Source organism: Drosophila nasuta, chromosome 3, assembly GCF_023558535.2.
Source record: "Drosophila nasuta strain 15112-1781.00 chromosome 3, ASM2355853v1, whole genome shotgun sequence".
Lineage (NCBI taxonomy): Eukaryota > Metazoa > Arthropoda > Insecta > Diptera > Drosophilidae > Drosophila > Drosophila nasuta.
Genome location: NC_083457.1, coordinates 33,410,025 through 33,482,113, shown reverse-complemented (window position 1 = coordinate 33,482,113; position 72,089 = coordinate 33,410,025). Strand labels below are relative to the sequence as shown.

Here is a 72,089-nt window from a genome sequence, read left to right as displayed (position 1 = left end):
CTGGCTTAAAGGCACAACGAATTGCGGTTGAATTGTCAGTCGGCGTTGATAAATTAGCTACTGAAGAGGAGAGAGAGGAGAGTGTAGAGGGGATAGAATAGTGTTTATGATTTCCGCTGCAACAGAGACAGAGAGAGCAAAAAGGACATTCATTCATTTTCATTGCGATGCTTTTACACAATTTGCCCGAGGCACAAAAACTACTTTAAATAGGCCTAATGACATCCGTTCTGCGTTTGCTATCGCCTTTCAAATGTGGGTAGCCTTTTATTGTTTTCCACTTCCTAATCATTGTAACAAACAGGATGTCTCTGAGTGAGTATTGTGTGTGTGTGTGTGTGTGGTTAAGGGTTGTCCAACCGACTACCGACTGACCAAGGGCCCAAGGGCTCCCCACACTCGCAGTCATATGTTATCAGTTTTTATAGCGGCAGCGATCAAAATTTACGATAAATGCTTTAAATTTTGTACACCTAAGCACAATAAACAAAAAGTTTGAGCATTGTTTTGTTAAGTGAGCATGGCTAACTTGATTTGTTAGAGCTCATAAATTTTGCCAGTAGACAGGAAAATAGAGTAGAGATGACATGTGTGTATCTCCACATGTGAAGGAGTTGTTCCGCAACCCCAATCGAAGGGAAAATCTGCACCTGCCTAACCAGAGAATTTCCTTTGATTCACTTTAGATATGATTTCAGTTAATGAGTCTCAGCTTTTTCGTTTCACAGTCTCTGCTATTTGTTTGCAATTATTTGAAAGTACTGTGGCTCTTTTAGTCCTTGGCAATTTAAAATCAAAGCGAAACATCATCAATCTCTGTCTACAACTGTTAAAAGCGCATGCATTTAAATTAGACATTTAAGCCAGTGTAAAAAGGCAACTCTTCTCTCCACTCTAAACCTTTCCAGCTTTCAGAGTGTCAAAAGCATGTAGCTATCGCGTGTTCCCTTTCTAACGGTGTGATACACCAAAAAAATTCGTTGCTGGAGTGAAATTTCGATACCTTCAGCAACAGACGCCCAGGAAACGCTTAATAGGATTTTCAACAATTTTTACTATTTTGGCAGTGGCTGCTTCTGGTTACCGGTTGCTGGTTTGCCACTCCGTCAAATTCTCTTCTTTTTTTGCATTTTCTTTTTTCCTTTTTCGCTTTTTTTAATTTTCCAAATATTTTGCCTTCTGCAAAGGGTTAGAAAAATGCCAGCGCACCCTTTTTTTTTTTTTTTTTTGGAAATTCTTGTGGAGATTTTGCTTTGTTTTGTCTGCGCCATGGTTATTTCGTTTTCCTTTTTTGGATGTTTTCTGTTGTGTGTTCCTGTTTGGGTTTCATGCACCGCATAACATTAAAATTCAGTTTTTGATTGATCATCTTTCCAAAGGGAAATGTGTGAAACGGGGCAATGGGGAATATCGTAGCGTTTGATTCTATTTATTGATTGTTCAAAGTTTGTTCGACAATAACTTGTGAATTTATTTCTACAAATCAGCAACGGATTAATCGTTAATATAGTCAACTTTTAATTCCTTAAGATGCGTCACGCTTGGCTAAACTTTCCCAGGCAAATTTACAAATCGATCTACTGTAAAGGCATTTTCCTCTTTCTCTCTCTACTTTGACTTTCTACTGCAATGTGTAAAAAAATTTACATGCCCAACGGTGGCCACTTAAATATTCATGAATTTTTAACGCCATGATGAAATGAAGTTCTGGGGAACTGCACAAATTCGATTAACAACAATGCATATTGATGGAATAATTGAGCAATTCTAATGAGCCACAACAGCAGCAGCAACAAATTGCAGTTGGGACTGCGAAAACCGCAGCAATATTTGCATTTGATTGACAACAAAGTTAATTGAGTGTGGAACTGGAAGCTGAGAATTTGCATATATAACCGAAAATAAAACTAAGCAAACATTTATTATATTTAACTGTGTTTTCAGGGGTGGAAGGAAGGAAGAAAAACTTTTGACTGATGGTGACTTATCTTACGGGTTTAAATGTCATTTCAATGAATTTATAATTGGATGTGATGTGATTTCTTCTACCTTGGCTTTGCATCCATAGAAATTTGCATATTTTTATGCGCTGTTCTATGTGATCCAGTGACTGTGTTTAATTAATGATTTTATGCAAAGTTTTTTCATTTATTTTGCATACATATGACGTTTTTTAAATGTTTTTCTCAGGAGTAGATCATTAATCAGGGCTTTAAGTAGCCGCCGTGTTGTTACTGAACTCATTAACCCTTTTGTTCGCAACTGACATTTTCGGGCATGTCTAAAGAAAAATAGCAACAAAAGTGTCTTATATAAATATTTGCATTGAGTTCCATTTTGAACTTTTGTCTACAGTCTCACACATAAGTATGTGGAACACGTGAGAATTTTGTTCTACGACGCAATAGGCTCGACCCGTGAAATCCTTATTAATGATCTTGTTGATGTCACGAAAACAAACCTTTTCCAAAGACTTTTAATTAGTTGGCATTTGACTTCTTTCGCACAGCTGCTTAACCCTGACAGGAGAAACTTTGCTCCTTGGCCATCCCGCTGTGCACTTTCACTGAAATCTTCGTGGAGGATCTCAGCTTTTGCAATGTATCAAATAAATTCATATTGCCTTTGTTATCGCGATGCACATTAAGTCAATAAGTGGGCAATAATACAAGTTGCAAGTAGCATATAAAAAATAAGAACGCAAACGGGGATGTCGATGTCTGAATTATGCCATATTTTCCAAATTGCTAAAAAGTTGCCAAGAAAAATTGGCTACGATAAACAACAAACTGAGGTACATTATGTCGGCGCTAAGAGTTATGGCTGATTTGTATGAGATAAGCCCTGAATTATGGGGGCAAAATCAGCGGGGCAGCATAAGAAAAAGAAAAGGGGGAGGTGAAATTGAGGAAGTAGAATTAGATGTTAAGAAAATGGATGTGACAGGCAAAGAATGTAGAAAGAAATGTTCCATATATACACACATGTCTTATCGGTAATGGCTTTCATGAATGCCAATCTGTATTTAAAACCTTGTAACTATTTTAAAATAGTACTAATATTTATAAACAAAGACTGAATTTTATAAAAAGTTCTACTGAAAAAATGCTGAAAGCTGCTGATCTGATGAAACTTGTAAATCTATTGAAAAAAAGTATTAAATTATATATTTACATATATTCAAATATTAGAACTATTCAATTTAATCAAATGTTTTACGAATTTTACATATTTACATAAAGCTAATTAGAAAATATATTTGTTAATTACGCCATTCTGTTCCCTCAGCTCCAAATAGTTCAGCTTTTTATTGAAAGAGACATAAATATAAAAATATATAAAAAACGTCGACTCACCTTGCATTATTATTCCAGTTACAAATAATCAAGAAAGTTGTTACAGTTAAAAAAAAGTGTATGCGGGTTAAAGCTTAACCCCATCAAGCCGCAAACACAACTGCAAAGATGGGAAGTCAGTCAATAGGAATATCATAATTAATTGTTTCGTAATTCGGTTGTATGTCTAAACATCATTAATATCTATAAGATTTGACAATGTGCCAGACTTAGGACCCGCATCAAAGCCAATTTCAATTAAACGCGCAGATTAAAACACAGGCCAAAGTTAAGGCGAGTTTCGCACTTCGTCTGCCAGACAAATTGCTTTCTTCTTAATATGGTTTATCTTTTTTTTTTTGTGGCTACTCTTTACCACAATGAAGGGTATCAACGCGATATATGCATATGGAATATAACATGAGGCATCATTAATAAAAATCATAATAAAGGCGTGGCGAATGACGTCACGTTTTTGTGATTAGCACACAGTCGAAAGGATTGCCAAGTTTCCCTTCTTCTTTCGGTGTGGGTTGTTGGTAAAATTTTCTAATTAGTTTTTCGTCTTTTTTCCTAATCTATTACGATGGCTTGACAGTGAGTGCATCTTATGCTTGAGCGACTCCGTTAAAGCCGCGTCAATTTAGGAAGTGTGACAAATTCAAGTTAATTAATCACATATCACATAAAGCAAATGTTTCATAATAAACGAATGTAGTCAAAAGTTAAGAATTTTCATAAAAATTTAATTTTACTACTAAATTACTAAATAAAACTATTTCAAATATGACAATAAACACTTCGCATTTTCATTAAATTAAATCTGTAACCCAACTCGCATCTCAATTATCATAGCTAACCACAATAATTTGATTTTAAAGTGCAAAAGTCTACACAGCATCTGCTCAAATAAATTCAACTCGACTTTGCTCTGCGACATTTTTCCAACTCATTAAGTTGCACTCGAAAAATCTGCTTGAGGGGCGCTTCAAGTGCTGCAAATGCAACTTAATTAAGTCAAAAATTCTTGGGCATGAAATTATATTTAATGAACCAAAAATAATATAGAAAAAACCGCAAAAAATTCGAAAGGTAATAAATTCTAAAGCAAGTATCGAAATGCAGACCTTAACCCTAAAAAAATGTCCGTGAAATGCAAATGTGAATAAATCTTAAGTAAACTTGCAAAGAAGTTGCCGAAAAAAAGAGCGAAGCGAACACATTAAATTAAATTGCTCAACAGTTTGTAATGCGGCACATTAGTGTCAAGCGCTGCTGACGAGAACAAGCCAAAAGGACCAAAAGGACAGCGCTGGCAAAAGGGTTACAGCCGGGACGACATTAATACATTGTTAGGACAAGCCGCTGACAATGGGACGGGCAAGAGAACACAAAAAAAGAGGGAAGTGAGAACCAAGTCGCGATCCGGGCTGCCGAAAATAATTTCAAATTTATAGACAGGACACACAGTGGTCCAGCGGCAGGATAACACCCCACGTTTTTCGGAGATTTATGTCAACACTTCTGAATGAGCATAATTAGTGGCGAGTTTTGTCCGGGAAAAAACAATTTACATGCAATTTGTTGCGTATAAATGCTTTTTATATGCAAATCATGGTCAGCTGGCCAGGAAGTAAGTGGAAGTGGTCCAAAGTATCCTTCTGTGCCAAGGATGCTTCATGCAACTTTTTTATGTTACAAAATTCCTATTTATGATTTTTAATGAGCATGTTCTCAGTTCGTGTGTTTATGATTGATGCAGCTCCTTTTGGATGCTGTGAAATTTGAATATTTATGACCAACGGTCATATATGATGCGGAAATTTTTATGATCCCGTTGCATAAAATTATGCTATGTGTGTGGACGCGCAAGGCGTTAAAACTTGTTTCTTAAGGCGGAAAAATGCGTTGAATTATGTGCTTTAAAAGATATAATTACGAGCTGGATTTCTTTTAAATTGAGTTGTTATGCAAATGCGCCTGGGAAAGGACAACAGTCGAGGCTCTGCGACATTTCTTTCTTTTCATCATATTCTTATAGGCTATAAATGCATTGCTATCTTCAACTTTTACTAACCATTAAATACTAGCATCAAAATTAATTTTTTGGGTATAAAAATAAGAAATATATAAAGTATTCTTTTCTTTTTCGTAACTCGAATTCCCAATTTGACTAAGACTGAAACAACCTCTGCTTATTAGCAACTACTTCTCCATTTGATATTTAAGCAAAGTTCAATAGACCTAAACAAGAACTAATCGCTGGCACTGTTGACTGTTCCGCTGTCAATCAGGTTTATGACTTCTAATGACAATTCACATTTTTGGTTTTTATCGCGCGTCTGTCATCAATAAATTAACTCGATACAATGGCAGGCGAAAGAAACACGCGATTGAGCAGCTACACAAAACACAAATCAGAAAATGCTCAAACGAGCTGCGATTTTTTATGGCATTGCACTGGCAATTGGCGTCATCCACATCGTCATCGTCATTCACATCGTCATCATCATTGTCGCCATCGTCATTTCACCTTTGTGCTTTGGCCCCAAGTCCCAAGTAGAATGAAAGAATGCGGTGCTCAGGAATCGAATCGATTGTGAGGCGAGTACAGACAAATGTCGCTGTGCACACGAAAAGTCAACCAACTTAATTTCATTTTATTTATTTATTTAGCCAGCCAACTGTCAGCCAAAGCAGCGACTGACGAGCAAAGCAATGCGATTTTCCCCAAAAGCGTTGCGATGCTTTGCAATTTTACAACATTATTTAATATTGGCTGATCGCCGCATTCATGTCCAAAACTATCCAACTGCATCCGCAGTGTCAGTTGCCATCTCCGTGACTTTTATGCGCAATTGCTCGCTAATGGCCCAAGCAGCAGTCGTCGTCGACGTCTTCTTCTTGGTCTCCATTGACGCTGACGCTGACTTCGCTGCCACCGTTAAACGTAACGTCATTCACATCATCATCTCGATGTCGTCGTCGTCGTCGTTGCCGTTGCCGTTGCCGTCGTCAACGCCATCGTCATCGTCATGTCAATGGGATGCCGGCGGGCGAGTTGCATTTTTCACTTGACTGTCAACGGCAGCACATAAAAGAAACTGCATGCCACAGCACGGACCAAGCAACAGCGAGGGCAGCAATAAAACTTATAGTTACACAGAATAAAGTATGAATAAGACTAATGAAACAATGGAAAAGTTTCTGAGATGTACCTATTTGGTTTACAAATTGTTTTAAGACGATACCCCAATTCATGACACCATTATTATTTAAGTGAAATTATATTTAAAATATGTTATTATATATATTCTGCATATGAAACAGCTTTATTAGATTAATTTCTATTTGATTTTGTATAATAGACTACAAATTTTTAAGAGATTTATTGAATATCCTGCTTAAGCAAAGATAAAAAACAATTTCAACAATTAATTTTCGGCAAGTTTTTTATATACTTATGTGTAACTTAAAACCTGATTCAATGAACTGTAGTTCATTATTGTAAAGACAATAAAATAAATTATAAATTACAAAACAAACTTCTGAGGAGCTGCAACTAATAATCCAATTCGTTTCTTTCTTATTATACAATATTAATTGCAATATTTTTGTTTAGGATAATTAAAGCCTTTACTACAGAGGCTGCAGGGCTTCAAAAATAAATAAAACTTCTCAGTGCACATAGAAAATAATTTAATATTAAACTTATGAGGAACGGCAATCAATTCGTATATGTGCATATTTGTTAACAATTTTCCTAAAATCTTATTATCTGCATGGCAAATTTAGATATTTCACATTTTATTTTATTATCGCAATGTTTAGTAAATCAAAGTCGTATCTCTCATCTCTTCAAACGCACCTCGAAGTAGCCCATGTCATTGGCAATGAATGCTGTTGGCCAAGTTCCAAGGCGACATCGTCATTCATCACTGAGTGGGTGGATATAGACTAATGACCATTCGACTACCTGTGTGCTGATTGAATGGCATTTGGGGGGCGTGCGAATGATTTTTGTGGTTCCACAGCACCCAGACATGATATAGATATTACAGAATATATATGTATGTGTATAACTTTAGTGTAGTAAGGTGGATTATCCGGCAGCTAATCTAATTTAGTGTTTGCAGGCAGCGACAGGAGCCCAACTGCATTTTAGTTTTACGAGTCGCCCAAACTCTTCGTGTCATAAAATCTTAATATATGAAATTAAGCTGTCATAAATTTGCTTTAATGCGCTTTAATTTAATTGTCAGTGCGAAAATGCAATGAAAATAAAATAGCTTTAAGCAGGCAGCCAGAGTGGAAGGGTGGAAAATGTGCAGCAGGTGTTTGTTCAAGTCGCTGTGAAAGTGTCGCAAGAAAAGCAGTAAAAGTATTTTGATGAGAGTTTGGGTTAATTCGGTAAGGATAGGAGAGTACATTATCCTAACAGCCAGGTACGAGTAGATTATTAAAATATATGCAGCGAGAGTGTCAGAGCGTAGCACGTGCATTTCAGTAGTTGGGCGATTGCATTATTCTAATTTCGTAGCGTATGAAAAATGGAAATTTGAATGTCTGGGTATTCTAATTAGAGCTGCACTCCGTACGTCATTAATAACCGACTGCAAGTGGCATTAAATCAATTAATTTTGAATACTTGTCTCAACATTTGGAACAATTTTTCAGTGACATCGCTAGCAAGCCCTTGACTCTTCCTCTCCGGAGATTTATGTGACTGCCAAACGAGTGGCAAGGGAAGGCGGAGGAGAGGGGCTGGTGTCTTGTGGCACGCTTCGTCGCTTGCATCCCATAATTAAGTGTCAGCCATGGTTCTTGACTTTACAAATTCCAAATCAGTCGAAGCGCCAAAGTTGAAACTAAACATTCCTCGCCCAAATCCATGCTCGACATAGTTTATCAATCGCATGATTTATGGCATGACGAGTCACAAAACTGTGGCTGCAGCCCAAAAATTATTCTATTAATAGAATAACTAATTGGTATACAAGGAGAGTTTTTGATATAGAATCTCATTGCATTTAAGAATATATAGTTTTTCAAAATTTCATGTTTAAACTATTTGCAGCCCAAAATAAAGTGTTGTATTTATTATTGTTATTTAATAAGTGCTTACCGGGACTCTTTCATTCATAAAAAAATCAATTTCAATTGCCATTGCTTATCAATTTCTCGGTGTATTTCTTTTATTAAATTACAAGTTGCGGTCAACTTCACCATTCATCTCAAACCAAACAATTTTAGAGCTATTGCTCAGCTTCCTTAACATTTTACTCTTGATCTTCTTAATCGTTTTCTCACGTTGCCAGCTCACGCTCATATTCACTCAATGCAATGAATAATTTGTTAATTAATCATGTAAAAAACTTGACATTGACTACAAAACTTGACCAGGCAACTTTTGTAGATTTTCTTAAAATTTTATTAACATTTTCAGAGCGCATTTGCTGTGCTTTTTCGTGGCGAGTTGAAGGGGGAAAACTAAATAGAATTCAGCAAGATTAATGAACATTGATAAATCAACAACAAAAGCAGTTCAACACCGACATCAAAAGTCCAGCACATCAGTCAAAGAGTCGCCATCAAACAACAGACAGCATCCTCAGAAGAAAACTTACCTGGTCATCTTTCAACGTGCAACAAAACACAACAATGGACAATGGGTGGCTGCAACATTGACTGCGGCTGCTGTGGCGGCGTTGCGTTAATAATTCATGTTTCAATTAATTGCCATTTTGTTGTCATCGTCGTCATTGGGCATACCCCTATTTGTAGTTGAGAAGCGCAAGATGATGCGCTCAGTCAACACCTTGACCAAAAATAACAAAAAAAAAGGGGCATCAACGAGGTGCACTGAGATTTTCTATTCGGGCGCCGCATTGTCTGGCACGTCGTGTCTGGAAAACAAAATGCTTTGGCTTTTGAAGTGCCAAGACGAATTTCAAGTTTTGTTTTTTTTTTCAACTCTCTTCTCTACATAGTATTAAATGATTAATCCACAGAGGCTGTCAGAACTTTTTCGACTGGCATGTGTGGACCAAAAAATTTCGGTAGCTTTTTCTGCGCAATTTGCTGTGATTAATTTTTGTGTGATTTTTATGTTGTGCTCTTTCCATTGTCTGGTTGACCATGATGGGGTTAAGAGCTATCGTTGTGTCATGTGATACGCATATTTGCAGCTTTTTGGTTTTTGTGACATTGACATTCTTGTGAGCTCAAGTTCTTTGCCGTTTTCCATTAAAGATTACACAATCATCTTCATAAATTGTTGAGCATTAAATCGACTTAAAGCAAGACACTCGACAAAGCCAATCGCTGACAACCGCGACGCACTTGAACTTGAGACAATCTTCTCGCATTTGCCGTGGCAAATCGTGTGTGTAACAGCAATCTGCATATTGACAGCCTGTCAAAGCTTATTTTGAGCAAATTTCTCAAGCATTTTCTTTGTTTTGTCAAAACCAGAAAGCAGCAAACGAGTCCACAAGGAATGCCTTTGACGAAATGCAATTTACGGCTAAGCATCCGTATGACGAAAAAGATGCTCCGATTGCATCTGTCAATTGTCAGCGTTAGCATATTTCTTATGTCGAATCGTGTGTAAGTTAATACCAAGTGGGTTGTCGTCGTCGTCTTTCCACACCTGATTGTGTGGCATTTCTCAGGGCCAGCCAAATGTAATTTCTAGTCTGTGCCCCCAACATGCCAAAAAGTCAGACAAATGCAGTTTAACACTTGCTTGCTCGCTTCTTTCTTCCCCTCTTGCCCAATTCAATGTGGCGTGTAACTGAAACATGTAATCCAACGCAATGGAACGCAGCATAAACCGACAAACGAACAGCTCGCGACTTCAGCATATCCACAACCACATCAACATCAACATCCATATCCACATCCATATCCACATCCACATCCACATTTTCACAGCCATATCCACATCAACATACTTGCTCACCAGCTAGAGCACACAGCACACATCAAAGTAAAACTTTTTCTATATAAAAACACGCCAGGGGGGTCTCTCGATTTTGCCCTATGTTGCACCACACTCTTCCTCGCCGCGGTGAAAGTTGAGTCTAATCGAATTTCCATTAGGTTAGTGATCATCATGTTTACTCATTTAATTGATCAGTTTCATTTAATTGCGTGCTAATAAGATACATATATTGGTATACTTTTAATAATATGATTCTTCATCATTTTGATTTTAATAATTCTCAAGTTCTGTGGGAAGATCTAAAAAATTAATTGGTAAAATGATATAGCAATATGATTTTTTTCTACAACAAAAATAGTTTTTTAGCAAAAACAAATGGTTTTCAATAGTTATCCAATTAAAAAGTTTATTTTTTTAAAAAACTGTATTAGCTTAGTGTTTAATATTAACATAAATAGATATAAATAAAATACGGAAAGCTTCTGTTTTTTAGTATTAAATAATGTACAAATACTTTATTTTGTTTTTCATTAATATAGTTAAAAATAAATTAATATTAGTGTTATTACAAAAATCTATAATGATACAATAAATTATATTTTCCTAATTTGTTAGTTGAGATACTTCTATTTCTTTAGTTTCTTATCACTTTTTTTTTGTCTTTATCTCAATTCGTGAAGATTTATCTCAAATCGAAAGATTTCAAATCATACATTCTCTACACATTTAAATACCCAAAAGAGCATTCAAAAGTCGTTTCAGAAATCTTCTTCCCCTTTCGGTAGAAGTACTTAGTGTTTGCCCTTTCCTGTTTGCTACTCATGTCATTTCGTGTGTCGCTTTCTTTCAATTGAATTTGCTATTCTGGGATCCCACTCTAAACGGTTCTGTTGTTGTGTTCTCTTGTTGTTCTCTGTTGTCTAGCGCTGTTTTCTTGGCTGCTCTACTCTTGTTTTGGGCTGCTTCAAACGCTTGCCGCCATTGCCGTGCATCGCATTCATTCTCTGCCGCCTTTAATTAGCAGCTCGATATATTTATTTATTTGTTTGTGCTTATCTATTGCTTTTGACCTCACTGAAAACACACCACACCAAAAAAAATTGTCTTACTCATTGGCTGCCCAAAGTGTTGCCTGCTGTTCATCAGCGGCGGCGGCGGCTTTTTTTACAAATCATTTTTGTGTGGTATTTGTGGAGCGCAAATTATGCATTGATTCTTCGGATTATTTGTACAATAAACAATTGTAAAAGCAATTCGTTGTCAGCATCTGCATCACGTTCCCATGGTCAGTTCTTGAGCATTATTTTCGAACATAAATTAGTTTCGGGAACAGGTCCTTAAGCCCTCAAGAAGGGGCAAGTTCCGGCACATAAAACCCGCAACATGCATATGGTAACTTCCCCTGTTTCAATGTGTGTTGCCTGCCTCGACAATTTGATTAAAATGTTGCCCGTTTTTTGGGCAATAAATGTCCAATAAAAATATAATTATTACTCGCCTGGCTTACACACCTACGACTCGGTTTGCTGAAGAGTTTGTTGGGTATTCGGTTTTTGGTTTTGGGTTTCGGTTTTGTTGGTTTTCGTCCCGGACACTTTATCTTTTTTATGTTCGTGCATGGACTTATCTCACCGTATGTGTGTGTGTCCTAAGCCACTCCTGCACATAAATTTTATTAAGTGTCCCTCCTCCCGCCTTCGCAACGGATTCTCTCACCCAGACAAACAGAGAGAGTCTATTGTATTGCGCTTCCTGTTGTTTCCTTGTTTCTATTGCCACTTCACCAAATTGTAATTTTATGTGAAAATTTGTTTATTAAGTAGCTTTGATAGTTTCGCTCTGACTCTGACTCCAACTCCAACTGCGAGTTCAACTCATTTAATTTATTGTCTTAAGTGCATTTCGAGTGCTGCTTTCTGGTAATTAAATGGGTGTGGTTGCATTTGCCCATTAAATGACGACCACCTATAAATTTAGTGAGGCATTAGTCTTGATTTGTTTTCACTTATAAATTTACCATCACATCTTTTTTATTTGTTAAATTTCCCAAACAAATATGCGCGACTGAAAAGTGTCAACAGCTAAGCTCCCAGTGGAAAATTATGTGTAAATTTGTGATCGTCATCAGAAAACTGAAAAAAAAAACGCCCCAAGTTAAGAGAAAAAAATCTAATTAATTATTAACATATTTCATTGTTTTTAAGCGTGCACACAAAATCCAGATAAAAAATTCTAATAAGTCATTTGAAGACAGCACAAAATGCGGGTCGGACTTGCTATGGGGAACGAGCTATATGCATAGGGAATTGGGAGCTGAGAACTCAGAACTGTGAAAAACAGGCAACTCAATTTATTTTTGAAATTTGTAGGCAGTTTTTCTCTTCGCATTGCTTTCGTTTTGTCTTTTTTGTGTGTGTTTTCCTCTGCTAAAAATAAAAACAACAACAGAAATGTGGCAGTAAAAGGCGTCACCTTGGCAAATGATTTTCTGGCATCGGGGCACACACAAAACAGAAAAAAAGGGGCAAAATTGTGTTGCGTGTTTGTTAAACGCGCCACTTGAACATATTTCGAGCAATTGACTGAGGTGGAGGGAGGTGGGAGGTGGTAGGAGAGAGCACATATGAGGTGAATGAGGTGTTTTTAAACTCGAGTATTGTTTACTTCTCTTTTGGGGACCAAAATGCTCCCCAGCAGCGATTTTATTATGCGCCACTAAAAAGGGGAGGAACTTCGAAACTTTTTTGGGGAGTAATTAAAGTACTAGGAAGACCATTAAACAAACAATTGGTAATTTCGTATTAAAAACAATTTAATTTGGAAATAAAAAAAATGTTTAAATAAGAGAAGAATCTAATTTAATGTGTAATTCAAATGAGAAGCAATATTTGATGGCTTTGAAAAAGCATATTTTTGGATGATTTTGATGAACTTTATGATATAAATTATCTGAATATTAGATATTACTATTATATAAATATAAATTTAGATACAGCTTCTATTGATGTAATATCAAATTATAAAAAAAATACGTATATAAAATTTATAATTATTATTTTCATTATAATAACGAATAAAGTTTATTATTGCAATGAGATGAGACTAGGGCCATAAAATCAAAAATTCTATTCAAGCTGCAATCAAATCTTGAAGAATATATAATTTTAAATTCAGTCTTTAATGAATTTCATTAAACAAAATGTAAAAAAAAATCTAATAGTCCATATCATAAACATAAATACTTCATACCAGAAAGTATGTTTTATGCTGGCGATAAAATATTGTAATGAAATACAGTTTAAATTGTATACAATTAACTTCTATAATTTAAAAAAATCAATTTAACTAAGACTAATTTGAACATATTTCCATTAGTAAATGTATCAGACATACTTACTCCGTATTAGACTCTCTTAATGCTTATCGACATGCCTAAATTTACATTTACTTTTCACATAAATCAAAACTAACCGATGATATATGGACACACCATTTATTAGCTGTAAGAAGAGAGTGAAAAACAAAACCCACAGAAACAGGCATATAGGGTCAACCTGCCAAACCACTTGGCTTGCCAAAAAAAACGTGAAACAAAAACAAAGGCGATTCGAATCGCAATCCGAATCCCAATGCCAATCCCAATCCTGATCTGATCTGGTCAACCGAAAAAGGGTTACGCTTCGTCCGTTGTCCTGAACTCATCGTTAAGTGTTCATGTGCGGTCGTATTTCATTTCTTTTGCCAACTTGTTTTCGACTTTCATTCTATCTGGTTTATATTTTGTGTTTTTTGTGGTTCGGACACAAACTCGTCTTGAAGTGGCGTCCGATGGCATTTACATTTTTATTACAAACAAATTCGTTGCGGTTACAAATGCGCCAATGCAAATACATTTTTAAGAACTCTCCGCAGCTCGAAAAAAAAAGGAAGAGGATGGCCACTGACCAGTTGGTCTTAAGGGGTTGAGCCACCCCTTTGCCCCTCTGCTCCCAGTCAGTTGTATATATTACAAATTACTTACGGTTAATAAATCATGTTGCATGTCAAAATAAATGCATAAATTTACCAACTGTTTATCGCAGGCAGAACGAGGCAGAATTTGTCCAGTCTCTTCTCAATTGAATTGGAAAGCAGGATAGCAATTGGATTTGTTAAAGGCTTAAAAACTTGGTCAATTCACAATGAATGAGGTCAACGTGAACATTCATCTACTTCGAAGGGTAATTCAGTTTCCCTTTTCAGAGAGAGGGTGGCTAAGCATTTGCTGGTCAGTGCTAAAGCGTTTATAATTTTTCGATTTATAGTCACATTTATCTAACGATAACTACGAACCAAGAATAAGTCAAGGAAATGATTGATTGCCAGGTTAAGAAGTGAAAGCATGTCACCCAAAGGAATTGTTGCCATCCTATGTGTGTGTGTGTAAAAGGATACAAACTGCCAGCAAATTTGTAACAATAAAGCGTAAAGTTAAGCGTCTTTTGGGAAATTCGCAATGGGCAGCTGACTGAAAAAAAGACAGACCGAACAGGCAGGAAACTCGTTTTGGGGGTTAGAAAAAGGGGTCAGCTCAATGATTGATACCAAGTAGTCAAAAATTACTCAATTAGTTGAGCATTAGCCGAGACAAATGCGTAGAAGTTGCTACCATTAGGATGCCATCAACCTCTTAGCTACCTAGCATAGTAAAGTAAAGTAGGCCCCGTCAACTAATTGAAGTGCAGCGGAGATGCGTCTAGCGTAAATCCAGTGGCCAGCAATTAAGTAAAGTCAATTGAGGATAGACCACAGAACCTCATTATAAACAATTTTCCTTATCGCCACAACAAAAAAAAATAACAGAAATAGAAATGCATTAAGCTATGGTGTGGTCTGCAGTTGCAACTGTGTCCCAAACCCATTGCCGACCTCGGTCATAACATTAGAACCTCGCTAGACACTTTACCAAATTGCCGCAAATCACGAACGAGAAGGCAAATCAAAGAAGAAATTGTTGAAGCCACAAATTGTTAAGAAAATTAAGTACCAGAAAAATAAGAAGCGGCTCCAAGACGAGACGACCTGAAATGCCATTAACATATGTTATGAACCGCAGCAACTGATCCCAGATGTTCTTTCTTCTCCTCGTTGGAAGACTCGATTGTCGGGTGTCGCGACATGCGTCTAGCAAAATGTCTTCAGATTCGACTCACTCTTTGTCCCAAGCAATTAACTGGCGCTACTTTATTGGGTGTGCGTGTGTTCTCCTCAGACTTTAATGGTTATTTTTTCGTAATGTTAGATCTAAAAGTTATGCTAAGTGGTAGCCTGAACTTTAGAGTAAACAAGAGTTCAATTACAATTGTAAAGTCAATTGTATTTGCAACCCTTTTGCGAGGTTTAGACCCTGATTTCAACACATTTGGCACCCAATTATCTTTAAAGCCAACATCAATCAATGGCATCGACGCGCCGTTTACATCTCATTATCTCTGCCTTTCACCTACTGACCAAACCCCAAAAAATCGTTGGCAATCAACACGCAAAACTCAAACCCAATTTCAGCCAACAGAAAATCCACAAAAATTACCATTTTGACCGCAGACAAATTAGTGTTATTAACACTTTTTTTTTTCTTTTCCAAACTTCGCTGCTTCTCTCACTCTTCCACACTTTTGTTGCACTTACGAATATTTTGTGGCATTTTGGCAATGCCAATGCAACATTTTTCACGCTTCAGCCACGCGCAGCCAACAATCCGCAATCCACAATCCGCAGTCCACAATCCTCAGTCGTCATCGCAGTCGTCGTCGTCACCTGGTCGAGAGTCGCCTCCGAGTGCCTTTTTAATGGCTGCGTGTAAAAATCTGCAACTGCAACACGCCCTGACCGCAGGTTTTAATATAAAAATGTGTTGAGCTTCTCTCTCAGTCTCCATTCCCTCCAGCCTCGTTGTCTCGTTGCCCGCTGCCCGCTACGTTGTTGCTGTTTGTTTGCCTGGTGTCAGAGCATTCTGTGAAAACAAACAACAATAATACCGCATAATGCCAGGATTGCCTTCATTGCTCCCTCCTCCTCTGATCTCTCCTCTCCCCCGCACATCACTCCACAGCTCGTCGAAAAAATCCATTAAAAATGCGTTGCGTTTTTTATCCACAAATATTGCCTGGTTGGTTTTGGCCTTTTGGTTGACGCCAAAAGAGAGCAGCTTAAAAAGTAAAGATTTTAAAGCTAAAACTTTATGCTACAGACTGAATATTTATGTCAAGGATTATGTATATTTATATTAAAAATATATAACATATTTTGCAATTAGTTAAAGTCAATCAATTTTGGATAAAGTTTAAAGTATTCTATTGAATATGTATTTCAAACTCATAAATAAATTGACCGCAAGAAAGAAAACTTTTCTATTAAATTTGTATTTAAAAACTTAACATGAATATAATGTTTATTTTATGAAAAATCAACATCATTTTATTAAATTTAATTTGTGAGTCCTTAATAAAAAGTTTTAAATAAAGAAAAGCCTATAGAAATGTCATAATTTTATTCAAAAAGCTTTAAATTAAGTCAAATTTCTAAATAAGTTTAAAAAAATATTTATTTATCCCAAACCGATGTAAATAAGTTACTGACAGAGTTTTACACTTAGTTACATAAATTTCAAATTTATAACCCAAGTTATAAATTATTATTTCAAAAAGAAAATTTTAATTGTGTGAAGTAAAATTATCAATATAAGTTAATTTATTGTTTGCTTGATTTTGGTCATACTATGCCCCTAAATAAAGTGATTAGTAACAATTCCAATTCTCACATATTTTAGTATCTCCCCTCGCAGTTAACTCGGCGTGTCTTTTGCATAATGCATAATGCATTAATATTAACCGGTAGCTGTTGAAAATTTTTGCAATTTTCATAATGATGCCAGAGCTTTGCAAAGTGCAGATGCAGAAGATGGACATGGCCCAAATCGCAGCTAATTAACTTAATTAGTTTATTTTAAAGCGCCAAAAGCCGAATCCAAACCGAACAGAGCACGAGGCACATAAATCAGTGGCGCCTCAATTGAACCAATTGACAACCTTACAACTTTCTGGCTTGATTTGGCCCAACAATTTGAGAGGCATTTCAGTCCACTTTGTTTGCACAGCTAATTGCAATTGCTTTGTCTGTTTGTATCTCAAGAGTTTTTCAGTTCAAGTCTCTGATTTTGCATAGCATTTTTGGGTCTGCCATTGACAAGCGAGCGAGTGCCGCGAAGTTCATTGCTAATTTGATACACTGTAAACGCAATCTGGGGAGTCTGACACTTGAGCGGCTTTTGCGTTTGACACAACTGAACACAAGAGAACAACAAAAGGTCGTGTGGCATTGACAGTGGCAACAATTTCAAGTGCTTTGTTGTTCTTATTGCCTCAACACACTAATTGCCCTTGGGATGGGCTAAAGATAAAGCATTTTGTTTATTTATTGAAATGTGTGTGTGATGGCAACTCTTGCTTGAGTATTGCCAATGAGTCACGTCTGAAAGGGTTTTCGTTTTTGGAGGGAACTCTCATATGGAGAGCGCATTGACAATTATTTTAAACTACGCAAAAACCGTTAAAATTAATGTATTCAAAGGGGGTTGGGGTAGGGGGAAGGGAACATTACTGTGCAATTCGCAGGAAAATGGCTGAGAATGTCAAGGATAATTGCGCAAGTAGGGTGACTAAGCGCCAGGTGGAAGCCATGGAAAACTTTTAAGCCAGTCAACCAACCATCCAACTAACCTAACCATCTAAGCAGTAACCCATATACTAAAGTAAACTAAACTATTTAACTTAATTTCCACGTTTGAAATGAAAGAAATTCAATGCGGGTGCTGGCTTTAAGGGGTTAACTTTTTTGGATTGAGAATAGGAGACTTTGTTCGCCAAAGTTTGCCACTCGAAGTTGCGCCAATTTATTTAATTGCTTTCAAGTGACACTGCCACAACGCTGCTGCAATAGTGCAACGCTATGGCAGCGTGTTAAATTGAGCATAAATTTTGCCACTCTTGTTAAACTATTAGGTTAAATGGTCGAAAGGGGTTTACAAGCCCAGCCCCTTTACAAAATGCGTCTAATTGGTCTAAAGTTGCTCTGAAGTTGTTAAAGGTGTGCACCATAAATACATTATGATTTTTAATTAAATTCAGTTATTTCCATTGTACATTTAATAGTCAATATTGACGGTCGCTACTGACTCTGAAATTACATCTAGACAGTATTGAAAAGTTCATTGCAAAATGATTTTGCATGTCTATAAAGTATATTTTATTTACGTGTTATACAGAATTATCTAAAATAAAAAGAGGATTTTTTTATTTCTTTACTATTTATTTGATAATTTTATTACATTCGTTTTGTTTGACGTGAAAGTATTTAAGTCTTATCGTCAGAGCCCATATTTATAGGTTTTATTATACTTGTTAAAATAATTCAAAAGTTTCACTTAAGAGAAATATTATAAAATAACAGCAATAAAAACATTTTTAATTTTTTTTGTCGAGTTTCTTCTTAATTTCAAATTTACATGCCTTAGTATTTATGTCTATTAACTTTGTGTATTTGTGTATTCATCTTTTATGCTTACAGCTATAAATGATTCAAACATCAATTTCTCAATTCCGTTGTTGGAAATCGAATTAAATTTAAACTTAAATTGGTATTAAAATTAGTTAAAAAAAAATGAAAATATAATTGTTGCTGACTAATATATTTAAACCCAAAAAAAAAAGGATTTGAGATCCATTTCTTATGTCAAAACTAAAGTGTTGCATGTTTAAAAAGTAAATCAAAATTGCAACGCAGGGCTAAAGAGTGTATAAATTGCAGCTTTAAAGTTCTTGAAAGCTCTCAAACCAACGTTCAATCGCTCATCTACTACTATGTGCATAAGCAGCTCAAGTTTTCCTGCTGCCATAATCATCATCATCGTCATCCACATCGTGGTCATCAGCGTGGTGAACATTGTCCATAAATGCGAATGCACTCAAGCATATAGCGCAATAAACACAGCCCAGTCGCAAGTGATGACCATACTATACAGGGCCCTCAGTCTGCCTCTCTTCAGGCTCTGGCTCTCCAGGCACCCCAAACAATGTGTCCAGCCTGTTTGGAAAAAAAGGAGAAGCAGCAGAATGTAAAAGGAAGAAGGAACGCTCCACGCACACTTCTTTGCTCAATCAAATGGAAATAATTGTGGTGGCATTGCATGAACCAAGAGAATGAGTTCCGCAGCAGACTGAAGAAGACGAAGTGCCTCCTCATTGTGCGCTGTGTTACCCACACTTGATTGAGGCACAATTCCAACTCGATGCGATACGATGCGATGCGATGCGAACTGACCGCTAGTCGCACTCATTGAAGTGTTGATGCATCCAGCGGTCCATTGATGTGGCTGCGACTCACCCACCTCAATTCCCCCCGATGATTTCTTTATTAAGGCATTGTGCTAATGCCAAGTTGAGACCGGACATTGTGCGAGTAAGTAGCATGGACTATGCCAATTAATTGGCTGCATTGTACCAAAGGATTTCGTGATTTAGCTTAGTTAGTTAACATAGCTGATAGAGTCTTGTGGACTATTTAAGAACTCTCAAATCTTTGCCTGAAATCTTTCCAAACAATTAAACCGGACTTGAAAAAGAAACCCTTGTGCTCTGATGGTAAAAATTCCGACACACTCGAGTAAAAATCGCAAGGGGCAGATTCTAAACGGCATTCTTCAAGTGCTCACGGGTTATGTAAATTTGAGGAATATCAAAAGAAGTAAAATCTGAAATGTTGTACAACCAACACTTGCCTGGGTTAGTTTGCTCTACACTTGCCAAATTGTAGTACAGTTGTCACTCGGTCTGGTTGTCATATGAATGAGGGAAAAAAGGCGCTGAAAAATATGCCGTGGTTTTTATTTCATTTCCCCCGTTGTAGCGCATTTTTAGCCCATGACAGATGGTCAGTTGGTAAGTCAGTTCAACCACCGCACCGCACCGCACCGCACCGCATACGTGTTGGCTGTTTGTCAGTCGCCCAGTCAGTCAGTCATTCAGTCACCCAGTCATTCAGTCAGTCAAAGCAAATATGACAGTTCACTGTCGTCGTGACCGTCAGAGGCATCGTCGTCATCGTCATCGTCATTGTCGGAGTACTCCTCGCAGTCGTCTCAAACTTTAACCCTCCATGCAACAAGCATTTTGGGGGTTGCTCGTCAGTCTCCTGCCACTTAGAGTCGACTCGACTCGCCTCGACTCGAGTTGAGGGGAATGAGTTCTGGGTACAGTTTGTGCATTGATACTGTTGTGGTCGTCGGTAGTCGCCGCCGTTGCTGCTGTGGATGACAACAAGAGGCACAAGGTATGTGTTTGTAGGTAGCTCTGTTTAGCTTGTTGTAGTAGTCAACTCGCTTCGCCAGATAACGTTAACGTGATGTGGGCGGGGAAGTGCGGGGTAACCAAGGCCTACCCCCTGATGAGGGTAGTGTTTTCTCTTCTCTATTCTCTGTGTGTGTGCGGGATTTAAGCGTTAAGTGGTTATATTGAAAATATTGTATTTACATCAGTAGGTGATTATGTCTCTGTGTGGATGTGTGTGTGTGAGGATGATGACTCACATGGGTCCGTGAGGATATTGATAATTTCATTAAACTATTGAGCCGCATACATGCTTATTAAGCGACGCATCAGCCTCGAGTGGTGTATTTTAGCTAGCCTTAATTTGGGATAAGTGAAAGGTGTACTCGGCAAACTGGACAGGGTTCAGCAAGTGTAATAATAAGTGGAGGATTTGAAGAGAAAGTGAGTGAAAGACACTTTTAGTGGGTGGTTCGACGACCTTATCTGCAATAGGCTTGACTTTGATGGATGCCAGGCAAAGTCTTTAGACTTTTGGCAGAGCGAAAAGCAAACACTTACATATATTTAAAGCATGTAAAAGCAAAGCTACAGTTGTTCAAATGTGAGATACACAGTGTGAACATAAACAAATGCCACATTAAATATCTTATAAATATAGATATTCAAATTAATGGACAGAAAGTCAAGTCTCTAGTATCGAATTACAAATTATTATAACTTATGTTAAGCTTGTTTGTGAAATATAATTGCTCAGACTGTCATCGATTTAGTAACTTGTTTTTGAATGTTAATTAACTCTGCGCAAGTATATAATTTCAGGTTAATATCCCCTTATGCTACGGAATTAAGTTATACCGCGGTTTTCTTTTAATGTCGGGTATAAGCCGCCGAGTCGGGGTTCATTAAGTGACCCGTAGTTCGCATAACAATGGGCCAAGCATGTGGAAGCCTCATAAAAAAGTCGCTGGTTGGGGGGGTCGCGAAGCAACAACCACAAAAACAAGGAAGCAAGGAAAGGGGCCAAAGGATATTAATGATTTTGCGCTTGAATTGCAATTGCAAGGACAACAACAACAACAAGAAGAGCGACAGCAATGTAATAACAATAACAATATATCCACACACACACACACACAATACACAACACACTGCGATCAAGCTGTCAATTTTTCAAAAAGTGAACTACATAAAAAACGCAAGTGAAGCCCTCGACACATCGGACGCATCATCATTGCAGCGGGTTCCCCTTGGGTGCAGCAGGGAACCCGGATTTATGTGCCGAACACTTCACCTCCCCCTTTTATTTTGGGATTCCGTTGCCAACGCAATGACATGCAGTTTTTTGCATATCACTGCACTTGGCGAGGGGCGAGTGATGCGAGGCGAGTGGCGAGTAGCAAGGGGCAAACCCTTGATATTTGATTGTTGAGCCGTAGGTCCACAATGCTGGTCAGCTTTTGGGTCGCTCACTTTAGCATCCCTCAATTTGTTGCATTGTTGTAATTTTATGCACATTTGTGTTTGTTTGCCGAATGATTTGCACAAAAAACGAAAATTTGTTTTTCGGATATGCATACATGTTCATATGTTATATGCATTTCCTTTTTTAAATACCCTGTACTGCAGTGAAGGTGTTAGAAAGTGATGTGCTATAACATTTTTGTGTTGTCAGCAGGAAATTATTGAAATATTACACTCCAATATTTTCAGACAATAATATAGTTGAAATTTTTATGATTCTGAAAATTTAGTAGCTCTCGGATAAAAATTATTATGTACGAAATACTTTTGTATTGGTAAAAACACCTACTTACTTTGGGTCTTAGTTGCTTTGATTGTAGCTTTTTTACCATTTTTAAACTCCAATAAATATATGTTACTTGAATATGATTTACTTATGCTCTCATAATAATATAAATTAATAATAATAATGTAGCAATTTAAATTTAGATAATATTTCCATTTACGTTTTAAAGAGAAATATGTGTTTTCCAGGGCATTCTCTAGTCGACTAGTATTTTCACGTTTTTCTAGTGGGCGCTTGCCAAGTTTTTTACGTCGAAATTAATTGAGTTTTTTCTAGTTGACTGCGTTTTTAATGAAATCGTTAGTGTGTTGCATTTGAACTCGATTCATTCTTTTTTTTTTGTTTTTTTCTACTTTTTGTTGTCTATCAATTCAGTGCATTTTTTGTTCGTTGCATTGCCGTGGAGATAATACCAAGGGGATTTAAATGGGTGGGTTGATTTTTTTTTCTATTTTTTGGGTTGAATTATAGGATATTTGCAGTGCTATTTGTACAGTTGTTTGACGGTACTTAATACCTTTTTCAACTGTCCCATAGACGTGCTTGTATTCCACTTGACAGTGAGTCAACCTGCAGCTTTCACTGACTAAAATCCACAATAGATTGGCTGTTAAAGTGTTATCATGCGAGCTGTCAAACCTAACAATAGCCGCGTTCAAGTCCAAGAAAACAAAAACAGAATATAGTTAAAAGTTAATTGAAGCTTGAAATAATAACTATAAAAAAAAGTAACTTACCATAGGAGAATGCAATTAGTGCTTGAGAAATACGTGGAAATAAAACCAGACACATAATTACAACATTAACGGTTGACACTGAAAATGATCGTAAAAAGGTGCATTATTAGAACTGCTCGGTTTATGGGGCTAAGCGACCCATTTATGAGGAATTCCTCGGACAATTAACTGCGCCGTCTCATATTTACAATGACAAGAAATGCCCAAAGAGATATCATTTTAATAAAATTGTTTTTATAGGTTTATCTTAACAGCCACAGACGCATGGTTGGTTGTTGGGGCTTAGCTCGACTCAATCATTGTTTGAAATTAGTGAAACATAATGAAACTATTCCCGGAAAGAAGTCAGCCTCTTTCCATCCCACCCATTCAATCAAAATGTGAGTTCCAACACGTCCAGGCTTTTTAAGTAGTTTTAAAAACTTATAATTAATGTGAAAGGCGGTTTTCTTTTTCTTTTTCTAATTTTTTGGCCTTTTATCACCACAACTTGATCTACATTTTTCAATTGCCATGCCCTCGTTGATAGTTAGCCCTAGTTTGATGTATGGCTTGGCTGGGAGAAGAAAAGAAGGTGCCATAAAACGGCATTGGTTAGCTTTAAAGACATGCATCTATCCATTTGTCCGGAGACTCTGGAGTCTGTGTAATTTATTAGCTTATGACCATTTGAACTCCCTGGTAGTTAATCTTGCTCAGTTTACTGATCGTCAAATCAACTGAAATCAAATCAAAAACTTTATCTCTGTGCGTGTTGGCATTTTTCAGTTTTCAGTTAAGAGAGTGCCAGTTTGTTTAATGATCATCCATTTCCAATTCCATTCCCATTTCCATCTCCATTCTCATTCTCCCATGCCCTTTGCCATGTGTGGCATGCAGTTCATTAAACAATTTTTTGTGGAAATCGAAATACTTTTTGAATTTGTTATGGTTTTTTATACTTTTTTAAGAGCAGTTCGAAGCATGTCTTTTGTGTGGAAATTGATGATCGACTTCTTTTACTGAACTATTTCGTTTTAGGCAAGTGCTGCTTATTAAATTTGTCTGTGTAAAGTTATCTCGAGTACTGCCTACACTTTTCAACGTCTGACGTCTTTTAATCAATATATCTTTGAGGACTTCGGTCTGGCTTATAATGCGTTGTCATCTTGACAAGTCTCTCTCAGCGCTGATCCTACGCATCCGCAAGACCCACGCAAAGCACGTGTCTGGAAGATTTAAATATCTTCAGCACATGCCACACTTCAATTGACACGAGACAGAGAGAGGAAGCTAGTGGGCCTGCTCTAGAGATCTCTTATCGACCCATTACAAAAAATGACCCACAAAATTTGTGTGTTTATGAAATTTTCTAATATGTATGTTTTTCTGTCGTCTTTTTTTGTTGTTCGTTTTCGGAAAAGTGCCACCCAACGCCTGACTAGTAAAAACCTCCAACTCGACGCGCAATTAAAACTTTTCATGCACATCAACTTTCACTCAAGCGCGTCGTAGGCCCTGGGGCACTCACTGACTGACAGCGTCAGCGGCTGTGGCCCTTTGTGTTGCGGCACCAGCACGCCCCAACTGCAACTACTCGTCTCTGCAATCAGCATACGAGTATAGCATACAGCACACAGCACACACATATAAAACAAAAACATAAAGAAAATAATATTTTTCTAACAACGACAGGCAATCAGCGCGTCGAGTCCCCAGATGCAGGCCAAATATGAGTACAACAATTTTCTGTGGAAATGAGATCTCGAAAAGAAGATGATCTTCAAGCGGCACAACACCGAACAGAAGCCTACACCAGGCATCGGAGGCAGAGGCAGCCGCATGTCAAGTCGTCGCGTCGGCTCATGCCACAAGTCGGTGGCAAGTGTCAAGTGCTTGGGGGCTCTGTACTCTCAATGCTCTATGCTCTAGTGCTGAGTTGTTTTTTTCGGGTTTCATGCCACTTGCCACTTGCCGCTTGGGCCTAAAATCGTTATAATGTCTTTGGTTACTCATGTGTGTGACAACACTTGAGGCACACTTGGGCCTGTCACACACACGATACAGTTTCCAAATTGATGGAGAATGCAAATGGGCAACAAGTTTATATTCTGTACAAAGTGCAGCCTTCAAGTTGAATAACATTTGATAAGCTTCTTAGATAAAAGCGTGCAATCAACATAATTATAAATTTGATTTTTTCTAATTCCTTTTCCTAATATTCCTAATATTGACAATTTTTGTAATACAACAATAATGGTCCTCTTAATTCGGTTATTAAAATCTTTTATGTTTGTCTAACAAAGTATTTGGTATTATATTTTAAAAATTGATTTCAATATTTAACAAATAGAACTAATTGCGCCCAAAATTACATTCGAATTTATAAGCAATATATATTGCACCATTTTTATACCCGCTACCCATAGGGTAGAAGGGTATTATAACTTTGTGCCGGCAGGAAATGTATGTAACAGGTAGAAGAGGCATCTCCGACCCTATAAAGTATATATATTCTTGATCAGCGTCAACAGCCGAGACGATATAGCGATGTCCGTCTGTCCGTCTGTCTGTCTGTCCGTCTGTCCGTCCGTCCGTATGAAACACTGGATCTCAGACACTATAAGAGATAGAGCTATAATTTCTTTTCGACAGCATTTGTTATGTTTGCACGCAGATCAAGTTTGTTTCAAATTTTTGCCACGCCCACTTCCGCCCCCGCAAATCAAAAAAATCGAATAACAAGCGTAATTTTAAAGCTAGAATTCCGAATTTTGGTATATACAATAATTACTATAGTAGTTATGATTCCTGAAAATTGGTTGGGTTGCGATCAGATAAAAATTGTGGAAGTTATTAAAGAAATACTTTTGTATGGGCAAAAACGCCTACTTACTAGGAGTCTGAATTTGCTTTGGCCGACAATCTGGCACATTGTGCCGTCTATGGTATATTTTGAATGGTGTACTATATCGATATACCAAACATACCATTCGGTATATTTTTAGTATTTTTGTAGTATTTTCGGTATATCTTGAAAATGATACCGCAATATTTTGCCTTTATTAAAAGTGGGTAGCGGGTATCTCACAGTCGAGCACACTCGACTGTAACTTTCTTACTTGTTATTTCTCTTTTTAATTTAGTACTTAAAATAATTTGAGGTTATATTGCTAACCATTTGTTTGATGTATATATTCTGGATATATTCACTCTTTTTAATTGTGAAATAATAAATCTCAAATTATCTTAAATGTAGAGCTTAGTAAATAGTAAGTGCAATATTTTTCTTGTTGCTTTGACATTTTAAATTATTTTAAATTCTTGCTAATCATTTGTTTGACATATGTATGTACGTATATTTTATTGAAAATTAATTCTGTTCTAAGTTCAAAGTACTTTAAATCATATGTACATATGTATGTACAATAAAAAACTAATTCTTTTCTAAATTAGAATTACATTAAAATGATTTTAATACAGAACTGACTTTTTAGTAATAATTTCGATATTTGCTCTGAGTTGAAAATTATCGAAGCATTAACTTTAAGTCATCCTTGAACATATTTTTTCAAAGATCATTATGCATCACTAGTTTTCACCTTTTTCGAATTATGTTTTGAAACCTTACTAAATCAGTTGCAAATGAACTTTAATCCATTTAAACGACAACTGTCCAAACATTTACCCTCTAATGAAGGAATTAGAAAACAACAAGAAGAATATGAATACAATTCTTTAGAACTCAATTGCATAACGGTCTGTCAATCAGTAAACACAAAAAGTTATCATAAAGAGTCTTTGATGGAAGCCCAGCTGCAGCTCGTTTAACAGTTCTATGTTAAATCGAAATCTTTTTATACTAATTTTCCCATTAATGTGCACAATTTATGAGCAACATGTTTACCCAACTTTGATTATACAAATTATGATCGTTTAGTTGGAATATCTCTATTTCCGCTTTGCTAAGCTGCACTATTGACACTTTTTTCATTTGGTATATTCGAGCAACTAATCTAGACAATCATTTGATGGCGATTTGTGTTCTTTCATTGTTGCCAGATGCATTCAAATTGCTGCCCCTTTCACAGCTCCAAACCCTGTTGATCTTCTCGACAAAAAAAAGCTGCTTGCCACGACCCCATGTGGTTGTATTAGCCAGACAGTCAGACAGTCAGCGAGCCGCTTATGGCGCTGCCAACACCATTTAGCCAAGCACACAGGGGCCACATAATTTCTATGATTATGTTGAGTGCAAAGAGCTCTGCGCTCGTTGTTTGTCTTGCTGGTCTGTCTGTCTGTCTGTCTGTCTGTTCTCGCCTAATACAACAGCACCGCTAATGCTGATGACGATGAACACGTGCAACGACAACAAAACAACAACAAGCAACAAACAAACAACAACAACATTGTTGAACAACGATCGTTTCGCATAAAGTGCAACTTTGATGACTCTGAACGTTTTATGACAAGATCATTGTAAGTGCCACCGCCTGCTGCCTGCTGCCTGCCGCCAGCCGCTTGCTGCCACCATTTGTGGCATGAGTTGGACACACTATGACCGCTGCCTTTTGACATTTCTTGATATTGTTGTTCTCGTTGTTGTTGTTGTTGTTGGTGTTGGATTGTAGCGTGCTCTGGTCCCATAACCATTTCTTGAGCTAATAACATCGGCAGCAAACAACAATCATAATAATAAACTTTTCATCTTTTTATGTTAAATATGATGCGGCCCCAAATCAACTTGTGCCTCAACTTGTGCTGCTGCTTGCCACATCTGGAGACACTTTGTTAATGGCCTCGCCCCATCTACGACTCCAACTCGGTCTTCGTGTTCGAGCAGCAGGCCCATGTTTGTTGTTAATGCTACTAAAAACAGTTTTTAAATGCAAATTAATGTGGGCTCCTCGTCCGCCTTTTTATTTGAAGTGTTGACTGACAGGCAACTGCAGGTTTCTTTTCGATCTTCTTTTTTTTGTAGTTCTCTTCTATCCACACACACACACGCGTGATGGTATATCTTCAATCTCTATGCGATATGTTTATTTCTTGTTCTTGTCGATTGTTATCTTTATGAAATTTTCACTCGACTTAATTGCATGCATAGTTTTTAATGGCTCTTGAAATTGAATACATACAACCATACTCCACATACTTAATATATATATACATACATATATAGTTTCCAGATCTATCGAGATCAGCCTGTGTGTGTGGGGAGCAAAATGTTATCTTAAAATAGCAAAATGAGATTTTGTATGCATTTTAGTGCTTATTAAATGCTCCCTTTTGCGGCAATTGCCGTCGCCTTAGCCTCTATTCATTGCAGAGTGCCGCATATCAAATATTTATGCTTGACGCCCAAGTAAAAAAAGTCCTATAGAAGCCATTGAATTCAGTGGCAAACGAAAAACTGCTCGAGCACTCCTTTGTTACATCTGTCTGTAAATTATTGCATATGCAAATAAAATATCAATATAAATTGAAAAACCAAAAGCGAAACATTGGCAAAAAACGCAGCTAACCAAATTGGAAAAGGGTTGCTTTGAATGCAGACTGTAGAATACTCTTTCGCTGTTTATCGAAGTGTGCATAAAACAAATAAAATATTAATACAAATTTTTAATTATTAATATTCTACAAACCAATCTATAGCATTAAATAATCTATAAATTGAGAAAAATTATTAGAATATATTTTGAATTAAAAATATATGTTTTTAATTGCATTACTATTTATATTTAATTTATAAATAAATTTGCTAAAGAAAATCAAAATGTAATAATTTAAATATGTATAATACCAAGTTCAGTTTTTTTTTTTTAAGATTTCTAATTATTATTGCTTTCTTATTTTAAGTTTTATTACATCAAAGAATAAATTTATGTTTTACTATATAATAGTCTACATTAATTGAAGATTATTCAATAAATAAATAAATTTATTTCTAAAGATTTTTAAGATTGAATTTAAAATGTTATAAATCTGTTTCCATTGTCTATTGGATTAGCAAATGATTTATTATCTTTTTAATATTAAAATGTGATTTCATTATTTACCGCTTACTTCGAAAGATTCTTAAATTTAAAAAATAGTTAGTATAGAGTCTCAAAATGTTATGCATATATATATTTAAATATATTTATTGATAAGACTAGCAGACTTTGCAACCTAAAACGCAAAGTGTATAGATCTTTAATACTCTCTCATAAGGAAGTAAAGACATGCAAATCAGTTCATTTCTCTTTCTTGATTTTGGTTTTCCCTATTTATTTGGTTATTCGGCAAGACACATAAAAATCATTGAAGCGGCGCCAGGCTATAAAAGAATCACAATTTCCATTTGCCACCAGAAGCTGCAGTCAGAAAAGCAGATCTTTGGCTCGTTGCTCGTTTGTGCCAAAGTGTTTTTAAGGCGCTTCGAATGGATATAACCTAAGAGTGTGTGAGTGTGTTTGTGCATGGATGTGTATGTGTGTGTGTAAGTGATTAGCATACGCCGTTTGGCATAACACCCTTTTGGCATCAAGGGGTTGGCATCATATTGGGCTTATCAAGTGACTTTTTATTTGTTACACAACTCAACTCGATGTTGTTCTCTTTGTTGTTGTTCTTGTTGTAATTCCGATAAGGGATACATTTTTCCCCCTTTTTTTCGGGTAATTTATATGTGAATTTGCTGTAATGTGTAATGTGCGACGGGTAGACGATTTTCAAATTGTTGACATTATGTCAGATAAGTGAAATTACATGTTTTTTCGATTTGTTTACAAGCTATTTTACTCTTCATTTTTTTATGCTAAATAATTGCATACAAATTCGTAATTTGTGGTGAATTACAATTATTGTTTAAAGAGTAGTTTAAAGTCTAGAATTTTGCACTCGAATTGAATCAGAATTTAAGTGAAATACCTCCAAAAGCTGCTCCCGTTGAGTGCTGCTCGTAAAATCTGGCAAATGCCATTTTTAATTGAATTTTCATTACATTTCCGTTTGGTCGGTCGCAACATTGCAACATGCCGCAAGCAGCGTCGCAACGTCAACAGTTTTCCCCCCGGTCGAAAAGCTAACGAAACAATTTAATATAGAAATCCGCCACGGCATCTGAATCAGATTCATAGACAGCATCTCTCGCTCCCCATTCATAATTTTTTGTTTTACTAAAAAGCATTTGCACACAAACAAAAAATATATTTATTTTTTGATTTTTGTTGCAAATGGCGACACGAAAAGCCGCTTACGCGGCAGACCTTAACCGGCAAAATGTTTGCTATAGATTGGGAGGGAAAAGGGCGCAGGATTTGGTTTTTTACGATGATTAAAAGTTATCTTAATGTCAGCCAGGTTTATGACAATGTTTGTTCCTTTTTTGGGTGCCAAAAACTTTTTAAGTGCAACAAGCTAAAATGTGGAGGACGTCAACGTCATTTGGCTGGTAATGAAATGTTTATTCTGAATGGTTTTAATTGCGTCTAGCAATGGCATCTTTAATGTCTGACGACAAGACTGAATTTTACGATACGCACAGGCAAAATGTGTGAACTACTCGAGTGTTTCCTCCCATTTCCAATGAATACCAAATACCAATGACAACTTTCCTCATTGCCATTTGCATAACTTTGGCGATAAATGCATGCACAGTAAGTTGTATTTGAAAATGCACTTAGATGCCCGTTGCTCGTTGCTCGTCTCTTATTGCCAATGCATAATATGCACAAGCATGTCCTGCAGCACCCTCAAATCCCCCCATCGAGTATCCTGTAATCTGTCATACGTGTTACAAGAGCTGTTTGCAGTTGAGGTGTTTGGGTAAAATGCAAAGCCAATGAACGATAAACTTAATTATCCTGCTTAATTGTCGTGCATATGCGGAGGAGACGCTGCACTGCCATATCATCAAGGATACGAGGATAACCCTAATGCAGCATTATTAATTGCTTGCAAGTGTAAATTCAAAACCTGCAATGTAAATTGCAAAATTACACGAGCCTCCTCCATCAAGTTGTGTGCGATTTTCCCATTAACTCAATTACACATTCTCGTGTCAAATGTAAAATTTGCGAATTTCATCCATTATTTAAAGAACAAATGTTCTCACACAACGCTTTCTAATGCAATTTACGTTTTGAGATAAAGCAAATATTCCTGAGATGTTCTTTATTTCTCTTCTTATTCCCACTGAATGAAAAGTGCACAGTGGCAGTCGCATTTCAATTTCATTTTGTTTGCATAACAAATTTTCCGCACGGTAAATTTTTATTGACAATTAAATTTTTCGCCAAAAGCTAAAGATAAAAACCAAAACTCGAACCCCTAAATTGAAATGCAAATATGCAAATTTCTGTGCACAAAACGGCAACAGTTGCTACACAAGGATATACTTGTATCTACATATATCCTTATTATTTCTTCCTTTTTTTTTTTCTTTTCATTCGAAAACAAACTCGCTCGAGCTGTTGACATATGCGACGTGCATAAATTGCGAGTCGCGACAGCGTCGCCTCAAAACATTACCGGAAATCATATAATAAATGTTGGGAAACCATCAAAATTATCAAACACACAAAAACGAAAAAAAAATGGCAAAGCTGCATAACATTTGCTGACTTAAAAAAATAATATATACTCCTATACAGTACTTATATAATAAGTTTTGCCGCAAGGCAATAAAAGCAAATCTGGATTTGCAATTTCTGCGGTCTCTGACTGAAATGTTAGCCCGGGGTTAAGTGTGACTGACATGTGTATGGATTTCGCATAGACTTTGTCTGACCTGCGACTTGGCTGAATCGTTGCGTCTTTTCAGCAAAGTTAGTTGAGCGTGAAATATTTAAAAACAATGTTGATACAATGTACAGTCAGCTTCATCTTTGCACAAAAGGATGCGATGAAAAGGAGCTTCAACTCACACCATATTTATAAGCAAGAAAGCTAAGCTCAACCGACTCTGTTTTTGTTATTATAGGCAAAGGTGAACTACGTTCAAACATTTATCAATTTGATTCAGTTGCTGACAAAAAAGAGAAAGATTGAAGAGCATTCACTTAAAGAAGCTTTTTAATTGCGGTTTAACAAACAAGTGTTATGTTTTCTTATTAATACTCTATCATCGAATGAACAAGTTTAAAGAAAAGTTCAGATCGTAGAATATTATGAATGTATGTTAATGTATTTGTATTTATTTCCTATTATTTCTCCATAGAATACTTTAATTTTCTATTATTAAAGCTAATGAGTATCTTTTTTCCTTTTGCTTTGAAAGAGTGCATTTTTGTGAAGAATTTATCTATTTAATGCTAACTTATTATTTACAATCAATTAACTTTCTCTGAAGAGTTCTTTAATTTTCTTTAAATAAATCAGTTAGAGTAAGTTTATTTTATTATTATTTTACTTTTTCTTTTATAACGAAAAAGTTATGAAATTGTATTGCAATAGAAAGTTTGAAGAAAGCTTTGTAGTTTGAGCTGTATAACTGCAACTCAAATGCAATTTTCTAGGACTTCTTCAGAGTGTGTTGCGTATACAAAGAGTTGTAAGCATAAAGAGACATAACTCACACTCGACTTAGCCTCGACTCATTTGCCTCCTGCCTAGCGCCTTATAAGTGCCTTTTTGCCCACCTTCCTGGCACATTAGAGACAGTAAATTATATTAGAGACCAAAACGTATTGATTGCCTGAAAGTGCATCTGGTAGCAGCAATAGCTGGCAATATCCTTTTCCCCCTCTCTGGGTGCAGTTTGACACCTTTTGAAGTTGCATTGCAGTCGGGTTGCAAGCTGCAGGTTGCCACACTTTGTATCTTGCAGCGGGCCACACATAATGTGAAATAAATTGGATTATCCTTTGATTCATTCTCGGTTTGTCGCCCAGCCGGCTGGGCACATAATTTATATGCTTTACATATTTCAAAAGTGCCCCCTCTCCCCCTCTCGACCCTATCAACCCAGACCCCAAATGCTTAGATGGTGCCTGGTTTTTGGGTCTCCAAAATCCATTGGTTGGGTGGTCATTAATTTTCTTGGTGTCGCTCAAAGGAGGCGATAACAAGTTTTGCCTGATTTGATTGCCGCCTGACTGTCTATGAGCAATGAGCTTGTTACTTAGCTTTGCATTCATCTAAAGGTATGTGTGTGTGTGTGCATTTGCGTGTGTGTGTGTTATGAATCGATGCTTAAATTGCTTTTCATTGAGATTTCCCACTGTGATTGAGTGGTTGCAGTAATAGGATAGAAGTGACTATCTGTAATGAGTGCAGGTGATAATTTGCTTAGCTCCAATGTATTACATACTCGTACTCATTTCATCAATATATTGATTGCACAACAAATCTTTGTATTAATTTAACAACCTCAACCAATTTGATAAATTATTTCCTTACTTAAATTTAGCTCATTCTTTTAGAGTAAGAAAAAAATCATAATAATTATTTATTAATATTAATGTATTATGTATTAATGTATGTAAAAGGCATAAGGACGCATCTCCGACCCTATAAAGTATATAACATATTCATTATCAGCGTCAACAATAAAACAATAAGTATTACACAAACTTTAACGCAACTAAGCCCGTCTAGCTCAAAAACTGCAATGCGAAATGCGGGCTTACGAATAATAACTCTTAGCAGCGTGTTTGTTATTATCCATCACGAAACATGCAGTAACAGCGGATCAGAGGTAGAAAGCTCGCGAGAAAGCTTTTGAATGTAAGCTCTATCACAGCAGCGCTTTGTAGTAAGAAAGCATTTGACAATATTAGCGTAACAACAGAAAAGAAGGCAAATTTGTATGGAAATATCGAAATTGAAAGAGCGAGATAGAGCGAGTAAGGTGAGCGAGCGAGCGATATGCTGAGAGCTTGCACAGTGAGCGAAAGCCCCGAACATTCCTCCAATTTTGGTCGATTTGCGTGCAAATCGGGTTTTGCACCAAAGTGCAGTACTGCCATTTGACTGCCAGTGCTGCCATTTAGTTTAGCCGACGCCGCTAATAGGTGAGGTTAATCAGAACATTTTCTCTTAGCGTACATGCGATGGCGTACGTACCCAAGTGTGTATGTAAAGTATTTTGTTAATTGATCACTAGAGCGATATATTTGTGGCAACGGATATTTGAGAAAGTGATTAGCTGAAAGTTTCTTGAGGCATCACATTTACTTAACAAATAGTTGAAAGTCAGGTGGAACAATAAAACTTGTTGACACAATATACATACGTTATTAGATTTTATGTATTATTATTTTTTGTAGCATTTTGATCTTGATGTAACATGCATAAGGAGGCAGCCTTGACCCTATAAAGTATATACGTATATTCTTGATCAGTGTCAACAGCCGAGACGATAAAGCTATATCCGATTTTTGGTATTTATAATAATAACTATTGTCCATATTGTTCCTGAAAATTTGGTTGCCATCAGATAAAAATTGGTAAGTTTTTTAAGAAAAATTATTAAACATTTTTAAAGATACTCAAATTTTATAATGTCTATTCTTTCACTATTTTATGAGTTATTTAATAATTTTCTATTTGTAAAATAACTTAATTATGTTATTATCAAGTAAATGCTTGTTTTGCTTTCATTTTCATTCATTTCGTTTTAAAAGCAGAATTATTGAGTCAATTTCTTCCTCAATTCGTTATGCTTTTCAACTGGGCTTAAACCACTTCCCAGCTCTTTAATATTCCCCAACTATGTAGACTGGTCGCAACACAAATAGTTTAGCTTAACTTCTCATGCACAGAATGATAGAGGAAAGAGAGAGGAACAGAGTCAGAGAGAAGGATAGATAGCATAGTATAGACCGTAGAAGTCCTCCAGCAACAAGTCCGTTAATAGGGCTTATAGCGCTTATCTCGCTTTTGCTTTGCTTTGCTGGCCAAAGCTCAAAACACAGCATACAAATGGGTAATGGACAATGGGAAGAGGAAAGAGGAGTGAGGACTCATTCTGCTGTTGCTTTTACATTTTGCTGTAGTTTTTATATTAAAATCGCTGCAGACTGGACGAGGGCTATTAAAAGCGTTGGCTACTACACGGCAGACAACGCAGACATCGCAATGGCAATGGCAAAAAAGGATACCTTTGGTGTAAATCCCAGTAGGAAATTAAAAACCAAAATGAAGTTGAAATGAACAAAAAAGAGAAGTGAATAGCAAGAAGCAGAAGCTGAAGCAGATGAGAAGTCAAGTCGCGACAACGTGGCCAACGAAATTTATCGTCATATTTATAAAAGCGCAACGCAATGCAGTTCTCCCCAAACCTACTATACTATATAGTACGCTCGTCCAACGTCCAGTTCAGCTCGTCAAAAGACACCTTATTACCAATAAAATGGGGAAAAAAAAGGACAACGACTGACGACCGTCGACCGTCGACTGACGAGTGACGCAGCCGCGGGTGTCATGTCCTCTGTGTGGTTTTTGTTCTGCACAGCTCTCTAGCATTTTTGTTTCGCCTCCACAGGCGAACAATTAAAACAGCTCTGGCGGCAAAAGTCGCGACTCACAGGACATGCTACAAATATCCTGTCAGCTTTCGCCTCGGCTCACGATTAATGGGTCTTTAGCGTTTTTAGTCCCGCGAATTATGATGATTACTTTCGACTGTCACTTCCTTTCATTTTCCCTTCTCTTAGTGGTCATACACCTGTCTATATTTGCTATAAGTTTATATTATGCCAGACAAAGTCTGTGTAAATAACAAATAATCCGTGTGCACATTTTCACCAATGTCGCTACTCAATTTCCTGCTGCCAAATTTGCTATCAAAGCATGCAACGTGCGTTTTGTTACTTGGTTTGTGGGGTTTGAATATCATGAACAAGTAATATTTGGATTAAATCACAATTCGCACAAAGATTTAAAGCTGATATTTGGTAAAATGATTTCTTTCAAGAAAACAATTCGAAAAATTAAATGTATAGTATATTAAGCAGTATGATTCGATAACAATTTTCAATAATTTTCAAACACTACCTAATTTAACTTTCTTATTGTAAACTTTAAATTTATCATCAGTTAATTTTTCTAGAATTAAGTTATTTTTGCAATACTTACATACTTGTATAATATCGTAAGCAAAAATTGAAAATATTAAGCTTTAATAATCTGAGCTTAGAATAGTATAACAAAGTTGCTTAAACTCAGAAACTATAATGTCATTTCTAGCGTGACTCAACACAACACTGATATTAGTAACACAAAGATTCTCCCAATGCACTCGCACATTTATGAACAACATTTTAAGACCCTCTATTATAATTGTGTGTCATTCACAGAGTATCTATGGTTTCGCATGCCAAAAAATGCTGTTAATCCCTGTCGCATTTGCGAAAAATTTTCTTTTTGTTTTGGCTTCATAAATGTCACAAAAAGGCGACTCCTTGTTGCTGTTGTCGTGTCGTGTCGTGTCGGGTCGGCGGCTAATCATAAAAAATATTAAGCGCTGATTTTGACGCGACATTTTTAACGTTCGAGCGTGCTAATGAGTTTCATATTTTTTTTCTGTCTTTGCTGCCAGTTTGTCTGGGAATTGGGAAGTTGAAGTTGGGTCTTTGTCTGCTGTCAATCCACCCGCTTGTTAATTAGTTCTTCCGCTTAAAATGTATTTAATGCTTACGTGCTAATATTTGGCGACTGCCACTCCCCCTCTCCGCCTACATCGCTTGACATGCGATTAATAAATAAATTTCAAGTTGGTTGCGTGTCCGGCTTCTCTAGCTCTTTTGGGGGGGCAACTTTGTCGTCCTTAAATGCCTTTCGTTTCTAATTTGTTTATGGGTTCATTTCCCAGCGGTCAATTGTTGGGTCGTCTCTGATTTTTTTCTAGCTTTTGCATATGACTTCCTGTCGCGCCTTTTGTTCGAAATATATACGAGAGAAAAACACCTTTTCAATTAGCCAGCCGCACTTGAAATCCATTTGAGGCGTTAATTTTTTGTTGGCATGGCCAAGAACAAAAACCGTTAACGCGCCACTCGCTTGGCAAGTGACACTTGGCCAGCATCGCCTTCTATAATCTCCCACCAAAGAGTATTAAAAATAAAAAAGGTTTTGCTAGAGGAGCCCATTGAATTCCTGGTTTTAATTGAGCGCGCAGACGTGCCACATTAAAAGCGTGTTGCAAGCAAATGAAAATACAAATAATGTTAATTTCCAGTAAAGTGCTACAAATTGATTTCAAGCATAAAAACGCCACTAACAATACCACACAAAAAATAAGTTATAAAAATTCGAAAATAGCAGAAGGAAAATGAATCGTAATATGCCACCAAGGTAGTCTCGTAAAGATATGGATGAAATTTCACAGCTCAATTAAAGCTGGCTAGAAAGCGTTACATTTAATCCATAAAAAGAAAACTGTCAACGTATCTGTTCTTGTCCTAGAAACGAACGGTAAACTGAACATGCCTCTGAGTCAGCGATCAGTGGGTGAACAATGCAAACAAATCATTTTATTTTATGCCTTGATTTTTCTTCTTTCTTTTTTTGGTGGGGAATTGTAACATTGCCACGAAATTGATTAACAAAAATGACAATCATATCTATTATATGTATCTCTTTGTAAGTATCTTGTTGTGTATATGTATCTGTATCTTTTCGATTGCATCTGCTGCACGTCGCATTGTCATTAACTGGCTGCATTCTCTGCCTTTCTCTCGTTCAACTTTTGCGCCTCTGTCATCTAATTGACATTTGTTAATAGTTTTCCTCTCTTCTGCTTGTGTCCGCTTGCTTCGACACAAAATGAAAATTTTATACCATCTTTGTTGTTGTTATTGTTGGTGGGGTCATAAAAGGCGTTTGTTCATGAAATTGTCAGTAATTTTTATTGCCGACCAGGCTTGTTGACTAATCATTTTCAGTTCATCGTTTTGTTACCCATTTTGCCCCGTTCATTCTTCTGTTCTGATTCTTATCTATTCTATTCCAAAAAAAGAGAAGAGAAAGATGGAACAAAATCTAAACACGTCAACCAATCGATCAGTGGCAGAGCCAAAAAAAAAAAACGACAGAAGAAAAAAAACAACCTCTAATAATTGCTTACAATTTTTTTTTTGTATTTTCTTTGGATTGTAAATGCAAATGGCATAATTGACATTGACGGCCAGACGAAGGCATCATCATTAATCAACGTGACGATGGGCATTGCAGTCCAGTTGCAGTTGCAGTTGCAATGAAAATGCATTTGATGATTTTTCGGTTTTGGGAATTGTTTCGCGTTAAGGAAAAACCATTTAATGATTGTCCAGATAAAAACACACAGGATAATTGTGTGACAAACAGTAGCTGCAACTGTCACAGTAAATTAACCTGAGTTATGTGGGCTCACACGACTCGAATTAGAGCAAGTTGTTGTGGGCATTTTATTGTTACAACAATCACTAGACATTAACTGACACTGTGACAGACAATTTTAAAAAAGTGTTTTTTAGAGGATTTGGCACAACTTGGAAAAAATAGTAATAACAAGTAAGACTTTACTATAAAAAAAATTCCAAATTAATATACTACAAATATACTAAGAATATACCAAAGGCTATTGTAGGTATATTTATACAGTACACACTACATTTAAAATATACCATATAGTGCCAGGCATACCAGATCCCTATCTCTTATAGTATCTGACATTTAGCTGTTCATATGGATATTCAAGATGCGAATTACATTGAAATTTATTAAAAATTAAACATATTACAATAAATTGTATATAACATATCATTTTAAGCTTAAAGATATGTACAATATGTTTAGCATTAATTAGAAATAAACTCGCAATAAATAGAATGCTTCAAAGTAATGCTCTTAACAACTGCTAAGCTAATCTCCCACATAATTTAATCAGATCACTTTAAAACTCTTGAGTGCATATTCCCTCAGCTATTATCCATTATTCCTTCCCCACCTCATCTTTGTCGTTGGCAATTAATCAAAAAGCGCTGCTCAAAATGCATAAAACGAGATGAAAAGACGTTGAGGGGTAGACCTGAAATAAATTGCATAATGGCAACAGTCATACTCGCACATAAATAATTGTAAATGTGGCCATACAAAAGGCAAAAGTGTTAAAGCAAAATCAGAGTGAGGCCAAAGGCAAAACAGCTTCCAGCAACTCGCCAACTTTTGTTGTAATCCATCAAAAGCGGCGACAAACTTTACGCATTGTTAAACAGAAAAAAAGAGGCAGCTGCCAAAGGGTTGGCAAGCTCATAAATAAGCAGTTATTAAGTAAATAGAAGAAGAATACTGTTTATATATACTACATATATAAACATATTCAAAATGCGTAGCTTGTGGGTGGGCCAGTTCAGGGAAGAGGCACAGTTATTGACAATTGCCAACAACAACAACCACAACAACAACAATAAGAATACACTCGTAGGGTACAACTCGTAGAATTGCGAGTGTAATTTTTGCCATTTAGCTGGCCGGGCACGTTTTGCATTTAGCGCGTAAAATAAATTTGCACAATTTGTGACAAGTGTTCGGGCAAAAAGCAAGAAAAACTTTGCAAGCTCCCAGAGACACAACACACAACATTGACAACTTGTCGTGCGGGCGAAGGCGATTGGAATGGAGGAGGTGGAGGCGAAGTTGGAGGCGAAGGCGAAGGCGGAGGCAGCCTGTCTCTTTGTTTGGAGGCGTCACTCTGGGCAGCCCGCCGGCTAATTGTCATGCCAGCCACGCAAACGCATTTGGACAACAGTCTGCCTGTCTCCGCAGTCTCTTTGTCTGTCTCACAGTCCGCAGTCATCTGTCTGTTTGTTGCGTATTTCTTTTTTGCTACTGATTTTTCTTATTTTCTTACTCTCTGTCCATCAATTGACTTTATCTATTTGAACTCACATGTTAAAAATATCAATTTGTTGTCGACTTTTGCTGCGGGCTTTTCTTGTCGCTGTTGTTGTCTTCTGAGCAGCTTCAACTTCCAGCTACAGCTTTAGCCTAGCTCCGCGTGCAGCAGCTGCCAATGGAGTGGAGTCGGTAGAGTCGAAGTTTTGCCTCTTGGTGTGATTTATGGCCACTTTGTGGCATAAATGTAGGTGCGGCCGCACATAAATCATCGTCGCAACTTGCAACGCGTTGCAGAATTAGCGGCACAAAAACGCGTTGCAACTCGATACCTATTCGATACCTCGCCACAAACATGGAATTGCTAATTTTTGGTGAGGTTCATAACTTTAAATTGATTCTTTTAACTGCGCATACTTAACGCAAAGTAATTACAATTAAAATTATGCCATCTGATGCATCTGTTAAACACCTGTTATCCTGCGCTGGACTTTCTCGCAAAGTCATCGCGGCACACCCATTGAAATCACTTAATTCCTTCACTAAGCCCAATTATGAATGTGCCGGGGCAATAAGTGTGCCCCACTTGAGGGATAAAAACTTAGTAAATTAAAAGGGCAGCAATCCGAATGCCACACCCACAACACAACATTCACATGAATAATTCATTCATTTGAGCTGTTAGAAATCTGTTGTTGCTACGCTTCTTATTTACCATGATGCCGCACAAATGAAAAAAATCCATACCATAGATAACATATAATTGAGAAGTGCACAGCCCGCAAAATCGAGGGAACTTTAATTAGAAGCGAAGTCAAAGTGTCTTATCATAATTTCCACACAATCATTTTCCATTCCATTTTCGTGATTTTCGCCAACAATTCGCTTTTGGGAAAATGTGTTCAAAGAATTGTTTAGTCATTCAGTTGACTCCACATACACACACACACACTTACACACACATCAATCATCTGGGCGTCAGGACAGCTGAGTTAATGGTCAGGGATAATGTGCTGGGTGTTTGCGTGTCCTCTATCCTTGCTGTATGTTGTGCTGTGTTGGCTTAGGACTTTCAGTTGGACAAGTGCATGATTAATTATTTTATTATCTATAAATTGGTTTTAGCTGGCAACTGTAGACAAACCAGGTTCACTTCCCTTTCCCTTTCCTTTTCCCTCTCTATTCTCCTTCCCATTCATTGATTCCTTTCATATTCTCATAATTTGTGTTGCATACTTTAAGGTGCATCGAGATTTTCTATTTCCTATGCAACGTATGTTCTAATCAAATTGTATAATTATGTTCAACATCTACATTAAACTTACATATTTAGTATTCTAATTGTTTATTGCAGAAATTAGTGAGGCGAGACAAATATAACGTAGATAATTAATTATGTTTGCGTGCAAGTCGAGAGCAAAATATCATTAACTGGAAAAGCAAAAAACTCAATTTCACTTGTGCTCTAACTAACTTTTTATTACTTCAGTCTGAAGATTAAAAATGGCTATTAATTTTGACTTGACAAAAATTATCGCTTTAAATTTTAATAGTTTAAAGGGTTACATTTGTTATAATCAACACTCAAAATTTTCTGTGCTGGTTGAATTTTGTTTTATAGAAATCGTTGTTTCTATTATTTATTATTTGTTGTATTTTATTAAAGTTCCAGTCAAGGTTGCTCGACTGTGAAATACCCACTACACATCTTCAATAAGTACAAAATAATGCGAAAGTGAAATTATAGCCTTTCCCTTTCTTTCTGTTTCTTGAGGTATTTAAATGACTGCACCATCACCGATCAATAAGCGCCAACCAAAAGCTGACGAATAGTCACAAGGTATCCTACAAAATTACCAATCAAGCTGTGTATAGTCGTAAGTTCTGTTTTAAATGCATATTTGCAGTAAATAAACGGTTCATTAGTATCCTACAAAATTACCAATCAAGCTGTGTATAGTCGTAAGTTCTGTTTTAAATGCATATTTGCAGTAAATAAACGGTTCATTAGTTTATTTTCATTCATAGTAATAACATCTTGTATATAGAATAAACAATTATTTTTAAACATTTTTTATGTTTAGTAATTTTCAATGTAGTATTATATCAATATACCACATATAGCCTTCGGTATATTTTTCACGAGCACACTTGACTAAAACTTTCTATCTTGTTTATTTTTGTATTAAAATTTGCTCTGACATGCTCACTCTCCCAATTATTTCGATTGTATTTTATAAAATTAAAACATTAACAAAAAATGTAATCTGATGAGCACTATATTAATAACAAAAACACACTACATAAATGACAAAAACATGTAAGAAAGATTTGTCGAATGTGTGTCAACCCACTTCATACTTTCAATAAAACAATAATAATGTATATTAAATATAGTAGTGTATCGATATACAGCCTTCGGTATAATTTGTTATATTATATTTTAAAAAAACCTCCGTACTGTATTTTATTTAAAAATGGCTGTCTGGTATTTCACAGTCGAGCACACTCAAGTGGAGCTCTCCTTCCTATTCATCATTCTAGATGGCAAATCATTTTCTCTTTTCAGATTTAAATCATCACTCACAATGATCATCAAGCGCCAAACACAAGCTGAGGAATATTTGCAAGGTATCCGATAAAAGAAACATCCCCATAATCGCCCAGTAAATAATTGGTACATTAGTGTCTTCTCATTCATAGGTACAAAATTTATTTTATAAAAATTTACTTTTAATAGTCGTTCTCGAAAAACCACGTGCATTCATCGCGATGGGCTTCAAAATCCTCAGCTCGTCGAGCATATGCATAATGTCTATCGCCATCCCATTGTGCTGAATCTCCTCCACAGAGCACCAAGCTAGATGTCGCATCGTCAAAGAGTGCTATACCGTTGGGCACCAGAACTACCCGCCACCAATAGAAGCCGTGGTTTACGTAAAAGTTCCTGGTCACTCGTGTGCTTGTTGGAATGGTGCTGTTCACTGCCGCATTGTAGAACAAGTTAAAATTTAAAGCAACCAAAGTCTTGTTGTGTGCCACTTCAATTATGTAGTCCATATTATTCTGGGACACCAAGTGGTTAGTGCAAAGAGTAAATGACCAATCTTGCTTTCGACAACTAACAAGGTAGTCTTTGCTATCTATGTTTGCCCGACGTAAGCGGGCCATAAAGGAGGTGGAGACCCAACCAATATAATGCGGAAACAATCTGTACACATTCCGACGCAGGCGGAAGTCTACACTTCTTTGATATGCCGGTTTGATCATCAACTGTCGAAGATTGTCGAGCAATTCAGCGTGCGCACTCGAATTAGATCGCACTTCGGGGCGATTCAGCAATTGTAAATGTGCCATGGTCAGTTGTTCCGAACTTGCACCGAAAGAACTCAGCCGCTGAACTACATTCAGTGGGGATTCGGAAGAGAGCACAATGTCAAACAGAGCCTCAAGTATTTCTTTCGTGTAATATTGTTCGCTTTCTGTCAAACGCCGCAGCAGTCCGGTAATCATCCAAAACTTGGTATAAGAGTTATTGGTCACTGCCTGCGAAAGAACCTTAGCGCTACGTTTGACGAAGACCCGATAGAACCTTAATGGCGAAACGTAGTATTTATTGCGGATTTGATTGTAGAAATCCAGAATCTTAATGGGATCACTTATGGTTTTCTTAGCGACTAGACATAGTGCCTCGTATATCGCGTCTTCCATTTTTATCGAGCGCCTTTCTATATTTCTCGCCATATTTAGCACTGTGTAATAACGGTTGACGTCACCATTGACAATGACACGTATAATAGCTGCCAGGTTTTGAGGATGTCCGGCTGTTGAGTTAGTGGGACACTCTGATTGATTAGGTGGGAGTTCGTTGATCCTTCCAATTACTGTAGCGTAGCCTTTGCAAATCGACGAAGTTTCTCCGTCTTTTAGAGTTAGTCCAAGAAGCAGGAGGAACAGAACTATTTTGGATGCCATTGCGGCTTAAACTGTTTTCTCTGCTAAAAACTCGACGTTTAAATCTCATTTTTTAGAACTATTATCAGTTGAATTAGATTTTTGAATTGTCGGGGCATAATGGCATTATTAATTGCTTTCGGTATGATAATCACATTTGCGATTAACTGCACAACTTTGTCATAAACTGTAAAAATAAAAACTACATTTCGTTTGCGTTCTAATATTTTTGTTATTAAAGTCTGAAGTTGATTTTGATTTGACTAAAAATAATCACTTCTAATTTATATAGTTCAAAAGGTCAAATTTATTAGAATCACAATTCCAAATAATCTGAGCTGGTTGAGTTCAGTATTTGTTAGTTGTTATATTCTGAAAGCATCAGTTGCTATGGCTAACTTTTGTACCCAAGCGATTAAATATGATTCTCAAATAACAAAATGTGAAAAGGTTCCAGTCGAATTTGGTCGACTGTGAGATACCCACTACCCATTTTTAATAAGTGCAAAATAGTGATATTCTAGTCTCTCTCTCTCTCTCTCTCTCTCTCTCTATTTCTTGATCTATTTAAGTGACTGCACCATTACCTATCAAAAAGCGCAAACCAAAAGCTGAATATAGTCATAAAGGTTCAATAAAAGAATGATTGCTAAGTAAATAAATTAGTATATTACCCTAAAGTAGTATGTAATCGAAGAACCACGTGAATTTGTCGCGATGTCAGCTTGTCGAGCGTATACGTAATGAGCACCAAGATGAATGTTGCACCATCGTAGTTATCGCGGAAACGGTAAAAGTTCCTGGTTACTCTTTCGTCTATATGGATTGCCGTGTTCATTGCCAAATTAAGATACGCTCAATATTTTAAGCCAATTAACGGCTGCCTCAGATCAAGTTAGCGCGCTCTGAACCCTTTCCATAACATTTCATTAGTACAAATATAATCGGTACTATACTGGTCGTGGCAATGAATAAGGTACTTGCTAGGCGTATGTGAACTACCAAGGTTTCATTGAGCCATTCAAAATACCAGGGAAATAATCTGTACACTTTCCGTCGCATGTTGTTAGTTATCAACTGCCGAAGATTGTCGAGCAATTCAGCATTCGCACTCGAATTAGATTACACCTCGAGACGTTTCAGCAATTGTTAGTGTGTCAGGGTCAGCTGTTCCGGACTAGCATCAAAAAATCTCAGAAGTTGGACTACATTCAGGGATCCGGAAGAGAGCACAATGTCAAACAGAGTCTCAAGTATCTTGTCTATATATTACTCTGAACATTGTGTTAAACGCTCTACAAATTCAAATAAAAACTCGTACACTGATCAAAAAGCCCCAAACACAAGCTCAGAAAATGTCGCAAGGTATTCTACAAAACAAAGATCCTAAGATCGCCGAGTAAATAATTGGTTCATTGGTGTCTCTTCATTCACATATACAAAATTTATTTTACTATCAATTATCTTTACTCGTAATTCTCGAACAACCACGTGCATTCGTCGCGATGAGCTTCAAAATCCTCAGCTCGTCGAGCATATGCATAATGCTTGTCGCCATCCCATTGTACTGAATCGCCTCCACAGAGCACTAAGCTGGATGTCGCATCGTCGAATAATGCCAAACCGTTGGGCACCAGAACTACACGCCACCAATAGTAGTCGTGGCTTACGTAAAAGTTCTTGGTCACTCGTGTGCTTATTGGAATAGTGCTGTTTACTGCCGCACAGTTGAAAAAGTTGAAACGTAAAGCAACCAAAGTCTTGTTGTGGGCTACTTCAATTATGTAGTCCACACTATTCTCGTTCCACGGTGCCACGTCGTGAGTACAAATAGTCAATGTCCCATCTTGCTTTCGACAACTAACAAGGTAGTCTTCGATATCTATGTTTGCCCGACGTAAGCTGGCCATAAAGGATGTGGAGACCCAATCAATATAATGCGGGAACAATCTGTACACTTTCCGACGCAGGCGGAAGTCTACGCTTCTTTGATATGCCGGTTTGATCATCAACTGTCGAAGATTGTCGAGCAATTCAGCGTGCGCACTCGAATTAGATTGCACTTCGGGGCGATTCAGCAATTGTAAATGTGCCATGGTCAGTTGTTCCGAACTTGCACCGAAGAAGCTCAGCCGCTGAACTACATTCAGTGGGGATTCGGAAGAGAGCACAATGTCAAATAGAGCCTCAAGTATTTCTTTCGTGTAATATTGTTCGCTTTCTGTCAAACGCCGCAGCAGTCCGGTAATCATCCAAAACTTGGTATAAGAGTTATTGGTCACTGCCTGCGAAAGAACCTTAGCGCTACGTTTGACGAAGACCCGATAGAACCTATATGGCGAAATATAGTATTTATCGTCGATTTGATTGTAGAAATCCAGAATCTTAATGGGATCACTTATGGTTTTCTTAGCGACCAGACATAGTGCCTCGTATATCGCGTCTTCCATTTTTATCGAGCGCCTTTCTATATTTCTCGCCATATTTAGCACTGTGTGATAACGGTTGACGTCACCATTGACAATGACACGTATAATAGCTGCCAAGTTTTGAGGATGTCCGGCTGTTGAGTTAGTGGGACACTCAGACTGATTAGGTGGGAGTTCGTTGATCCTTCCAATTACTGTAGCGTAGCCTTTGCAAATCGACGAAGTTTCTCCGTCTTTTAGAGTTAGTCCAAGAAGCAGGAGGAACAGAACTATTTTGGATGCCATTGCGGCTTAAACTGTTTTCTCTGCTAAAAACTCGACGTTTAAATCTCATTTTTTAGAACTATTATCAGTTGAATTAGATTTTTGAATTGTCGGGGCATAATGGCATTATTAATTGCTTTCGGTATGATAATCACATTAGCGATTAACTGCACAGCTTTGTCATAAACTGTAAAAATAAATAGTACATTTCGTTTGCGTTCTAATATTTTTGTTATTAAAGTCTGAAGTTGATTTTGATTTGACTAAAAATAATCACTTCTAATTTATATAGTTCAAAAGGTCAAATTTATTAGAATCACAATTCCAAATAATCTGAGCTGGTTGAGTTCAGTATTTGTTAGTTGTTATATTCTGAAAGCATCAGTTGCTATGGCTGGCTTTTGTACCCAAGCGATTAAATATGATTCTCAAATAACAAAATGTGAAAAGGTTCCAGTCGAATTTGGTCGACTGTGAGATACCCACTACCCATATTTAATAAGTGCAAAATAGTGATATTCTAGTGTCTCTCTCTTTCTCTCTCTCTCTCTCTCTCTCTCTATTTCTTGATCTATTTAAGTGACTGCACCATTACCCATCAAAAAGCGCAAACCAAAAGCTGAATATAGTCATAAAGGTTCAATAAAAGAATGATTGCTAAGTAAATAAATTAGTATATTACCCTAAAGTAGTATGTAATCGAAGAACCACGTGAATTTGTCGCGATGTCAGCTTGTCGAGCGTATACGTAATGAGCACCAAGATGAATGTTGCACCATCGTAGTTATCGCGGAAACGGTAAAAGTTCCTGGTTACTCTTTCGTCTATATGGATTGCCGTGTTCATTGCCAAATTAAGATACGCTCAATATTTTAAGCCAATTAACGGCTGCCTCAGATCAAGTTAGCGCGCTCTGAACCCTTTCCATAACATTTCATTAGTACAAATATAATCGGTACTATACTGGTCGTGGCAATGAATAAGGTACTTGCTAGGCGTATGTGAACTACCAAGGTTTCATTGAGCCATTCAAAATACCAGGGAAATAATCTGTACACTTTCCGTCGCATGTTGTTAGTTATCAACTGCCGAAGATTGTCGAGCAATTCAGCATTCGCACTCGAATTAGATTACACCTCGAGACGTTTCAGCAATTGTTAGTGTGTCAGGGTCAGCTGTTCCGGACTAGCATCAAAAAATCTCAGAAGTTGGACTACATTCAGGGATCCGGAAGAGAGCACAATGTCAAACAGAGTCTCAAGTATCTTGTCTATATATTACTCTGAACATTGTGTTAAACGCTCTACAAATTCAAATAAAAACTCGTACACTGATCAAAAAGCCCCAAACACAAGCTCAGAAAATGTCGCAAGGTATTCTACAAAACAAAGATCCTAAGATCGCCGAGTAAATAATTGGTTCATTGGTGTCTCTTCATTCACATATACAAAATTTATTTTACTATCAATTATCTTTACTCGTAATTCTCGAACAACCACGTGCATTCGTCGCGATGAGCTTCAAAATCCTCAGCTCGTCGAGCATATGCATAATGTTTATCGCCATCCCATTGTACTGAATCGCCTCCACAGAGCACTAAGCTGGATGTCGCATCATCGTAGAATGCCAAACCGTTGGGCACCAGAACTACACGCCACCAATAGTAGTCGTGGCTTACGTAAAAGTTCTTGGTCACTCGTGTGCTTATTGGAATAGTGCTGTTTACTGCCGCACAGTTGAAAAAGTTGAAACGTAAAGCAACCAAAGTCTTGTTGTGGGCCACTTCAATTATGTAGTCCACACTATTCTCGTTCCACGGTGCCCCGTCGTGAGTACAAATAGTCAATGTCCCATCTTGCTTTCGACAACTAACAAGGTAGTCTTCGATATCTATGTTTGCCCGACGTAAGCTGGCCATAAAGGATGTGGAGACCCAATCAATATAATGCGGGAACAATCTGTACACTTTCCGACGCAGGCGGAAGTCTACGCTTCTTTGATATGCCGGTTTCACCATCAACTGTCGAAGATTGTCGAGCAATTCAGCGTGCGCACTCGAATTAGATTGCACTTCGGGGCGATTCAGCAATTGTAAATGTGCCATGGTCAGTTGTTCCGAACTTGCACCGAAGAAGCTCAGCCGCTGAACTACATTCAGTGGGGATTCGGAAGAGAGCACAATGTCAAATAGAGCCTCAAGTATTTCTTTCGTGTAATATTGTTCGCTTTCTGTCAAACGCCGCAGCAGTCCGGTAATCATCCAAAACTTGGTATAAGAGTTATTGGTCACTGCCTGCGAAAGAACCTTAGCGCTACGTTTGACGAAGACCCGATAGAACCTTAATGGCGAAACGTAGTATTTATTGCGGATTTGATTGTAGAAATCCAGAATCTTAATGGGATCACTTATGGTTTTCTTAGCGACCAGACATAGTGCCTCGTATATCGCGTCTTCCATTTTTATCGAGCGCCTTTCTATATTTCTCGCCATATTTAGCACTGTGTGATAACGGTTGACGTCATCATTGACAATGACACGTATAATAGCTGCCAGGTTTTGAGGACGTCCGGCTGTTGAGTTTGAGGGACACTCAGACTGATTAAGTGGGAGTTTGTTGATCCTTCCAATTACTGTAGCGTAGCCTTTGCAAATCAAAGAAGTTTCTCCGTCCTTTAGAGTTAGTCCAAGAAGCAGGAGGAAAAGAACTATCTTGGATGCCATTGCGGCTGAAACTGTTTTCTCTGCTCAGAATGCGCCGTTTAAATCTCATTTTCTTGAAGTATTATCAGTTGATTTAGGTTTCTGAATTGTTGGGGCAAAATGTCATTTGTCATCTTTCCGGTATGACAATCATACTTTCAATTGAGTCAAGAGCAAAAGATCATTTCGGTGCACAACCTTGAGATTAATTGCAAAAAACCAAAAAAACATTTTATTTGTGCTCTAACATTTTAATTATTGCATTCTGATGATTAATATAGGCTTTTGATTTTGATTTAACTAAAAAATTAGTTCCAATGTTTACATTTCTTTGAATTATAAATAAAAAAAATTTGAGTTGAGTTTTATTATAAATCAATGCTTCAAGCTTTTGTAATTTGTTGTATTCTGATAGCATAAACTGCTTTGCGTTTACATCTGATTTTAAAACAAAAAATAAATTCCAGTCGAGGTTGCTCGATCGTAAAATACCTACTAACCATGGTACTGTGGTTGGAATTTGCTAGGTGAATTTACAGATTATATGTATACTAAAATATACTATAGAGCATATTTTGTATAACGACATCGTCATTAATTAAGCGAAAAATATAAGGTTTGAAGTCTGAAATTTCGACAGACAAATGTGGTAAACCAAACGTAGCAATGAGCTGGAATTTACTGCATAAGTTAGATCAATCCAACTAGTTGATGTTCTCGAAAAACCACGTGCATTCATCGCGATGAGCTTCAAAATCCTCAGCTCGTCGAGCGTATGCATAATGTATGCCGTCATCCCATTGTGCTGAATCTCCTCCACAGAGCACCAAGTTAGATGTCGCATCGTCATAGAGTGCTATACCGTTGGGCACCAGAACTACACGCCACCAACAGCTAGTGAAAAAGCTCGTTTGTTCCATTGTGATTGTTGGAATGTTGTTGTTTAATGTGCCGCAGTAGTTCCCGTATTTATCTATACCAACCAACGTCTTGTTGTGGTCCGTCGCGATTGTGTAGTACATCATGTTATCACCTTGCGGCGCATAGGTGCTAGTACAAATACTTCTTCTCCCATTTTGCTTTAGGCAACCAATGAGGTAGTCTTTGGTATCTATATTTGCTCGGCGTAAGTTTATTAGAACCGAGGAGATCCAATCAAGATAATGCGGGAACAGCTTCCGCACCTTCCGACGCAGGTAGCTCACCACGTCCCTTTCAAATTTCGGGTCAATCATCACTTGTCGAAAATTATCAAGCAATTCAGCGCGCGCACTCGAATTGGATTTCACCTCGGGGCGTTTCAGCAATTGTAAATGTGCCATGGTCAATTGTTCAAGACTAGCGCCGAAATAGCTCAGACGTTGAACCACATTTAGCGGGGATTCTGAAGTGAGCACTGTGTCAAATACAACCTTAAGTATCTTTTCCGTGTAAAATCGTTCGCCTTTAGTCAAACCCTGCAGCAGTCCGTTGATCGATAACTCAGTAGGCTGGTTAGTTACAGCTAGCGAGAGAGCCGTAGCACTGTGCTTTACAAAGACACTATAGAACATGACTGGCCACATATTATAGCTATCTCTCATTTGCTTATAGAAGTCCATAATCTTAATGGGATCAGTTGTGGACTTCTTAGCGACCTTACATAGTGCCTCGTAGATCGCATATTTCATTTTCATCGAGGGTACGTTCTCCGCCATATTCACCACTGTGTGATAACGGTCCACGTCATCATTGACCATGACACGTACAACGACTACCAGATTATGAATATATCCAACTGTTGAGTTCGAGGCACACTCGAACTCATTAGGTGGGAAATCGTGAATCCTTCCATGTATCCTAAGGCCGTATGAGCAGGTCCCCCTAGAGTTTCCTTCTCTTAGAGTTAGTCCAAGAAGCAGCAGGAACAGAACTATTTTGGATGCCATTGCGGCTGAAACTGTTTTCTCTACTCAGAATTCGTCGTTTAAATCGAATTTTCGTAAAGTCTTATCAGTTGAATTAGATTTTTGAATTGTCGGGGCATAGTGTCATTTTGTCGTCATATTTGCGTGTCAGTCTAGAACAAAATACCATTTCCGTACCCAACTGAGAGATTAACTTGAAAAACAAAAAACTACATTTCATTTGTAGTATTATTGTCTAAAGTTGAGGAATCACCAAATATTTTGAGTTCACTAAAGCTTATCAACAACAATTATTACAGTTCAAAGGGTCACATTTGTTATAATCACATATACTATAACATTTCCAGAATTCGCAGTTGTTTTTTTAAATAAATATTTTTTTTTTTGGGGAATTTAATGGATATATTTTATATAGTTTTAAGGTCTGCCTGTTACTTACCTTATTTTTTCGGCTATATATACAATTGTATGTTATATATTTTATACATCTAGCAAACAATACTTTGACTTGGACAACAGTTTCGAGTGGTGAACATTAAGTTGAGTGCCATGGCACTTTAGTTTCAAGTGGCCGCTGATTTTTGCACAAATTGGCAACATGTTTTGAGCACAGCATCGTTAACCCCACAAATGTGGGTCGTCCATAAATATGATTGCGAAACATTTTACAGCCCAGTCGAGGGTAATAAATCGATGGCACCCCGTATAAGATTGTGCTCCCCGATTTGGCGATCGTTTTTCGAACTCAACTATAATGCTCATGATTTGGCCTGTTTCTAATTTGAGGGCACATTTTAATGGCCTGAGTGCACTACGTATTCAATTAGCAAAGTTTTATGACTCCAGTGAGGCAACTCGTGGTAGTGAATAGATTGCAGAACAAGTATGTTGACATCTCGAGCAGCAGCTGTGAAGTTATATCAATGCCAGAGGATTGCTACAATCACAAACAAACGAAAAATGAAACTTATAATCTTATTATGAGTTGGTGGAAAAAGCGTGAGAAAGTTGTACAAAGATAAGACTTATTAGGGTTATAGTTGAAAAGCACAATTGAGGTATCCCCACTTAGAAAGAATCTGATGACCCCCAACAGCGAGTCGTAATCGAAATACACGGCAGCTAAATTAGAGGTTGCATTATATCCCAATACGGATACTACGGCCCAATTAGCGGCTAGATCATAAACCAGAAGCCACAACTAACTCAATCATTACGCAATTAAGGGAACACAACTATATAGTATAGATATAATTTCCTCAGCACACATTAAATCACGCGACCCATTAATAAAATTGTTAAAATTCTCCACTGCGGCGACGGCGTCTTCGACATTTTAATGGACAAACAGAAGTTTTCTCTCTTATACATATATATTTAATCATTGTCGCTTGGCCATAGATATGCCATAATTCTGTTGAAAACAATTTGTATGCTTTGATTTGTGTGGCAAGCTAGAGATGTTGCCTTGGGCTTGCTCGCAGCTGCAGCTATTTTATGGCCCTGTTTGTAGGCCATTAAATGATTGTGTAAATTCTCCAAAAACAAAATAATCAAAATTTCAACAATTTTTGAGAAGAAGACATAAAAATTATAGATACAGATATACACACACACAAAGTGAGATATTGAAGAGTGTTAAATAGTTGTTGTTTGTGGGGTCAATTGAGTTGCCAGTGGAGTCGCCACCTTTTGTGGCAACTGTACAATCTTTTGCCTTGTTTTTTGATTGACAATTGTGCAGCAGCAGCGTGTGGCACGTGTGGGGAAGCAATGGGGAGGCAAGCCGAGGCCAGGACTTATCAAGGCGGCATCTAATGTCATGCCTGACATGCGATGCGAGAGCGGAGGGGGACAAAAGCAAGAACTGTCACTTGATGTTAGTCGCAAGCGTTGCCATGTGACAGTGCATTCATTTCTCATCATCTGTTGCACGGGGCACAGCCCGAAGACGCAGGCGCAGGCGCACACAACATGTGTTGCATATTACTTGGAAAATGCCTCAAATAGTTGCGGCTTTTGCCTGCAGATGTTTTAGCTGCTCGCGCCCCCCGTTTTGCTGATAACTAATGCCTAGGCCTAGGTCCAAAGTGACGTTTTCATTTTTCGGAAAATCCCCCATTTGACTTGTCTTTGTCGTTCGTTGGTCGTTGGTCGTTGTTCGTTGTTCTCGAGTATTTTTAGCACGTGGCGAACGCGCGCGCGTTTAGCCGAGCGACCCCAACACGACATCGAAACCAGGGGAAATCCCCCTAGCTACACCCTCCACCCTCTTGTCGCGCCCCAATAGGGCCGCCCTCGTTGTATCGTGAATGAAAATGTATAAATACAATTTGTAGATCGCTCTGCGTTCTGGGGAAATCCATCCGTGAAAATGTTGAAAATATCTCCTGCTGAGTTTTTCTCTTTGGCGCACTTTTCACTTTTTCTATTTAAACAACAAAATTTCTTTGGGGGGGGGGAGCCATCTATGTAAGTCGGGATTTCACTTGATGAGCTGTTGAAGTCTCAGTTCTAATGAAAGTCCACAAATTGATTTATTCTACTTGTTTGTTTTAACACCCAGCTGTAATTCAATAAAAAACGCATTTGCTTCGCTCGCTTTCAAAGACCTTTATTGCTAGCTAACTAAATGATATGGTATATAAGTAAAATATAATACATTTCACGCCCTTTAACTGTCGCGATCCTCAATGCGCACCACGACAATAAGTCCACCCACATTATTGCCATCGTTCCAGAACGTGATGATCGCCTTGACCAGACCACGCGGCACCTGATCGGGCCAATCTTCGATGTTGAATATCAGTTTCTTGATGAAGAATTCACCTTGGGGTATGGGACACGAGTCCTCGTCGACCAGTGGGAAATTTGTGACGTCGCCCTCTCTGACCGATGGCTGCACAAACTGCACATAGAACTTCTTGAAACAATCGCAAATGTTTGTGGGCGGCACATCGAACACAATGCGCTTGTAGTCGCCATCGCTCTTGGGACTCGAGTACAATTCCACCGAGACCTTGAAGTCATCGTTGTTCATGTCACCCAAAAAGGAGAAGGAACCATTCAAAGCACGTTCCTCGCCAATGGTTCGCAAAGTGTCAAAGGACACCAGCGACTCGGAGTCGCCCTCAAAGGCATCAAGTTGCTCATTGGTTACCACATAGGACTTTTCGCACTGCAAAACAGAATTTGTTAAAGATTATTCAATTATTTATTTGCGAATACTTACCGCAATGTGATGCAGCAAGTGCAATAAGAGGAAAATCACTGTCAGCTTCATGGCAACGTTGCACTGCACTCTGGTTCATCATTCGAATTCAGAGCTGTATTTATTTGTTGCTTTTGCACGCTATTTTCATGTTATTATACAATAAAACTACATATATTGTATAATAACATGAAAATTATGCCTTGTAATATTTATTGACAACAATGTTATTGACTGATTACAATTTACAGCAACTAACAGAGGCGACTCTTGTTTTCATTGTCAACAAACTAATAAAAATGTATCTTCCTTTTCGAATCAGCAGAACTCAAATTATATTCTAATGATTAAACAAGGCTGCACTTTCAATTCGTTTGAGTATGCAAATCGAAACTCCAATTAACGCCTAAGAACGTGCCAAGTTGGGCAATTGATTTATGCCTCCGCCTGCGCTTAACTAACGGCAAACTAAACTCTTGGCCATAGGCTGAACCTCACGTAAAGAACACCCACAATGCCTGGAAACCCCGTTGACTATGCCACAAACTGCAGAGACCTCCAAAATCAATCAACCTCGATTTTACATTTTTTTTTTATCTTTTTTGTGGTCTCGACGAATGAGCAACGGAAAAAAGGCAAAAACTCGAAAAATCATAATAATAAATTGCTGTGATTTAATCAATTGTAGCAGGTGTTTTACAACTGCACGCAGTGATCCAGCAGCAAGAGCAACAATAACAACAACTGCAATAACAAGTAAACTGGTTGCAACGATTCTTCAACTCGGTCTTCGGGTGCCACACTTCATACTCGATACTCCATGCTCCATACTCCATTTGTGGGTTGTTTGATTTGCGCAAATTAGCGCGTGCAAAAGACGACGACGAAGAAGTCGAACAAATTGCCACCTTTGGGATGACAAATATTAAATGCTCTGCCAACATATTTCCCCAGTAAAACCAGTTGAATTGAACAATCGGTTGATTAACGTTGATGTTACTAAAATGATTTGCACATCCGAGCTGTTGAATTACCTTTTTACGATCTAAGAGAACTTCTTATAATATAGACTAGATTGTGGATTGCATTTCAAAACGTATTTTAAGGTAAAACTACTATTTTGATTTGATGCTACTAAAAAGCTTCAAAGTAATATTGTCTAAGAGAATCTTGAATAGGTGAACATAGATAATGAATATTTCATTTCAAATATAATTACAATTGTTTTAAAACTTATATTTTTAGTTTAGTTTATTATATAATTTCAATTATTATTGATCTATCACTAAGAAATTAAATGGACATGATACGTTAATATTTTTGTAAATAATTAATATACTTCATTAACCAAATGCTTATGTGGATATTTTGTAAATATTTCTTGTACTAAAAATGGGCATATTATATGTATGTACTTGTTGTCTTTATAAAACTATTCTATATATAGTAATCTATAATCTAAAATTCTTTCACGGGTTGAATTGCATTTTCTATTATTCCAGTAAAGTAGTCTTATTATAATTTGCATTAATACTTGTTGATCGCATTAAAATAATCTTTGCATTTGTTACACATTGTATAGTAAAACTTTAATAGCTTAAGCAAGTGTATTGAATGCAACAAACCTGCTGCAACGTCAGCCCCCACAACATGCTGCATGCTGCACAGATCACGAAACCATTGAAGTCGATTTGCACAGTATTTGCCATAAGTTTACACCCACGCAACCAATAAACCAGTAAGGTGTTTGCCAAAGGAGTTGAAAACTGAAAAGTGACAGCCGTCTTTATATTTTATGAATTTGGATGTGGTAAATGAAATAAATAAATGAATTAAATGAATTGTACTTCAGGCAAATTTAAACTGTCGACTTACAAAATATTTGAATTTATTTATATTTAATCCATTACTTACTTTAAGCATTTTCATTTTAAATTGAGCTTCAAGAAATGTTTGAAAATTCTAGTAATTTATTTCGACCGCTTACAAATCTCGTGAAGAAGATATTATCAGAGACAACTCTTTTAATGTATAGATATTAATTCTTTGATAGCACATAATTAATTTGAATATCTCAAATGCCAAATGTACAGTGGGCATTGCGTATGATGGATGCCTTGGCAGTCAATTGCGTTGATTTTATTTTTGGCATTTGCCCTTTGATTGATATTAATGGCGTGGCATCAATCAAGCGAGGTTACAAGTGGTGGCAGGAGGCAGCTTCTCATATAACCGACTGCCACAATATCTCATATCTCAGATGTGCAACGCCTCATGCGAGTGTGTGTGTGTGTGTGTGAGACGGTAGCCCGAAACCACAGTGGGGCAGTCAATTATGCCATTTGGCCCAAAAACCAAAAACAAAAACGAAAAGAAACATTCATATGTGCAACGGCTGTTGTTGCTTGTCGCTTGTTGCTCGTTGGATTAGGTCGCCTGATACGTTGCGCATGCGCACCGCATGACGTCCAATAAAATTAAGCGCGTGTTGTAGTTGTAGTTGCTGTTGTTGTCGTTGTCGTTGTAGTTAACGTTGTTGTTGTTGCTATTGTCGTTGATGCAGCTGTTGTTGTTGTTGTTGTTGCGGCTGTTGTTGTTGCCGATGTTGCCCACTTGACCAACAAACGAAACAACACGTACAAAGTTTGACGCGTGACGTGCTTGGTTGGCTCATTAGTTACACTGTACATCAAAGTAATAATGAATATGAATGCAAAATAATGCAAAAATAAAATACTTTTGAAAATATTAGATTGAGTATAACAAAATAACATATTTATTTTAAAAATACACAAATTCTTAAACATTTAATGAATATGTGTACATGTAAAATAGTTCAATATTAATTGAACTTGAAATTCGCGTGTTTTATTTATTAACAATAGACGTGCAACTAAAGCTACTAAAAAAGCTTAGTAGTGCAACAATACTCAATATACTATTTTAAAATATTTTCTAGTATAAACATTGAAAACATTTTAAAGAATTCTAATTTACCGTTTATGAAAATAAACACAGTAACTTCATTTTTATGATTAGTTGCATGCAAAATAAAGAGAAATTCTTAATCTTTGTATGTTGCCTATAAGAAACATAATATCGTTGTCATTATATGTTCATTAAAATAATTTAAATTATTTTTCAATATTATTCGATTTTGTCTATCTATGTATGTTGTAGTATTTTTTCTATTCTGTGTGATCCTTCAGCATTTTTCTTTGAAAAAGGGTCTTGAGGTGAATCAGATTTAGAATTACTTTTTAAATACGTCGTCAAGGCTTTTTAATACAAATTCAGCTCATCAAGAAAAAAAAAAACTTTTAGGCAACTAGGCATTTCTAGTTCGATGATACCACAAAATAAAGTCTTTCTATTTCTGATAGATATCAACATATGATAGATACCAACATATAGCAAAAAAAGCTGTTATTGCGTTTGTGTAATAAGAAGACTTCAGACATTACATATTAAAATATCATCATCTTTAATGTATCTTTTCTAGCTCGTGTTCCATTGAAGCGAACCTTGGTGCGTTCAAAGTTCATATATCTTAATCCTTATAAAATATGCAAAATCCGAGGACACGTAATAATTTACAACTTTTAAAAGCAGGCATAAAATATATGTTTTTTTATACTCTCATAATTTAGAAAATATATTTTTATACCTACCATTTAATAGCTTCTGGTACCGCATTTAGTTGCGCTGTGTAGCTTGCCACTGCCACTTGTGGCACGAACACATAGCGCACACCAATACAAGGGCAACAACTTTCGCATTAGGCCAATGCGGCAACAATAACAATTTGGCGAAGTCGCAGTTGAAGTCGTAGTTGTAGTCGAAGTCGTAGTCGTAGTCGTAGCTGAAGTCGCAGTTGAAGCCTCGGAAGCCGCACACGCCTGTGTAGGAAGCTTTGATGGTGAGCCTTTTAACATTTATGCCAAGTGACTCTCGTCTTGGCTTGGCTCCCCTCTCGCTCTTGGCCACAGCCTGGGGCTGCTACCTGCTGCCCTCTTTAGTTGTTTGGCTGTGCATTGCAGTTAATTTTCGCAACGACGCAATAGAGCTGCAGCTCTGCAGCTCCCACGCTACCCTCCCCAACAGCAACCAAAGCAACCAAAGCAATCGAAGCAATCGAAGCGGCAGCTGCAGCTGGTTTAACAACCTGCCGACGACGCCTTATCACCTGCCTTTGGCTCTGTCTCTGTCTCTGCTACAGCTGTTTTTATTTATTTTTTCATTAATAATATATTTAGTAGCCCGCTGCTGATGTTGTTGTTGTTGTTGCGCAGCTTGTTTTGGTTTTTTGGCGCGCAAAATTTCAGGTTTCGTAATGCTTATCGAGTTGTTGTTGTTGCTGTTTTTCGCTGATCGGAGTTGCAATTGAAGTTGGGCTAGGCGTGGGCTCTGTCTCTATAAAGTCTGCGCGCTCAATCAAATTGCATTTAATTAATTGAAATACGTTACTTTAATTGCAGCGTAATTAAAAGTTTGATTTATTTAATCAATGCCTGACTATAGTATTAACTTTATATATAGAGAGAAACTTCAACCACATCGTACATCAAGTGCCTAGACTCTGCACTCTGATTATGCTAATGTTCCTGTCACTTTGACTGCAAATTGCAAATTGTTAATATACTTTCAGAATATGCAAATGAAAAGGCAACAACTGCTTTCTTGATTAGAATACCCGCTATAATCAAACTCAAAGGGTATTATAACTTAGTGTCTGCAGGAAATGTTTGAAACAGGCAAAAGGACTCATCTCTGAGACGATATAGCCATGTCCGCCTGTCTGTCTGTCTGTCTGTCTGTCTGTCCGTCTGTCCGGATGTCTGTCCGTCCGTATGAGAGTCTAGATCTCAGAGACTATAACGGATAGAGATATAATCGTTTTTCGACAGCACTTGTTATGTTTACACGCAGATCAAGTTTGTTTCATATTTTGCCACGCCCACTTCTGCCCCCTCAATTCGATACAAATCGAATAACAAATAAAGTGTAAAATAATAAAGCTAGAGTTTTTTAGTACATACAATCTCAACTATAGTAGGTATGATTCCTGAATGAATAAAATACAAATTTTATTTGAGAAATACTTTGTTTTAGCTGTTAATCTGATATATTTGGTAGTTTATAGTATAATTCGAATGTAGTACTATATTAAAATACCAAATATATCTTTTGGTGTGCTTTTAGTATTATCGCGGTATTTTTTGCTATATTTTTATATTTTTGTATTAGTATTTGGTATAATATAAAATTAATACCGTACTGTTTTCCATTTATTCACGATCGGTATAGGGTATTTCACAGTCGATCACACTAGACTGTAGCTTTCTTACTTGTTAATATTTTAGAGTGTGCAATAATCAGTATATTATTCTAGCTTAATGTGTTTGTTAATTAAAAGTGTCGTTAGCCTGGCCCAAAAGTATGCTTCTAAAAGCTGTTTAGTTTTATTTGAATTTATTGAATTTTTACGAGTCTTGTTTTTGATATGCGGCATCTTTTGTGCCCCTGATGGCCTCCATATCTATATTTAGTTATCGCCGTTGCGTTGACTTTAATAAAAAATCAACTAATTGCCATGTGCACGGCCGTTTATCCTTGATCTTCAATGGTTCATTAACTCCCAAGCAGCTGGACACAGCAACAACAACAGCAACGAGAACAACAACAATGCTGTGGAGCGTATTTAATACAATTAACTCGGTACGTTTATAAGATTAACCTCGAGTCGAAGTCGAAGTCGAAGAAGTCGAAGTTGGAAGATCCCCAGTTGCAAGATCACGCTGAGCCTACGTAGCGCAGATTAACAATCAATTAAAATTGACAACTGTTCAGCAGTAGTTGTTGAGGAGTTGAGGAAGGCTGTGTGTGCAACGATCTGTGGCTGCCACATGGGGCAGCTTGGAAAGGAAACTAATTATAATGGCTGCATAAAAGGCGCCATTTAGACCCCGACGACACGCAATAATTACGCCCAATTAATAGCAATAACTTTGCAAATTAGATAATTTCGGTCCACATCCCAGTTGCAGTTGCAGTTGCAGTTGCAGACTCATCGTTCAATCCCTGTGGCAGCTGCAGCTGCTGTTGTTGTTGTTGGTGTGTTGCATCTGCATCTGGCAGCCTAGAAATGTATGTAATCATGGACTACGACAGCAACTAGTTTTGCAACTTGTTGCAACTATTTTGCCACTGGCCAATTATGATATTATCACACTCTAAAAGCGCTGCCTGCGATTAACAAATAACTAAACTAACAACAGGCGAATAAGTTGCAACATTTGTGAAGAACTTTCCTTACGATTCGATTCTCTTTTTATTTTTGACAACAAATGTTCATGGGTTGTAGTCTCCTGCCACCTCATTGTTAACCACTGCTGAACTTAGGCAATTTATCAAAAACACAAACAGTCGAGGAAGATGCCACAACGAGTGGCACCACAAAAACCGCCGGCAGCTGAAGCAAAGTCTAGTATTACATAAGCCAAAGTCAACACTGGCGATGTTGCTTATCTATTGGCTGCAACTGCAACTGCAACCGCAGCATCAAAATGGCACAAGATCAGCAGCAACAGCAACAGCAACAGCAGCGGCAGCAACTCAGAAAGAGTTGCCTGCCCCCAGGCAGCTGGGCGCAGCAGCTGGCAAAAGGTGGCGGCACTGTACCAAGAGAGCACAGCACACAGCAAGTGGGCTGAGCTTGCAACTGGGGACTCGAGTTGGAGCTGCAGCTTGGGGCAGGCACGCGCTCAGCACAAGTTCGAGTTGAAGTCTTGGCAGTCAGCGAGTCTCCAGCTTCAGCTTCAGCTCCAGCTCCAGGTTTCGCAGGTCTGGACTGTGTCCAGCTGGCCAAACAGTAGCTGATTCTATTGTCGCTGCTGCTGCTGTTGCTGTTGCTGCTGCATTACAATTGATTTGTTTGTGGCCTTTGGGCAAGTGACAGGCTCTCATTCCAATCAGCGATTTCGACCAGCGCACGCCTCCAATTAGAGTCTAAACGACAATTGTACTTTTAACCCAATTTACTTATGCGCACTGCGCTTTGCTTTGCTTTGCTTTACACTGCTTTACTACACTTCGCTCTTTTGTTTTTGTTGGTTCTTGTTGTTGTTGCTGTTTTATTCCCCGCTAACTGCCTTAACAATAAATCTAAATTGTGTAAAGTTTTGAAAGTCTTCTCTGTTCTCTACGCTGTCCAGCTGTCTGTCTTCTCGTCTCCTCGCCACTCCAAAACTCAGCTCAATGCGAGCCTCGAGTGGTTCCGTCGCCCCAATGAGAAGACCCGCAGTGCGTGTTGCATACCCTTACTCCGCAATTTATGAATACTTACAACCATTTAATGCTGATTATGATATACCGACGACTTCAACATTTACAAAGCTCCTTTTCTTATCGCATTACAGTATTAATCGATTTTACTGATTTTTAAATGCGATTTAAATGCATTTTTTGGACAGATTTTAATTGTTGATGTTTCAGTTTTACAAAGAAAATTAATTTCGTATCTATAATTTTTATTAAAATTACAAGATTTTTTACATAAAATCTCATATTGTAATTATTCATATAATTTAAATATAATTGAGATAATTTTTGTATCCAAATAATATTCAATATATATTTTATGTGATTATATTCCATATAAAATTAAAGTAGCACTTAAGAAATATACTATAATATATGTTTGTTTTCTGGATTTCGAACTTTTATTACAACTCTTCCTATAAAAAGTTTTAAAAACTTTCAATTTCTTTTTAACTTTTCAACTTAACCCCATAAAAATAACTTTATTTTATGTATTATGTATTATATTTCAAAGATATTTTTAAATTTACATCCTATGATTTAATTTAGGCAACACAAATAGAAGAGTTACTTTGATTTCAAAATTCAAACAATTATTATTATTTATTTTATTTTCAAAATTACGTATTAATAATAATTCCATAATATATCATTTTCATAAATTCACAATTCTAATATATATATATTTTTAAAATTCATGATATCTTAATAAAATAACTTAGTATATCGGGGATTGTTGGTTGACTTTTATATTTCCTTGATTTTATATTTCCTTGATTTTAGATTTAATCTTTCTCTTTGTCTAAGAAAGAGTATTTGAGAGGCGACTCGCTGTTGTCACTAGATTCCTTCTTGTTTATGTATTTGATTATTTGCTTAAATCTTTATCGCTGGCTGCTTGCATTGCCTCCTCCTTCTTCTCCTCCTCTTCTTCCTCCACCATCGCCTCATTCTCCGCTTTCGTATGCAGGCAACGTTCGAAGTTGAACGTCGCGTCGTTTGCATCTACATACGAGGCTCGTTGCCAGCGTCGAGAATCGGGAGTCGAAGACGAAGTCGGTGTTGTGAAGGGGAAGAAGGGGAGGGGGAACATGGAGTAGTCGGAGCCAGTGGCGCGTTGTGTGTGTTGAGATCCATTAAGGCAATGACCTGTTTTCATATCAATTTTTTTTTGTATTTTTTTTTTTTTTTTGTATGTGTGTCTGCTTTGTTGTTGTTTTGTCTCGCTCCCGCGCATGCGGCCCCTTGGCGTAGGCGTGTTGCAGTAAGGCGGTGCGGTGTGCGGTGAGGAGCTCAGAGAGAGGCACACGCAATCGGATCGGATCGCTCGGACTGCCTTACGGTCTGTCCGTCCGTCCGTCCGTCTGTCTGTCTTTCTGTCTGTCCTCTACGGCGTCGCATGTGTCCATGTTGCAAGTTGATAGTAAAAATTATGATGATTCTTGCCCCAACCCAACAACTGGTCAAACGAGTTATTCTTTTTTTTTTTCGTTTAGTTTCGTTTCGTTTTGTATTTTTGTGCCTCGTCTTCGAGTCGGTTGGGCTTGTGTGTGCATATTTATCTTGGCGTTGTCGTTGCCTCCACTTCATTAGGTCTTTAATTTTATATCGACTGGAAGCGCGTATCAAAACAGAGAAAAGGCAGTCTCAGCTCTTCTTTCTTTTTTTCCCTCGCTTTTTTGCAGTTGTAGATAGATACTCACTATAAACTCGTAACGTGAAAGAGCCTTTGGCGCGTAAAATCTTTTGGGTTCATTAGAACGTTGAACGTTGTCGTTGTCGTTGTGTTGTTGTCGTTCTGGATGTCTTTGTGGCTCTGTGGCTTTAACTGTGGATAACCCAGCTTGAGCCTGGGCTTGAGTCAGAATCTCTAGTCGTGGTCCATGGGCATTGGGCACCAAGGCGCAATCAAGTCGTTTCACTCGCACTGTCAGTTTGACAGAACATCTGCGGTTTAATCTGGTTTCGGGATGCGCCGGCTGGTTGACTGGCTGCATTCGATTCCATTCGCTTCGGATCTTCTATCTCTCTGGTACAGTACGAACGTGCAGAGTAGGTGACTTCTTCCCCTCCTCCTTACATCTCCTTGCAAAAGCTATTTTAAGTTCCCCCACTTTTTGTTGTGGCTTTGTCTAGTTGATCAACGTAACGTGACAATTGTCACAGCAAGAAATTCTTATCGAACGCACAGTTATTATTGAGTCCGACTTGTTTACGAGTATGTGAAAGGACATTTATCATAACAAGGGATTAGACCAGTTTTTACCGCAGCCATTAGAAGTAAATCAGTCGCTTCACAAAAACATTGATAATAGGGTATGAGGAGCATGTTAAAATATAGTTTTTGAAATTTGGAATACATTTTAACGAAAAATAATGCTAATATGATATTTGCTTCACATAACTAGTTTAATTTTTCCACTTACATTAAATTGAAAGACCTTCAAAACTGTAAAATCTGACTTAATCTGACTATTTTGCTCTAGAATTTTTTTCTCATATTATTAAATGGCTAAAAATGTTCGCGATATATTTACAATATATGTACGATTTTTAGATAAATTAGAACTGAAGATACCTTTAAAGACCATTGAACTTTGAGTATTGAATTCGAGTTACACTTTGCTACATAACTACATAATATGTATTTCATTTATTGAAATATATTGCCAAAAATTAATATAAATATTTCAAACATTTAGCCATTAAATAAAAATAAAATTTCTGACTATTGTTTGCCCTTTTTTGAGAGACTTTAATATTTTATATATACCCTCATTTGAAAATAAACTTTACCAAAGACTGTTATACACTTACGAAATAAAACTGGAATAATTATAGTTTCCACAGTTTATAGAATGAATAATGAAAACTATTCTATTTCCTTTCAAACCCAGCTTATTCATAAATATCACAATAAAAACTAATAATTTTAAATATATAAATAAAAATGTTTGTATTTTTAAAGAAAATATATCATTCGCAGATTATATTACTTCAATAAAAACAAATAGTCATCATTACAAAATGAACTTTAGATTAATTATGAGAATTCCTTTTGCAACCATTCATTTAATAAATAATTTCTTATTTTTAAAAATTCACTATAGGGTATTTACTAGTCAACAACTTTTTTTTTGCCTGCCTGTTTTCCACAAACCGCACTTGGGTTGATTTTTGTGCAGTTTGCTTTAGATAAGCGCTCTGAGAGGCTAATGCAAGAGACTCTTTCAATCCATTTGTACGCACGTTATTTGCCTAGGCTGCCTACATCTCTGTCTCTTCGTAGAGAGTGACCATGTTCTATGGATGGATGTACGAGCATATACCCATTAGTTATCTACATATCTGGCAGCGAGTATTTGATTAGCTGGTCTTCTCAGTTTCTTTGCTTTGGCTGCCGTTGTCGATTGTGGATTGTCGTTTGTTTGTCAGCTGAAAACATCATGCGAGTAAATATTGAACTGTTACTTAGAGTTCTGTATACACACACCGACATATATACGAGTAAGGGTATCTGCGATGGTCATGCCCAACCTTGACCATATAATTGCCAAGTGTGATTCTCAGCACTCAGGGTCATAAACTTCTAATTATTGAACAACTGGTTGCTGTTGCATCCTTGAAAAACAAATTGAAATCTTAGTTTTTATTCTGAGCTCTGTGTTGTGTTTGAGAACTCGTGTATCGCAAAATGCAAAATGCAAAATGGGCACACCCCCTGTGGGGCGGACAGCGTTGCGATTAATTGTCTTTTGGCTAGAACTGGAAACTGCATCGAAAGCATTAAATGTTCTTTCTGACCAATGCAAAATATATTGTCGATCATTTTAATCACCGTTCATTTTGCATCAATTGCCGTTGAGTGGGTGCAACATTGAATTGGATAATGATGTGGCACACAACACAGTAACGGTTCATAAACGAATGGGTAGTGAAGAGTGAGGAGGGGAGAGCGGGGAGTGGGGGGCAGCAATCATATTTCCATAACCACGAGCAAACAACGACCGCATCAAAATAATAAAAAAGAGTAAACAAATGTTGCATGCGGGTCGTCGTCGCAGATCGACACAGCACGACAAATGAATCACGCGGCGATCGGGGCAACGATCAGTCGGCACTCCGACTCCGAGTTGGAGTCTGTTCGTTCGTGTGCCCCCAGAAGCTGCAACAGCCGCAGCAACAGCGACATTGACAATGAGCCAAATACGATCCCAAATGCGATCCCAAAAGCGATTCAAAAGCGATACAAACGGTAGCCAAAGCAAAGCAAACTAAACAGCAACAACAACAACAACTGCGAGAACGAAATGATGCAGGGGCAACAACAACAGCAACAGCGAGTTGAGGTGCAACAACAACAGCAACAACAACAACATGAAACGTGCGCGTTTGCAAGAGCTTTTGGCTTAAGTTTTGAAGCATGATCGGGCATGATCGTTAAGCAGTGCACAGTAGCTGCTTCAGCGTCATAATAACAGCAACAACAAGATGTAGTAGTCCCCCTCTCCACTCTGTTTTCCCCTCATCGGTCTCCTCTTCCCCTTTCCACTGGCCAGTTAGGCCTTTTGTCTGCTTGTCTGTGGCACAGCTGCAGCGCTGCAGGGTGTACGAGTTGCGAGCTGCGCGTTGCGAGTTGCGAGCATAGTGCAACAGCAACAACCACAGCAGCAACAGCAACAGCAACAACCACAGCAACAACAGCAACGACAACAACAACGGCAACGGCAACTCGCGCGCGCATGCGCAACAAATCAACACAACCAAGTCAAATCCCCTGCTTCACCTCACCCACCACACACACACACACACACACACACTCTTCATACACACTCACACACACACTCCGCACACATCTTGGATGGAGCGTAGGAAACCGCTTAACCGGTTTTGTTGGGGTACGACAGCGACAGCGACAACGATGCACAAAGCTTTTAAGAACCTTCTTTGTTGTAGCTTGCAGTTGTCTACACTGCGCACAAAAGCGGGTATACATGTCGTAAATAATACAATAATTTTTAAAAAAGTAATAAGAACCGTAAAATATTATATAAAATAGATGAATTTTAAATTTTGTATAAGATTATTAATGATGAAGTAGTGTTGGAAAAGATAAATAAAAATAAATACAAAACAAGTAAAAAATCTACAGTCAAGTGTGCTCTGTTTTGAATAAAAGAAAAACAGTGCTAATACCGCACTGTTATTATAATACCGAAAAAATACAAAAATATACCAAACCATAACATTCAAAATATACCGTACATGTCAAAATATACCAGATTGTCAGAAAAGGCAGATAAACCCGATTGAAGTAGGCGTTATTTGCCATTCATAAACATTTCTTAAATAACTTCTGATCGCAATCAAATTCTCAGGAATCAAAAATACTATAGTTTTTAGTGAATGTAAAAAAATGATATAGTATTTGAAATACTTTGTTGCCAAAGATTACTGATAATAATTATAATAAAAATGAAATGTGTAGATATAAATAAAAAAAATATAAAATTCTTTTTAATATATATTTCTTAAAACGGACACAAATAAATGATCCGTTTCATAATATTATATTAAATTTGCTAAGAGAATTTATTTGAATAGTTTCTAATGAAATATATTGAAAAACAATTTACATACATATAATAAAAATTATTTTTACTTTATTTTTATACATTTACGGAGATTAAGCTTCAACTAAATGTACAAATCGATTTTATTTTGTTACCAAAATTTTATTTTTTGTATAAATCGGACTAATTATTATAGGAATAAGTTTAAGACGAATGTATTAGTTAGGCTATAATAAATTATTCATTAAAAATCAACTCTTATTTTAAAATGGTCTTATATTAAATAAACATTTTAGAATTACAAAGGAAGTCAAAATTTGCATAATATTTGTTATATGTTATCTAATTTGATGTAATATTTTCTATCATTTTATATCTCTATTTTTTATATCTTTATTTTTTTAATTTTTATTATAATTTCAATACCGCATACATATTAGCCGAACACAATGTTGAATTGGACAATTTTCTTCAACACGTCGTATGCGTAATATTGACCGATTACTTGTTACTCCTTGTGATTTATCACTTATCCGCCCCGTTATTAAGGTAACCTTAGTTTTATCTGCAGCTGTTTGTGGCTAAGCTGACCTGATCTAGTTACAATGAATGCGATTGCGAATGCGTATGTGAATTTCTCTTTTTTCTTCCTTTTTGCATCCATACATAATTATTGCTGCGTTGAGTACTCGTGAATAGTTTCCCCTCCTTGCACCACCCTCCTCTAAAACGTTTAATTGCATACGAGCTGCCGCTACTTATGATATGTACTGCATACTCCGTAGGTATGTGAAATTATGTGGTGTGACCATCATCGATGCAAATCGTCGATACCTCCAATCGGGTACCTCCAATTTTGTTGGGTGTAATTGCCACTTCCAGTACAAAAAGCTTTTATTTTTATTTTCGTTTTCCATGCGGTTCTTTCCTTCCTCTATGTTTAAAAGCGACTGCGCTCCCGTCTTAAGCTGCATTACAACTTTTTACTGCGTCTTAACTGAAATCGAGTTTTCTTGCTGCGATGTTGTTGTTGTTGTCGTAGTTGTCGTAGTTGTTGTTGTTGTTGTTGTTGCATGTAGTTTTCTATCTGTGCAACTCCGCCCGAAACATCAACGCCCAGCTCATGAGTCTCTCTCCTCGTCTCTTCGTCTCTTTAGTTGTGTGTAGGTACGCGACGCGTATGTTATGTGTCTCTGACAATCTGCTGGTTTGATGCTTACAACGTTGCCATCGTCATCCTCATCCTCAGCCTCATCCTCAGCCACATCATTATCATCGCAATCATTATGATCATCGTAGTCGTCATCGTCATTGGGTTGAAGTCGTTCAGTAGCTGCGCTTAATTGCATTTTGACTTGCGGCGTGAAGTTGCTTTGTGTACCCAGTTCTACTCTGTCCCTGTCCCTTGCCACCTTGCCACCTTGCCCCTTATCAACCTAGAATGAACGTTTGCTTCTGCCATTTTCATATATTCGTGTATCGTATGTAGAACTCTCAGCTTGTCTTTGGTCTATTTGCTTAGCGTTACGAGGCGACGCGCGTTGCCTCTTTTTTGGCGTATGCCCAGTAGCTGCCACAGTCCCTTGCCCCCTTTCCCCCTTTCCCCCTTTCCCCGTTACCTCTTACTACAGTTGAAAATTGTGTTTTTTTCCTCGCTGTAGTATTTGTATTTGTTGTGTTTGTTTGTTGTAGTCTTTATGACTTGCAACTGTGCGCTGTTTGTTGTTGTTTGCGCTATGTTGATTGAATGCGCTTTGTTACTAGTTGGTCACTCCACTTGGTCCATCAGTCTGTCCCCCCTCTCTCCGACCGTCCGTCTGTCCATCCGTCAGTTCATCAGTCTATCAGTTAGTTAGTTGGGTTAGTTCGGTGGGGTCTCTTTGGGTTCTTTTGTTTGCTTGCTTTGCTTGCAGCCATAAAACGTACTTTGCCCATTGTTCATTTGACGTGATTAGTTACAGTCGCGTTATTAATAATTTTATTGCATTGCGGCTATTGTGCAAAATTTCGTTGATTACTCATACGCCATGTTACTCAAATTTTATTTGAGCTGCAAATCGACATTCAAATGATTGTTATTGTTTTGACGGCATAATATTCTTACTACTATTTGTTGTAATTGCTTTTCATTGATTCATTTCTATACAAATGGATGGCTGAACAAAGAAAACTAGTAATGTTAATATGCCAAATCCATTGGTCAAGCAAATTAATTGAGGTTCTGTAAATTGATTTATATTTCTAAAACTATTTAGAAAGCATTGCAGTTTCTTCAACCGCATTAAAAAATTTATTATATAAAGCTGTGCACATTGAAATAGCAGTGCGACAGAAATAAAAATACATATGGAATTTTATGAATTATTTGCAAGAATTTTGAATTACCCAAAATTAAGAAATTATTAAATATTGTCTCAAAGTTGCGTTTATAATACTATTTTTTCAAATTGTGAGCACTGCTATTTCAAAGTTCACAACTGTATTTAAAATTGTATTATTTTAAACTCTTTGATAAAATCAAATTATACTATTTATTTTATTCGATTCGAAAATATATATAATATATTTTATGATCCGCAACAGTGCAAAAATGTGAAATTAAAACATTTATTGTTATATATTTTTCAATTTTAACTTCAATACTCTTCGCTTTATCGTTATTATTATTTCTTTTTTAGATATAACCATAATCATATAAAATGATTTTTTTCAGTCACTTTTATAATGCGCTAAATGCAATGTAATTTACATAGAAAAGTAAAATCCTTTATTTTAGTAATGTTTTTAAATATGCAAGTTTTTGTTATATTACATTACAAATATACATAAAATTCCAGTATAAATTTTGATTAACTTAAAAAGTTTAATGTCAATATATTTAATTTCATTAATGGTTTTCATTTACTTCATAAAAATACTTGTTTGTACTTTATTTACAATAATAGTAATAACCAAAGCTCTTAAGTCTCATTCCAAATAACATATCTGTTGAAATTAAATAGTCGTGTTAATAGCTGTTGACAATTGTAAGAGTAGCCTTAATCCTAAGTGAGAAAACTTTTCTATCGCCATAAATATTATTTTGCATAACCCATATATTTTTTACTACAGCTTGCTTGCATCAATAGATTTATATTTTTTATTCTTTTTTTATAGTAAGTGCAAATGATTTATGTTGAGGTATAAAAATTATTCTTTAACTGCATTTTCTATGTGTGTATGCAAATTCGTTAAAAAGCACTAAACTGGTGATATATGTTATTGCGAAATAAATAAAATATATTATTAACGACGCACAGTTAGAGGTGTCAATTTATTGCGGGCCATAACTGCGTATTCTACTCTCTCTAACTCTCTACCTCTCTCTCTCTCTTTCACACTCTCTGTAGTCTATGCAATTATCTCGACGATTTTCATAAGCTTAGGCAGTAACTGTGTTTTAATGGTCCTATAAATTGTAGAACATACGAGCAATGCTGCTGCCTCTTTTCTTTCTTGCCTCCTTCTCCGCCTTCAACACCGTTAGCACTTTATGGCCAAAACAGATTTCATTATAAATAGGTTAAGACGCTAAATTTAGGAGAGGCATAAAAGACTGCAACAGCAGAAGCAGCCTCAACACATAAACCTTTAAACCTAAACACGCACTTAAGTAATAAAAAATAAAAAAAAATAAATAAAAAAGAAAAAAAAAACCAACAGCAACTAAGACGAAAAACATGACATTAAATTGCATGAGGTTAAAAAAAAAAATAATATTGTGTTGTGTGTGAGGGGAGCGCATAAGAACACAGGTGTTCAGCTGCTGCAGCAGCAGCAATACATAAAAAAAACAACAACAGCAACGGCAACAAACTTAAAATCAAGTTTTAAAGATTCAACGACGACGTTGACGTCGACGTCGACTGCGACGGCAACGGCACTTAAACAGCTCCAGCAGAAGACAACAGCAGAAGCAGCAGGCGAAGAAGAGAGTGGCAAAGAGAAGAAGAGGAGAGAGAGGGGGACAGCTGGAGACCTTTAAATGCGCACGACGATGCGGGCAGAGCGACGTCGACTGCGCAGCATCCAAACAAGTCGCCTCAAACACTTTTGTGCAGTTCTCTCTCTTCCCTCTCCGGTTCTCTTCGAAAGGGGGGAGACTAAGCCAAACCCAAACGACACGAGTCCCAAAGCAACTCTTCTCTCTCTTTGCTCTTCGCTTCTTTGGCGTCGATCGTGCATGCAGCAACTTGTCGATTGTCGAGCTCTTGCCCCCATACCCTTGGCAACTGTCTGATTATGATCAGAGCGGAGCTATATGAGCTGCTTGCCACTGCCACTGCTTGCAACTGCCACTGCAACTGCAACTGCGGCTGCTGTGGCTGACACTGCTGCTGTTGCCAGTACTCGTCGTATAATAAACATAATGATAATGCATCTGACGCTGTCTTATTGTCCAAGTGGTGCAGCCTCTTGTGCCCCTGCCACATGCCCCATGCCACATGCCCGGCTGCTGCCACTGTCAATGTAATTTAAATATAATTTCTTGGCTTTTGAGTGCGGGCTTGACACATTGGTAATAGAGAAGCCAAAGAAATGCCTTCTAACGGAACCAATAAACAAACCCAAAGATAGAGACTCACCTAGTCGTGTGTCATCTGAGTGTTATCGAATAATCTGAGCTGTGATTTAGCATTAACCTGCTGGCGGTGTGAGTATGTAATACTATTTAAATACAGCAGAAGTAGCTATAAATATCATCAACACTTCAAGACTTAGC

General features: G+C 37.3%; 5 protein-coding genes across 5 annotated transcripts; all 5 read right to left on the bottom strand.

Annotated features, from left to right (window-relative positions):
• Positions 1 to 42,701: 42,701 nt before the first annotated feature.
• On the bottom strand, positions 42,702 to 43,943 carry LOC132788178 (uncharacterized). Its single transcript, XM_060795510.1, has one exon. It carries the CDS (start codon positions 43,941 to 43,943, stop codon positions 42,702 to 42,704), a length of 1,242 nt encoding a protein of 413 aa, XP_060651493.1.
• Positions 43,944 to 45,388: 1,445 nt separating this feature from the next.
• On the bottom strand, positions 45,389 to 46,636 carry LOC132788177 (uncharacterized). Its single transcript, XM_060795509.1, has one exon. The coding sequence runs from the start codon at positions 46,634 to 46,636 to the stop codon at positions 45,389 to 45,391; it is 1,248 nt and encodes a 415-aa protein (XP_060651492.1).
• Positions 46,637 to 48,089: 1,453 nt separating this feature from the next.
• On the bottom strand, positions 48,090 to 49,337 carry LOC132788176 (uncharacterized). The gene has a single exon (XM_060795508.1). It carries the CDS (start codon positions 49,335 to 49,337, stop codon positions 48,090 to 48,092), a length of 1,248 nt encoding a protein of 415 aa, XP_060651491.1.
• A 683-nt stretch (positions 49,338 to 50,020) lies between these two features.
• LOC132788175 (uncharacterized) lies at positions 50,021 to 51,244 on the bottom strand. The gene has a single exon (XM_060795507.1). The coding sequence runs from the start codon at positions 51,242 to 51,244 to the stop codon at positions 50,021 to 50,023; it is 1,224 nt and encodes a 407-aa protein (XP_060651490.1).
• A 2,576-nt stretch (positions 51,245 to 53,820) lies between these two features.
• On the bottom strand, positions 53,821 to 54,561 carry LOC132791403 (uncharacterized). Its single transcript, XM_060800296.1, has 2 exons — positions 54,456 to 54,561; positions 53,821 to 54,401 (listed from the first exon to the last, which is right to left on the bottom strand). The coding sequence occupies exons 1-2, from the start codon at positions 54,504 to 54,506 to the stop codon at positions 53,898 to 53,900; spliced, it is 555 nt and encodes a 184-aa protein (XP_060656279.1). The 5' UTR covers positions 54,507 to 54,561; the 3' UTR covers positions 53,821 to 53,897.
• Between the last annotated feature and the right edge of the window lie 17,528 nt (positions 54,562 to 72,089).

Bases quoted from the DNA above. Each gene is read 5' to 3' on its own strand.
- LOC132788178 (XM_060795510.1), bottom strand. From the start codon at position 43,943: ATGGCATCCAAAATAGTTCTGTTCCTCCTGCTTCTTGGACTAACTCTA.
- LOC132788177 (XM_060795509.1), bottom strand. From the start codon at position 46,636: ATGGCATCCAAAATAGTTCTGTTCCTCCTGCTTCTTGGACTAACTCTA.
- LOC132788176 (XM_060795508.1), bottom strand. From the start codon at position 49,337: ATGGCATCCAAGATAGTTCTTTTCCTCCTGCTTCTTGGACTAACTCTA.
- LOC132788175 (XM_060795507.1), bottom strand. From the start codon at position 51,244: ATGGCATCCAAAATAGTTCTGTTCCTGCTGCTTCTTGGACTAACTCTA.
- LOC132791403 (XM_060800296.1), bottom strand. From the start codon at position 54,506: ATGAAGCTGACAGTGATTTTCCTCTTATTGCACTTGCTGCATCACATT. The intron at 54,402-54,455 runs GTAAGTATTCGC...TCTGTTTTGCAG, and splicing joins ACTTGCTGCATCACATTGCG to TGCGAAAAGTCCTATGTGGT.